This window comes from Dromiciops gliroides, chromosome 4 (genome assembly GCF_019393635.1).
Source record: "Dromiciops gliroides isolate mDroGli1 chromosome 4, mDroGli1.pri, whole genome shotgun sequence".
Classification (NCBI taxonomy): Eukaryota; Metazoa; Chordata; class Mammalia; order Microbiotheria; family Microbiotheriidae; genus Dromiciops; species Dromiciops gliroides.
Window position 1 is genome coordinate 387,229,723 of NC_057864.1, and position 72,089 is coordinate 387,301,811.

Sequence of the window (72,089 nt, forward strand, 5' to 3'; positions counted from 1 at the left end):
AGGCATTTAGTTAGGTGGGACTGAAGCTGGAGCTCAGAGCAAGACTGGAACTCAATAAAAAAAGACAGTCGTTTGCATAGAGATGTAATTAAACCTACATGAGCTAATGAAGTCACCAAGAAAGATAGTGTAGAGAGAAGAGGGCCTAGGCTAGAGCCATTGTTAACACCTTCATTTACGGGGTGGGATATGGTCGATAATCTAGTCAGGACTTGTTAGGCAGTTAAAAAGAAGAACCAAGAGTGAGTAGTCCAAAAACTGTAGATGAGACAGTATCCAGGAGAAAAGAGTGGCTCATAGGGTCAAATGTAGCAGGCAAGGAAGCAGTATGACAAATAAGAGAGAGAGAAAGAGCAGCTTTAATTGAACCTAAATGAGGCATCATGCTATAATGGAAAGAACAGTGAGAATCAGAAGACTCAAATTCTAATCTCAGCTCTGAGTTCTAATCTCAGACGTGTGACCGTAAGAGCTCATTTAACCTCTCTGGTCCTCAGTTGTAAAATGAGGGTTTAGACTGAATGATCTAATAATGTTCCTTCTAAGTGTAAATTCTATGATCTTAAGTTTGAAAATTGGGCAATTAATTTTGTTGTCAGGGTTTAGATTTTATGCAATTAATGAATACACATAAATTTGCTGAATTTATACACTTGTAAATAAATCTATGGGCTTCTAAGATCACCCAGTAGGAGTTTCTCTTTGCAAAAAGGAAAGAGGCAGAAAGCCCTTTGGAATCAGTACAAGGATTAGGAGAGCAATGTGCAAGGTAGGTAGGGGGTAGAGGAAATAACATAGACCATTTTTAGTCAAATCCTGAATGAGCAGGTTTTCTTTGAGAGACCACTGTGACTGAGTTTTATTTATTACTGATTAACAAATGATTAATTTATAAACAATTTCCATTCCAAAGGATTATATATCAGAATGCCTTTATTTTCTAATTAGATTGTGTCTTTGCACATAAATTAAGGAAAAGTAATGCTGTCTGTTGAATGGAGCATGGAAATCAGGAGTCTATTTCCTGTCTGTATCACTGATTTACTGTATGACCTTGGGCAAGTCATTTATTCTCCAAGTCTAGTTTTCCTAATTATAAAATGGACATAAAAATACTTGCTGACTATCTTAAGGTTTAATGAGACAACATGATATGTGTAACTCCTAGAAACGAGGGCTTTAAAAATGTTACTTTAAAAAAAATCTAGAACTGAGACTTCATTGGTACAATACTGTTACTATCATATATTTTTTTAACCTTAATGTCAGAGGATTACAGCATCTTTTCTATGCCTAGGGAATTACTATGTATAATAGAAGGTTAAGTTAAATGGCAGTTCCATTTTTCTTTCTAATTTGAGCAGAGTTAATATCAAAGTTAATTTTCATTAAAGATTTCATATGTAATATTTCATTTGTTTAACCACATCTTTAGGTAAATGGTGCATATAAGCTAGTATGTCAACATAATTTAAATAGTAAATGGCTCTTGATTTTGAGGGGGTTGAATTCTAACTCAGAGGAGAGAATATAGTAGAATGCCTGCTGGATCTGGAGAAAGAGGAACTCGTTTCATTCTCAGTTCTACCAATTACTCTCAGCTTGACCTTGCACAAATCATATAAATGTGCCTGTTCCTCATTTTCCCCATTTGTAAAAAGGGACTTGGATTCAGTGACTTCTAGAATTTGTGATGCTGGCATATTGCTTCCCCTGTCTGTAGCTGCAGAATGATTAAAATCAAATTTTATATAGAAATGTCCTTTGAGATGGAAAATAATTTGATGAATTTTTAATCTGATAGAAATTAAAAGAGCACAGTGAAATAGACTGAAATCCATAATTGCACAGCACTAGAGATGTTATTACTTCCACCATCCTGTTTTATTTACTTATTTTTCCACAAGCTAAGCAAGTGAGAAAATGTGTACAATTCTCAGCATAGTTGTAAATCACTCACACAACAAATCCGCCTGACCTTACAATCTCTCGTTGCTTTGTAGATCTGCCTTATATAAAAAGTTACACTGTTCTAGTAAGGAGAGAGCTGTTGCTCATTGAATAAGGCATTCTGACACCACTATTCTGAGTTAAAGTTACTTTTATTCTTTAACTCCCCAAATGGAGCTTGTTTCTTATCTGTCCTAAACATTCTTGGGAGCTTTCTAGGTTAACTCACCCTCCCGCTTCATTTTTCAATAAATAAAACATTCAAAAAAACAGCTTTAGATATTCAAAATGGGAGTGCAGTTCTGGGGAAAGATCTAGGGATTGTAGTGGATTGCAAGCTCAGAAAGAGTCAACCAATGATGTGGAAGTCAAATTAATGAGACCCAGGGCTTTATTAAGGGGTCTGTCTACCTTTTAGGAAATGAGAGGTGAGAGTCTCATTGTACTCTGCACACATCAGACCTCATCTGGAGTACTGTGTTCAGTTCTGAGTGCCATGGCTTAAGAAGGGGATTGATAAACCAGAGAGAACAGAAAGGGACAATCATTATGAGGAAGGATCTTGAATTCCTTCCGTGAGTAATGGTTAAAGTAACTTGGAATGTTTACCTTGGAGAAGACTGAAAGGAGGAAAAAAATGAATGGACACATTCTAGTATTTGAAGGACTGTCATGTTCTTTCAAGCTCTAGAAGGCAGAACAATAGATAGAGTTGCAAAAGGTATATTTAGGATTCATGTGAGGAAAAACTTCCTAACTGCTAGCACCTTCCAAAAAAGGACTGGACTTACTCAAGAGGTGATGGGTTTCCCATCCTTGAAGGTCTTTAAGCAGAGACTGAGCAACCATTTGCTGGGTGAGTTATAGTATTTCTCTTGTTTACAGATGAAATAATTCAAAGTCACTGATATTATCACCTAAATACTATACCTATCATTTCTACTGCCTCCACAGATACAGATACAACCCCTCTATCAGCAGATGATGAAAAAGCTGAAAAACTCATCACCTTGTGGCTAACAGGGTAACAATCCTGCTCAATTAGGCCACTTCTTAGACAACACGATGCAACATCACTTTTTCAGTACTGCCCTTCCAACTTCTGCTCTGACCAGGACCAGCCGGAGTATCTCCTCTTCTGGCATAGCCATTGTGCATCAGTGGTGACCGAGGTTCTAGGAATAATTATAAAACTTTAGTAGACTCACCACCCCTCAACACACGTGGCCTTAGCTTCCAAGGCCATGAGATTCCAGCATAAATAAAATCTTTCAGGGTCGGACTATTTACATTTTTATCTTTATGTCCTCACGGCTTAACAAAAAGGGGGACAATCAATAGTTGTTTAGTTGAAGATGTTTGTTCTAAACAGAGGTCTCTGTTTAGAAGAAGTAAAATCCAGGGTTGAGAAAAATATATCTTTTTTCCCTTAAAAAAAAAACAGATGGAAAAGAATAGCTGTGTTAAAGAGGAGTCTCAATAGAAATTCTTGGGCAGAGAAAAATATCTGTACAATCCTTCTCAAGCCATTTCCCTCGTCTAAGCCTCAGTCTCCTCATCGGCTAAAAATAAAATACATAAATGAAGAGGATCTTGGAGGCGGCTCCCAGTTCTAAACCCCAAGGTTTGCAGCTAGTGGACGCGAGGGGGCACTGCAAGTCCGGTTTTAGGCAGAGAGAGGCGCGCCCGAGCCGGCTCCAGCTTGCAAAACAAGCAAGCTGCGAGACAGGCGGAGTAGTCGGTCACCCTCTCCCGCGGCCGCTCAACGCCCGAACCTAGCCGGGTGACCCCGACAGTAGGGTCCAAAAGCCCATCCCTCCTGTGGCTTAGAAGGGCTGGTTGGCCGCTCCCGCAGCTGGCCTCTCCAAGGGGGAGGGGCGAGAAAGCCCCACTAAACGGACTCTGCAGGTGGGGTGGGCGTTGGGGGGGAGGGGCGTATGAACTCCCCGAAGACTGATCCTTCGGTGCAGAGAAGACCCAGGAGATCCCCAAGGCAGAAAGTAACAACTACGCGGGCGGCAGGGGAGACTTGGGGAGAAAAGGGGTCAGAAGTTCAGGAAGTCGTTCAGGTGCACAGTGGAATCACCTGCGAAAAGGGCATCCTCATTCTCCTCATAGCCTGTGTTTATAGAAGGCTGAGGCAGCAGTAGCTCCACGTGGCGCTTTCCCCTAGTCATTCTCTCTCAGCAGCTGGTGCGGTGAATGGACGCTTGGAACTTGAGAGGACCGGACTGGGGCTCAGTCCCGGGGTTCCGGCTCTTGGAGCCAGTGTAGAAGTAAAATGTAGGAGCTAGGTCCTTTTTGTTTAAAAGCCAAAACAAAATAAAAATCCAAACTGCCCCCTTCACCCTCCTCTCCAGGCAGTGAAGCCAGTGATCTATTTTCAAGTCCTCTGGTTCCAAAGTTGAAAGTCTAGAAGACTTTTCGGGGTTGAGGTCTATTCTGACCGCAGAGAGAAAATTTCTTCCCTGACCGAATCTGCTCCGGCCTTCAAGGGAGGGCGCCCTTCTCCGGGAGAGCCAGAGACGCAGCACAGAGAGGACCCAGAAATACTGTAGTTGAGTGGAAGAGGGTGAAGAGAGAAAGATCGGGGGTTGAGAAGCTGAGCAAGAAGATCAAGGAGAAAGTTCCCCTCCCCCCCCCCAACTTTTGGAAATAACCGAGGTGGAGGAGGAAAGAGGCAGGAGAGCGTTCGGAGCCTCCCCTGCCAACTAGTTATCTCCCAGCGCATAGACGCTGTGAGCTGACGCGCTGCAGGCTGAGCAAGCTCTTGTCTCGGACCCACGGCGGGGCTTGGGTGTGCGGAGGCCCTTGATTACCTGCCCTTCGCTTCTTGGCCTCCTCAGCTGCCCAGAGTTACGCTACCGCCATCCCCCCACCCCCACCCCGCTCCCCCAGCCCCTAATCTGGAGGCAGCTCCCCCCGAGCTCAACGTGGAGTCAACGAAAGAGATGCGCAGCTCGCCAAGTTGAAGGGTGAGGGGCGAGCTTGGCACTGGCTGGGCCGCGCTGCCCAGGACAGGAGAAAGGTGCAACTTGGCGAGGAAAAAGAGGGCAGAAGGGAAATTGGATATCCAGCCTCGCCTTGCCTGTGGCCCCGGGTCGGGAATCCACACTACCATCCTGGTTGATCAAGGCAAAGTGGGAGGAACAGAAAGAAGAGGACGTGGGTGCTTCTGTATGTGAGAGAAGTCCTGTTTAGGGGGAGGAACTGGAAAGAGCGGACCAGGTTGCTTCTGTATGCAAGAGAAGCCCTGTTTAGGGGGGGAGAGAAACAAGGCAGCGGCTGAGGTTCACCCCTCCCTCCAGGCAGCAGTTGAGAAACCACGGGACAGGCACGGGGAGGGTGCTGAGGAGGAGGTGTATAACACATACGTAGATGAGACACATCAGGGCGACTGTGCATCTGTCTGGCTGAAGGATCCTCCTCCTCCTCCTCCTCAACATGGTACTACGTGTTAAAAAGCAAACAAGGAGCAAATAGTAAATAGAGATGCATGAAGCCACAGAGGAAAGGAGACGAACGGCACTGAATCAAGCGGAAGAGAAACTGAAGGAAAGCGAGGACTAACCTCGTGTCGCCCAGAGAGAGCCCCCGAACCGGGCTTATTCCAAAGAGGGGCTGTGATTAAATCCTGTTCTCAGCCACCCATCATCCTCAAACCAGTGACAGAAGCTTGCCTGCTCCGAGGGAATAAGCAGCAATAGATCACTGTCTGTGAACTGCGGCTGCCGTTTGGGAGGGATTTAATTTTCTTGCTTTTACATTTTTCTTCTAGTTTAAAAAAATTTTTTAGACATTTTTTAAAAAGGTATCTGCTATTTTCCTGATTCCAGTTCCGTGTTATTCCGTCTTCAGCTTCTCAGATTGTTGATTACCCCCACCCCCATTCCCCTCCCCACTTCCTCCGTGGAAAGAAAAGGATTAAAAGTTACAAGTATTGTTATCCTTGGATTTGTAGGTTATTCTCTCCCCCCGCACCCGACCCCCTCGGTGTGTGTTGTAAAAGTAGTGAGTACTATGTGCACCAACATAGTTTACGAATGGCTGAAAGCCCTGCAGCTCCCCCAGTACGCGGAATCCTTCGTGGATAATGGCTACGATGACCTGGAGGTGTGCAAACAGATCGGGGATCCTGACCTGGACGCCATCGGGGTCTTAGCGCCCCAGCACCGGCGCCGGATCCACGACGCGGTAAGGAGGTTGCGGGAGCAGGACGCCAATGCCGCCGGTCTCTACTTCACCTTGGAGCCCCAGCAGCAGCAGCCTGGTTCTCCTTCCCCAGAAATCTACACTAGCCACCTGGTGGAGCAGTATGAGGGTCAGGCTTGGAGGGAGTCTCAGTCTAGCCAGACCCAAGGATCCAGGGGGGTCTCCAGGAACCAGAAAGCTGGGTCACGCAGCAAGGAACTGGTGACTTACCCCAAACTCAAACTGAAAATCATGATCAGGGATAAACTGGTCCGGGATGGAATCAACTTAAGCAAGCCCCCATACTCCAATAAGGTAAGAACTAACCTATTCTCTCGGCTATCCCATCCCAGTTAGCGAGCTTGTGTTGCTGAAGGTGGAGGTGTCAATTTAGGCTTGTCAATTCTTGGTGGACAATCTCATACCAGGGAGGGAAGAATGACATTGATGTTTTGATTTCATTTTCTTTTTCCTGATTGTACCAAATTTAGGTGGGCAAGGGTGTTACTGTCTTCTCCAAGAATCTCCTTTCATGGCCTCCGGTTCTTACTTGTCACATATTGTTTCTCCTACTGGAGTATAGGAAAATTATAGATGTCCTCTCTCCTTACCATTTCAGTCTGAAGTATTTCTGAAGAATGGCAGAAATTTTATACCTTTCTTATCTTCTTTCCTAGTCCTTCCTCTTTTCCTCATGTTGCCTCCGGAACTCTCAAATGTTTTCCCATTTAGTTTTTATGGATGAATCCAACTGTGTTGTAGAGAAGGATTCTTTGAAGGTGGCATCTAGAGAATAGAATTAAAAAAAAAACCCAAACCAAAATTTTGATAATTACAAAATAGACGGGGAAATCCCAGGACTGCTTTAAAATTGGAAAGTAATTGTCACCCTCAGCTGCTTTGGTGGTTGGGAGGTGGATAAAATATGTATTAGGGTCCTGGCAATGCCTTGAGGTAATGCCTTGAGTTTTCCAAATACAGAACTTATAAAGCAGCTAAATCAACTGAGCCCAAAAGGTTGACTAAGCAAATGCTTGAGGTCAGTATGATGTCATGTGTTGGGGTATATTCACCCAGGAAGAAGTCAATGAGGGGTTGATTCATTAAGTAAAACTTTGGATTGCAGACAGCTCCAGATGAACCACATTTGGAAGATGGGAGAAATAAGAGCTAATGAGCTAATGAAATTGTTCAGCTTGAATAAAGGAGAGATAATAGACACAAGCAACTGCAAAAAATAGGTCATAAATGATGACTAACCTTTTATGAAGCCTTTGGAAAATGACTTGGGAATTGTCACAGTTCTGTAAAGGTGGTAGCTACTCTGGAGAAGTGACAGGGCCAAAATACAGATGGGAGATGTGATGTGTTAACAACAAAAAAATTAAATGAGAAAATGTCATTATTTCACATAATACCATGCTTCTTAGCTCAAAATAGACTGTGTACCTTTGGTGGCTTCACACTCTTAGGATGGAGAATACAACTCTATCAAAGGGAAGCTGATATGCTAAGAAACTGGCTAATGGAATGTATTTCTTTTAAATGCCAATTGCAGCTTAATGATTAACAGTTAGAAAAGGATGAATGCACAGAAAATAACGTAAGATGCTAAAAGATCGGCTACTTTTAGAAAGGCAGGTAGGAAGGTAAATGTATATTAATGAGAGGAACAAATGGAAATTATTAATAGGTTGTGGTTCTCTTTTAGAAATAGTATCAAATGGAGATTTTTCCTTAACGGAAAAATGCAACTGGATTAAAGAGTAGACTTAGATGGTTTAACATACTTATTTGGGTTTTACAAGGCACTTTGAAATAGGGTAGAGTAACCTACTCTAGGGCATAAACTGCTTATTGAGAGATCAGGAAGTCTGCTTTACATTTAAGATGCACTACTCTGAGTATATTACCTGTGTTGAAGGGAGGAGACTATATTTGATAATAACACTGTATAAAAGAGTAGATAGACATTTTTCAATTAGGAATAGGGACTGGTCAGGGTACAGGAACCCAGCCATTAGTGTAAATAGCTCATTTCCTAAGAGAACAGTTGAAAGGATGTTGGAATCAGTCAGTTAAATAGTCCATTTACTGCTGAGGAGGTGATTGAGTCTGACAGAGTGAATCTGAGCTCTTCAGCATGTTGTGATGGGCTCAGGCAGGAGCCAGAAAGTCCTTCAGAGGGGGAGATGCATCACTTTTCCTAAGTTACTCAGAAAAGACAAGAGGTAGACTTGAGAGAAAAGGAGGATAGTAGATGAGGGGACTGTTGAGAAAGGGACCCAGGCAGGGAATACAACAGCAGGTCTAGAATGTCAAAATAAGTTAGCTGGCTTTATAGAAGGCAGGTGTCAAAGCAATGTTATTGAGTTCTGGTCTTCTACCTCTAGGAGCAGAATAAAACATGCATCGTAGTAAGTCTTATTCAGAACCTTCTGACTCCCATAGCCTTGTACTTACTTTCTGTATGAAACATTATTTGACACAACTTTACTTATGAGTGTCATGGAACATAATTTGGATAATGTATAAACAGAAGAAAGCATTGATGAGGGGTCTCATTTCTCCTTCTTTGATTTATTTCTCCTCCAGCAAATGGGCCTGTAGATTGTTTCGGAAGCTTTCTTAATTATTTACTATTGTATTGGTGCTTTTAGATGAGGAGGGAAAAATTAATAGGGCAGCAGGTCTCATTGTTTGAAGACCTATATTGTAGGCTCCTATAAATAAGAGGTGAATATGATCAAAATGAATAAGCAAAATGATAAGTATATATTAACAGAATCATGACCACTGCTCTGAATACTTTAGCTATGGGTTGGAGAGAGGGTTTTTAGATTTTCTTTTATATGCATCTATATCTGTCTATTTTAAATATACATTAACATACATACATACACACATACATTTACATACACACACATATATATATACATACACACACACACACACATAAAGAATTTTGCTCAGTTTTCATTTAAGCCACAATTTAGATCAAATTGTTTCCTCACAATCTGTGGGCCTCTATCTGACTTGGATCTGAATGTGAATTAGTCATTATGTGCTATTTGGAATTCGGATCATTACAATTCAGCTTCTCATTTACAGACATTAGCATCCGTGATCTCTGTGATTTGGCACTTTATAAGAATATTAGATCAGTCTTCAAAATGGATTAAATTAGGAAATATTAAGGCAGGAAAGTCAAGTTCTTTAGAGAGGAAACTGAGAGAAAAGTAAAACTTTTTATTGTGATGAAGGGAACTTCCTAATTGGCCACTGACTCCATAACATCTTTCCATTCATATCTTGATTCTATAAAATGCAAGTGATCTTTATCTTTCACTTAGAGTTTTTGCAGTAGCCTTCTAATTGGTCTCCTTCCCTGCTTCTCTCACTTGCCCATCTGTCTTCCACAAAACCAGCAAGTCAGCATTCTTGAATTCCAGATCTGACCGTGTCAATATTTATGTAAAAAGAAAGAACAAAACAAAAACAAAAAAGAAAACTTCAGTGCCTCACTCTTGCCTTTTAAAGATAAAATATAAGTTCCTCAGTCTAGCATTTAAAGCCCCTCTATACTCTGGCATCCATATACTTTTCCAGCACTCTCCTATATGTGCTCTTCGTTTTAGTCAAGTTGACATGTTAGCTGTCCTCGAATGCCCAGCATTTCATCTCCCACCTCCACTCCCTTGAGCAAATGCATTTCTTCAAGTCTAGAATACACTCCCTGCTAATCCTTACATCCTGGAATCCTTTGTTTCCTTCCAAGCACAGCTCAGACAATGCCTCATAGGGGATTACCTTCCTTATCTCTCTCTTTACCCTTCTTTTATTATCAGTTAACAAGATCTTAGTAAGCCTAAGTGCCCTTTCCTGTGTTGTGTACTGGGTATACAAAGACAAATTCAAAACTTGAGGAACCCTGTCCTCATTGAGCTTACATTCAGTTGGGGGAGATAGCATGTGCTAACACAAGGTGGACCAAAAGCCTCAGTGCAGTTTCAGGCTTGAATAGCTTGAAGTGGTACTAAGATTTTTGGACCACTTCACATAGTTATACATGAAATGAATACAAAGAGATTGGCTGGGGGAAGCTTGTAGGATCAGGAAAGACTTCATGTAGAAAGTGGCACTTTGAAATGATTTTTTCAGGAAACAAGGATTCTAAGAGGCATAGGTGAGGACAGAATGTGTTCCAGGCATGGAGAACAGCCAAGACTCTAAAGCACTGAGATTAGAATGCTTTCTTGGAGGAATATCAAGAAGGACTTTGACTGGACTTTTGAGTTTGTGAAGGCAGATAGTATATCCCTGCCATTACCTTCTCTTTAAAATATTTTGTGTATACTGTTATGCCTGGTATAATGCTCCTATACACAGCTGAATGTATGTGCCTTGAAAATAAGAGCTTCCTTAAAGTCTTTATAATATTCATAGTTAGCACTTAAATGCTTGTTCATTCGAATTTTGGGGGGGTGAGGCAATTGGGGTTAAGTGACTTGCCCAGGGTCACACAGCTAGTAAGTGTTAAGTGTCTGAGGTCGGATTTGAACTCATGTCCTCCTGACTCCAGGGCCGGTGCTCTATCCACTGCACCACCTAGCTGCCCATTCATTTGAATTTAATTGAATGACTTGGTCACTTCACCTATGTCACCTTCTCCTTGAGGGAGGGGGTGCATAGAAAGGGAAGTCAGGTGGATAATCTTAAGAAAAACAAAAGCTTTGGGGTTTCCTAAATAGGGGTCTGTGGCATTCTATACATATAAAAGCACATGTATCCATATTTAAATAATAGGCAATTGTACAAGATTTTCAATTTATTCTGTACCCAGGTCAACTCTTCCTTTGTGATCATGATTTGTAATTAGAAAAATTACCCCACATACTGTTTCTATTCCAAAGGCATTTTGTTTATTTTGTTTTACTGAACTTAATACAATGTAGAGTGACTTATAAAGGTTCTTATGGTGTGTGTGTGTGTGTATACATGCTCTTGAGCGTGGTGTTCATTGGATTGAGTGTATGGTTATGCTAGAAATGTTGATTCCAACTATTTAATTTCATGGGAAACGAGGTAAGAGGGAGAGAACAGCCTAGAGTAGCCAAGAGATGCCTGAAGCCTCACAGCCACCCAGCTGTCAAGTATCTCTTCCCAACCACTCCCAACCCTCAAAGTCTACCAACAAGAGATGAATTGGGCTTCAGAAACTTTTCTAAAATACAAATAAATGATCCTTAGGAGTCTATGGTCATTCAGATCTAAATGATCTTTTTTTTTTAGATCAGCCTCAATTCAGTCAAGAATTAGCATTTTGGGTGAGGAAGTTAAGATATTGGGTTTAGGTGAATTGGAGGGGGGGCTTTGGATGTCAAAAAGTAAGGCACTAGGAGCAGCTAGGTGGTACAGTGGATAAAGCAAAGGCCCTGGATTCAGGAGTACCTGAGTTCAAGTCCAACCTCAGACACTTGACACTACCTGTGTGACCCTGGGCAAGTCACTTAACCCCCCTTGCCCTGGGGGGGGGGGAAGTAAGGCACTAGGCAATACGAAAGGGCAGGAGAGAGAAAACTTGAGGTAGGATAGGGGTTCAGAAAGGGAGGTGGGGAAAAACTCATTTTATTGCCATATTATGGTAAGTAAAACTGATAGTGTTCCTTTATTTCAAAAGCTCTTTCATTCTCAGTACATCCTTTCCAGGGAGAGGATAAATGACATCAGTGCTCTGATGGTTCAAGGTAGTTGTGTTAAGTGGTTGCCAGGTAATATTTTAGAAGGATTTGTTTTCATTTCAAGTCAACAAGAGCTGAATAAAAATATCAGATTGATTCCTATGTATATAAGATGCACCTTTAAAGTAATGTAATTTCATCCACCCCTCAGTAACCCTGTTAGCCCGCCCTGTTATTCTTACTGCCCTCTCTCACTGTCCTCCTAAGAGTAATGACAAAAGAGAATTTTCAAAGGTTTGTAGAAAGGCAGTGTGCTGTAGTTAAAAAAAATACTCTATTTTGAGTCAGAGGGCATGAGAAAAATCTACTCTCTGAGCTTTTATTACCTCATCTATAGAATGGATATATATATATATACTTGTGCCATTTACCTCATAGGGTTCTTAAAACACCTTACAGGGATATTAATAAGTAGGATTGTGTCTTTTTCTGCCGCTTTTCTTTTTTGAGGCGGGAGGGTAGAGGAGATAAAATATTAAGGTGCTTAGTTGGTATTAGTGGTTAAATCTGGTAGATATAAACTGGTTTTTGCCATCTTCTACTATCCTGGCACCCTATTTTCTGTCCATTATTCATTGATTCAAGGATTAATACTAAAATATTTTACCCTCTCCTATCTTTTTTAAAACAACTATATGAATTAGTGGGGTATGCTCCCTTCCCCATTTTCTCTCTGTATCTCTTTTTAAAAATATCTTTTATTTCTGTAGTTTGATCTTGTTACCTCTGAATCAACCTATTCTTGGATCAGCCTGTGTCTCATGTCTTCATCCTTTTTATTCCTTATATAGCTTGCTCTGAAGTTGTGTAATGCTCACCACATGGAATATAAAAGGAATCCTCAACATGAAGACTAAAAAATGGAATAAAATCCATTTCTTTGAATCTGAAACAATTTATCACTCAAATCATAAGTACTTAGAATCAGAGACATAAAATGGTTTTTAGAAATAATTTCCCCAAGATTGCAAGCATATTATAGATTAGACATGTATGCCCCTCAATATACACAAAGGTATCACAGAAGAATTTTATCTATCATGATTGGGAAGGAGAATGACATTTAGAACCTTTATAACTCATGATTTCAAGTTCACACTGGCTATATTTTGTGTCAGAAATTATCAAATGCCTCCAATATGCAAGGCAATATACTTAACACAGGAGATACAAAGATAAAAAACCCAACTGTACAGCTCTTGCCATCAGAGTTTACAATATGGCATAAGATCATCACACATTTACATAAGCTTTACAAAGGCTTTCCTCAGAAAAGAATATACTATAAGAAAATGTGAAACACACAAAGGAGATATCTGAACAAAAACATTTTTATGATTTGAGGAGGGACAGATCACTTCAGTTGGTAGGAAGTGGAGTGTGTGAGAAATTGGCAAATATGGTACCTGAGCTGTGCTTTGGAGGAAGAACATCTCAACAGAGAGATGAATGAACATTTCAGACATAGGGATATATAAAGGCATAGAGATAGGGCTCTACAGGATGTAATCCAGGGATAGTTAGTGGTCCTGATTAGTGGAACAATAAAGTAATTGAACTGGGGCAGCCAGGTGGTGCCATAGTGCATAGGACACCTAGCCCTGGAGTCAGGAAGACTCATCTTCCTGAGTTCAAATCTGGCTTTAGACACTTACTAGCTGTGGGACACTGTTTGCTTCAGTTTCTTTATCTGTAAAATGTGATGAAGAAGGAATTGGAAAACCACTCTCATATCTTTGCCAAGAAAACCCTAAATGTGATCACAAAGAGTTGGGCATGAATGAACAACAACAAAAAGGTTTGCTGGAGCCAAATTGTTTTGAAGCCCATCTAAAACCATCCATAGTTTATCTTAGGAAAGGCCTGTAGTCAGTCCTGTAAATTAAGAACATTATTATTTTAAAGAGGTGACTGAAGGACCAATTAGAGAAAGGAGAGACTAGAGGCAGGGAGACAAAGTAGGAGACTATTAATGCTGACAGGCTGAATTAAAGCATCCGTTGTGAGGACTTCACCTAGGGTGGTATGAATGTAGCAAAGGGAAAGAGGAAGGTTTGAAACTGTGGTAGTAGTATTTCCAACAACAGATGCCAACCGATTGGATTGGAGAGCAGTGTAGTGAATTAGAGGAGAGAGTCAAAGAATCAAAGATGACTGAAGTTTGGAGTCCAAGTACCTAAAAGAAGAATGGCAGTCTTGCTGTCTTTCTTTGCTTGCCACCTCCCCTTGGTTCTCTCATCCTGTCTCTCCCCTATGCGCCACCCCCACCCCCACTTGTGTAGCAAAGTGAAATGTGTATATCTTTTCTAGATATTTCCTTTTTGGGGGGAAATTCCATTTTTAATTTAATCAATGAATGTTAGTTTGGCAGGGAAAGTTTCTTTTTAAAAATAATAGCACAAAACAACCTAGAATAATTCCTGACAAAAAGCATTAGATACATGACTAATTTTGCACATGCGTAAACTACATACTAAATAGTAGGTTAGAGGGATTCCACTACTGTTTCTAATAAAAAGAAATGATCTGGTCTGCTCTTAGTGACTTATTCATGTAGATTCCCAGGTGTTAGAAATAGAGAGAAAGTGTAAATTGCAAAAACAGTTTTTGAGTAGTATGTCTTAGAGACAGGGAAACCCTCACATGATCACCTGATAAAAATTTGCTTAAATTGGCATATGAGTGTGTGTGTGTGTGTGTGTGTGTGTATACTCATGTCTATACATACAAAGTTTTGTTTCTCATATTTTAGGATAAAAATATTACTAGTTTTATGGTAAAATAAGGCCAAGTTAGTGTGAAAGAGTTAATGAGCAATAATGAGTAGGAATTTGAAAGAAGTTTACTGAGTATTATATTTCATTTTGGTTATCATAATCTGGACTCATCTCTGGTTTTCCAGAAAAAATAACAAAGTTCATATGTAACAAAAGTAAAATTAGGAAATTTTTCTATAGTTGTTATTGAAAAAATTCTTATTTGCCTTTAAGCATTCCCTTAGAGTTCATGATTAACTTTTTAAAGAGGTTGAAACTAGGAAAAGGAATCAGGCTGGGGTTGGGTGTGGGTAAATAACTTGGGTAGTAGAGAAAGCAATCTTTCACTATTGATATCAGATGCTCCATATACAGTTATCTTTGCAGAAACGTATATGCCATCATCATATCCTGCCATGAGCCAGACTTGGCAGGCATGCCTACTTTAGGGTAACTATGTATCCACAAAGAATAGTAAAAGTCTGCCTTATCAAACATTCCCTCTGGGAAAACCATTCATTGATAGAAGTACTAGTGCAGGGGGAAGCTAGGTGGTGCAATGGATAGAGCACTGGCCCTGGATTAAGGACGACCTGAGTTCAAATCCAGCCTCAGACACTTGACACTTACTAGCTGTGTGACCCTGGGCAAGTCACTTAACCCTCATTGTCCCATAAAAAAGAAAAAAATTTTAAAAAAAAAGAAGTACTAGTTCAAGCAGTAACAGGACTTTCAGGCACATAAAGTGATACAGCTATAGGCAATATTTATGAAGTGAAAATGCATTTATTTGCATAAGGAGCCACTCTTTTGACTTCTACTTGATATAGTATCTTTTACTTTAATCAGGTTCAGGTAAAGAAAGAATCTGACAAATATAAAATATATGACCTCAGAGGAGAAAATAATTTTGCCAAGTAATGTTAAATGCATTCAAGGCCAACAGGCATCCTAAGAAATAATGGGATCAGTTCTAAAATGCATTTGTAGCTCCTCTCCCTGATTTTCCTCAGTTGGGTAGTTGGGATTTTTTTTTTCAGCTTTGCACAGGACATCTGTCATCAGTCAACCAAAAACCATTTATTAAGCATCTATTGTGTGTTAGGCACTGTACTAGGTAATGGGATACAAAGGCAAAAAAAGAAAAATCAAATCTCTACTCTGAAAGTTTGCATTTTATTGAGTGAAATGACATGTACATATATAAGTATATGCAGAATAAATTTGAGGCTCTTAGAACACTAGCAGTTTGGGAATGAGGAAAAGCATCATATTAAAGAGACAATGGTCCTTCACCTGTATTTTGAAGCAAGTGAGATATTCTCTGAAGTAGAGATAAGGGGGCAGGAACATGTTCACAGCATAGGGTGCTGGTTAGATAATGGTCCTGAACCTGAACATTGATGCTTTGAAGGTTCTGTGACTGAATTCAATGAGACTCCCATGAGACAGACAGAAATTTGCCCATTCTTTCTCACTCTGTGTGTTGTATATTTATTTCTTACCATAAATTCTCCACAGGGAATTATCTATTGCTTGGCACAGAGTAGGGGCTTAATGAGTACTCATTGATTGATCTAAGGCCTTCCTTTCATTCTCTTGACATTGTGTGTATCTCATTGGAGCCCATGGGCTTTCTCTGGCCTATCCTTCCTTCTTTTCACATGGAAAACCCACCTTCTGCTCCTTGATTTCTGTTTGCAATCAGATCAAACATAAAATAATTTGTTCTTTTAGAATTGACTTAAGTATTCAAACATCTCGAAGTGAAGTAGTTTAGAGTGATACCATTAACTCTTAAGTTGTATTATTTTTGTGTATCTGTTATTTTACTTATGTTACTACTTGTTAGCACAGTAATTTGGGTCAGTGCATGTGCCTGTGCTAATAGATACTATATATTGACATCCTTATCTTGACAGGGTATATTGAATCATGTCTTCTTCCAATGTTCTTTAAGGATGTTAATTTATTAAAATGTTGTGGCAGGAATATCCTTAGAACAGATGAGTTCTCTCAAAATTTCTCTTAAGAAGTATGATATGTCTTTAATTACACTTAATGCTGCTGTTTTTGGATGCAAAAACTAAAATATGTTAAATGTTCTGTGGGGGAAAGGAGGAGAGATATATGATTCTTTTTGAAGTACATATAAGAAAGAGGTCCTTGGATATGACTTAATGTTATGAAAGCCTTTTGTGGTGTTACTCCTTATTTAGCCAGATAGTAATAATTATAGAAGAGCAAAAGTAATGCCTTTATTTACTAATACTCTTCCCTTAAGTATTGTTTCTCACTTCCTGTATATGGACTAGAATATAGAAAACTTGCTTTTAGCCTCAGTTTCCCCAGACATCCTTTAAGATCTTTAAGATCCCTGCTACTGATAGCTTCTTCAAAACCTGTATAATGATAAGGAAGTTCTCTGGGAATGTGTAACTCCCCACTTTTTTTCAAAATAGAAAATCATGGTTCTATGTAGTAATTGACTGTGCCTTTAACAGACCATATCTCTTCCCAGCCCTGCATGGATTGAGGTGAGGAAATACCTTTGTGTGTTATGAGTCCCATTAGAGACTGTTACAGCCTGCTTTTCTGACCATGGGAAGGCAAGTGGGGATGAAGTTATTGCCAGGTGGGGTGGAATTTGAGTCACTGACTAGTCTGATAATTAACTTTAAGAGGAAATTAAAAGTAATTTAAAAAAATTAAAAGTGATTTTGATGATTGATTTAAAATTGTAATTATGCCTATGGCATACATCATATAATTTTTATGACTCATTGTATGAAGGCACCAGATAGGAAGGTGAATGAATGTATGTGAACTAATATATTAGAAAGCATGAACAGGAGAAAGAAAGCAGATTGGGTGGCTTTTGGGAAATGACAAAGGAATCTCTGAGAACCCTACATTTCTCAGGAAAATAAAGACCTATCTTTTTAATATCAACAACCTGTATTACCATAAGGTGGTAAGATATGACATACAGAAGTGTTAAAGAATTGAAAATAAATATCACACAAGGTAATGGAGAGGTACACGGAAGATCTGAGCAGACTGAAACATATAACATGAAGTTTGAAAAAGAGGAGGAATAAAATGTACCTTCAAGGAAATGTATGATAGGAAGAAAATATGGAATGGTCATATGGCAATAATGAAGAGAGACATATAGACAACCAAAGTGTTCCACTAGTATCCTTGAGATAGTAAAGTAAGGGAGACTTCTAGTATATTGGTTGGATCCTTTATTTCAAACTCATAGTTGGGTAGAGACAAAACAGTCAAGATGAATGGGCATGGATTTTTTAAGATCTGCATCATGGTGCAACACAACAAACAGAAGGGAACATAGACCCATTTGGGTAATATAAGGCATAGTGTCCTAAACAAGGAAGGTGATAGCACCATTGTATTCTGTCTTGATAGAACCACACCAGGAATATTGTGTTGACTTTTGGTGCCCTACTCTGGGAAGGCTATTGATAAACTGTAGCAAATCCAGTAAAAAACAATCAGAATGGCAAGAGGACTTTGAAACCATTCTTTGCAGACATCATTTGAGGGGAACTTAAAGGTCTTTAGGATGGGATGAACAGAGTTAGGGGGAGAATCTAATGACTGTCTTCAAATACCCCCTAGCACTCCCTTTCCTTTTGTAGCTCCTGTTTACTGCCTCTGTCTTTTCTCTCCATGTGTCTCTATGTCTAAGTTGTTCTTATTTTCCAAGTTCACTCCTTGGGATTGATGTCTTGGAGATTCTCTCTCAGTGAGCAGCAGAATTCTTGTCTTTACCATTGGATCCTTGAATAGGCAAGGCATATAAGAAATCCTGTCATGTCCCTCTTATGCTTTAAAAAAGACATCAAGTGGGCAGAGAATGGTCAACAGTGGGGAACACACAAATATTCATGATTTGTTGTGTTCTATATAGCTGTTTGGTTCCATGGAACAATATAAGCCACCACCCTTCCTCCCTCCCTCTTTTTACTTTCATTGTTCTTTTTTTTCTGATATATTTAATCTGAAAATCATTCAAGGATGTAAATTCTAGGCTGAAATGTGAAAAATTATCCAACAGTTACCCAAGATCCCAAATTGGAAGCTCAGCATTGTTGGAGATTGAGATACATAGGGTCTTGATAGGTTTAGAATGTGAGGGTCTTAGATTTTGTACAGTAAAATAATCTCTGTTTTGGGGATGTGAGAGACCAGATCCTTATCTAATGGAAATAATTATTTTTCAAAGTGTTTGTTTAGCCTATAGCCATCCTCAGTAGCTAAATACAAGTTTGAAACAGATGGTGATAGGGATCCATTTTAGCTAACTATGGGCAAGTCCCTTAATCTCTCTGAGCTTGCTTTTTCTTTTTCTTTTTTTTTTTTTGCTGGGCAATGAGGGTTAAGTGACTTGCCCAGGGTCACACAGCTAGTAAGTGTCAAGTGTCTGAGGCCGGATTTGAACTCAGGTACTCCTGAATCCAGGGCCGGTGCTTTATCCACTGTGCCACCTAGCTGCCCATGAGCTTGCTTTTTCAACTGTAAAATATTCAAATCAGTGATGACTACCTGTGTAATCCTGGACAAGTGATGATCTCCCTGGACCTCAGTTCCCTCATCTATATGAGGAACAAGTGGGTTTAACTAGAGAACCTCAAGAGTTTCTTCTAGTTCTAAGTCTAGGGATCCTATAAGTACTTACATCACTGAGTTATTGTAGGGAAAAGCCTTTGTAAACCTTAAAGATTGGGATAGAGACTAGAAACCATTTCTGCCACCAATAGAGAATTTCCTAGAGCACTGAGAAGTTAAATGATTTACCCATTGTATGTCAGAGGTGAGACTTGAATCCAGGTCTTCCTGCCTCTTAGGGCAACTGTCTACCTACTAGGCCATCCCACTTCTTCTGTAAATCCTAGAGCCATGATGATTGTGATTATTACTATGACTTACCTTCACATTTAGTAGTACCCTGAGCAGTATTTTGTACAAAGCAGGCTTCAGATGAATGGTTATAAAACTGAATAGAGTTATTGCTAAAGCATGTGAAAGAAAATCCTTAATGAAGCAAAGATTAGGAATTATATTAAAAAATTCTTGAGGACCAATACCATCACAGATTTTCCATGTTTTAGCAATTAGAACTCTTGGGTTCTATTTCTAATTCTGTCGTTTCCAAGCTATATGACCTTGGGCAAATCATTCTCTGGGGCTTAGTTTCTCTATCTGAAAAATGGGGATAATGGCTATTTTACATATTTTTTAGGACCAACTGATAGTATACACATGGAAGTACTTTCCATATTGTAAAGTACCCTGCAAATGAAAGGGAGAGAGGCTGTGTAATACAATGGTTAGAGTACTAGGCTTAAAGTCAGGAAGAGAAGACCAGCTTCAAATCCAGTCTTTGATATGTTCTAGCTGTGCAACCCCAGGAAAGTCACTTAAGCTCTCTTGGATTCTGTTCTTCATCTGTAAAATGAAGGGGTTTCTTCTGAGGTCACTTCCCACTCTGAATCACTGATTCTATGGTGTTTTAACTGATCAAAAATTTATCTTTGGCCGCACAGACAATCATATAATGAAATTACTTTTGTCTATCAATACAAAGGACAGAGACATTTACCGTAATTATATTAGGAGATGAATGGATGACTTTAATTTCTCAGGTTGTCAGCCTTGTAAAAAAGAGAAGGGTTTATGGAGATGTGACAGGTGTCTACAGGCATTTGAATGTCTGCATATGGAAGAAGGATTAGACTTTTTCTGCTTGGTCCCAGATGGTAGAATTTATAAAGGGGGAGAATTGGGCTCCATGTAACGAAGAATTTCCAAACAATTGGAACAACCCAAAAGTGAAATGGATTGCCTTGGGACCTAGTAAGTTCCCCATCACTGGAGGATGACAACCACTTGTTGGCTATATTAGAGAAGGGATGCTTGCTCAGGTACAGGTGGAACTAGATGATCCCTCAGGTCCCTTCAACTGAAAATCTGATTCTGTGATTAATTCAAAGTATCCTAGGATAGCTCCTCAGTATGATTTTCATTTTTATGTCTAGGCTCAAGTGAGAAGACAAACTTATAGAATCCTCCCAATTCATTAATATAATGAATAGTCCCTTTTCTTGAACTTGGTATAGAAAATTCACAAGTGTCAATCTAAAATACCTCTAGTGTATTTATATCTAAGAATAGAAACTTATACACTGATCTAAGAGTGTGGAATGTTTATCTTATTTATCACAGTCATATCTGCAAATAGATGATTCCTTTATACTATGCAAATATAGCCAATGATTTGATGCTTCATCACTTTATAACAGATAAGTTCATAGGATACTTCTCAGGAGAGTCTTCATCAAGGAAAGAGTACTCTTGGAAAATTCTGAATAAGCTCCTCTTCAGTATTTTTTTGGGACCCTTTATATTTTGTGCTGACTTCATCTGCATCTCAAAGTAATGTAGTCAGTGTACTATTAATAATAGTCTTTCATCCTTCTTTAAAAGTTACTTCAGAGTTTGTAAAAAACAAAACAAAAACCAATCATCAGTGCCTATGACATGGCTAAGACAATTGCTTAAACTTGGTTTTAGTTTAATTTTTGAACATAGTAATTATTTTTATAGGAGTTTGAAGAGTTTATGTAATTTAATGGCAAATGAGACTTACAGTTTGTACAGAAATGGAAAAAGTATAATTAATATACCAAACTTGAGAAACCTTCTAATATGACATTTGAGAAAATGGGAAAATTTTTGCAGTTAAGATAGTTGAAATTTAAGCTATTAGCATCTAAAGACCCGAAGTGATCATAGTTCTATAGCTGGAAATGACCTCAGAGGCTATGTAGTATAACACTTCATTTTTTAGATGATGGAACTAATGCCCAGGGATGCTATTTACTTAAGATTGCACAGGTAGCAAGTGTTAGAGGTGGCCTTTGAATTTAGCTTTTCTATCTCCAGAACCACAGCTCTTTCTACTGAACCCTATTGCTAATAGAACTATTTTGGAAAAGCCTTATATATAAAGCCGTTTTAATCAGACTACGAAGTGTGAATCCTGTAGCCTTTAAGAAATTTGTAAAAGAAAGAAAAAAAGTAAAAATAACAATAAAAAAGAAATTTGTGAAAGAGTTAAAATGGAAATTCTACACACACACACACACACACACACACACACACATTTATAGAGATTTTACATTTTCCCCCATTTCAGTTTCGGGATGTTCTTTACAAGCCAACCTGACCTCCTTCTATAAAATTCTGGGCTCAGATAATTGGTGGAGTAATGGAACAAGAGTCAGACATCCTAGGAATCAACCTAATTTTAGTTTATCTACAAACGTTGTGTTGCCATTCTAATGTATTGACAGAAGATTAACCTTTATGATGTGACAGTCTGAGGTATATAGTTACCCTGTCTAAATAGCAAGTAATTTAGGGATGAAGGACATTATCTAACCATACAGACTTCTTTGATCCCCTGCTCCTACGATATATACTGTTGACATATTGAGAGAAATATTTGGCATTGGCTTTTCATATACCCAGCAGTTGTGAATTCTGTTGAAGTTGATTTATATGTAACAGGACAACCTGACCTATATTACATATTCAAAAGTGTTCATCAAAGGAGTCTCATGGTTCTTGTAAGTCAGTTATTAATTCACTAACCACTAAAAGTACAGTAGTAAGCTATATTAACTGGAGTTATCCTTGCAGCAGGCTTAGTTATCCCCATGTTCAGTGAATGTACTGAACTGGTTAATCCACTCACCCGAATGCATGCCAACAGTAATGTTGCCCTGAAGTCTTCTTGCACAAGATAGTAATAGTCTATCATTTTGAGACAAGACATGTTGTTGCTGTAGACTAACCAGGTTATATATGGCTTTTTCTAAGTTTAGTTATTAGAAGGTGTGGTCTAAACCATGTTCTAGTTATACTTGTTCCATACATTTTTTCAGCATCTTTTCATTCTCAAATTACTGTGTTGAATTTTAGGGGTCATTTTCTTTCTTTCTTTTTTTTTTAGTGAGGCAATTAGGGGTTAAGTGACTTGCCCAGGGTCACACAGCTAGTAAGTGTTAAGTGTCTGAGGTCAGATTTGAACTCAGGTACTCCTGACTCCAGGGCCGGTGCTCTATCCACTGCGCCACCTAGCTGCCCCAGGGGTCATTTTCTAAGTGAAAAACGAACAACTCGTAGAATATTACTTCTCACATTAGCAAGGCAAAATGCTCTGACTTATTGTGCTGGATAAAGTAAATGCTTTCAAAGTTAATTTTCAATAGTTGAATTTCTTGGCAACAAAATAATTTTGGGTACTAGTAGAAAATTTATGGATTTCAATTAGAGCTTGTAGTGTATCATAATTCCAGTTTTATATCCCATGCAGTTCAGTGTTTTGGATTTTTAATGGGGCTAGTGCAGTAATAATAAAAGTGATTCAAAATGCACCCAGTAATTACAGAGATTTGCTGTTGCCTTTGCATTAAAAATGATGATGATTTACATTCAATGAAATTGCAGTCTGTGACTGTATTTAGGGTACTCTTGCTACTAAACTGCTTATTAGTTATGGTCAGTGATTTAAAGCTTAAGAGCTACATATTAGAAGGCTGTAAAATTATTTATTCTTTAATAGATAATAGTAAATTTGAAACAGACATTAGGTTAATTATAATCTTGTACATTAAAGAATACATATTAGCCCTTTGTCTCCCCTTTGGTCCTTCTGAAATAAATTTCAAGTCAAAGAAAGTTTATTGGATTAACCAGTTGAGCATGTTTATTATTGACTCCTGGTTTCTGTTTGTTTATTCATGTTTTGAGAAGATCTCTGCAAATAACTTTTTGTCTCTTTTTGTGGAGACTTCCTCACCCTAAACAAATTATGGGAATGTTTTTATTCTGGTCAACAGAATTTTCAGCAGTTTGAAAGGATGTCAGATCTGGGCTTCTTTTCTGGCTGGTAAAGAGTGTGGAAGGAGAAAGTATTGGCGATGGTAGCTTTCATTCATATAGTCTCCTGTAGTTTAAAATATTCCTTAATGAATTATTTAATTTGTTCTTCACAGTAATACTGTGAAATTTTCATGCAAATCTTACCATTCCCATTTTAAAGATGAGGAAATGAAGGACCAGAGACAATTGTGATGTGCCCAAGATATCATAGTAAATATCAAAACTAAAATTGGAACTTAAGCCTTGGCCCCAAATCCATTGCTCTTTTAAATAGTCCATAGTGTATTAATTCAACAAGTATAGGCATTGTGGGAAAAAATTAAAACCTAGTAAAAATGAAATGCTTTAATGCTGAACATATATAGGTTGAATTCTAGGCTCTATTGAACTGCATTGTATTTTAAAATAAGGCAGAGCCCTTATAGTGTAAATATTGAAATAGAAGAACTCTCGGAGTTTTTTTGTGCTTTTGGGGGGATGATTATTTTACATTTGAGGTTCAGTCTTGTTAATAATGCCTCTGTGTTGATCTAGAGGGTAATGTTCCCCATAAGTAAAAATCAATAAAAAAAACCGAGAGGTAATATAAAATGTTGGACTCATTTGCTTTTAAAATGAAGAACAAGGACCTAAAATATTTAGTAAATACCACAAATCATATAAAATGTACTTTCATGTTATGATGAGTTAAGGAAAATGAAGGAGAAACATTTATATAAGCAAATTTTAATGGGATGGCATCTCCTATCCTATGTCTGTATAGAACATTGCTACTGAAAATTTTAAATGTGGTGTGATTTTTCAAACATTAGATAAGCATACTATGATGGAAAAATTATAGTACTAGAAATCAGGATAACTGGGTTTTAGCTTGGACTATGAAGTAAACTAGCTTTGTAATCTCAGGCAAGTCTTTGCAGTGTTGTTGTGAGGATCAAATGAGTTAATGTGTGAAAACATTTTGGGAAGAGTTTGTCTTGAAAACTTAAGGCATGATAGAAATAGAAAATATTTTTATTGATGTTTCCTCTGTGAGTCCAATGAAATTTTAGTCAACAAGGTCTCTTTTTTTTTGGCGGGGGGGGGGGGGCAGGTTAAGTGACTTGCCCAGGGTCACACAGTACATATGAAGTGTCTGAGGCCGGATTTGAACTCAGGTCCTCCTGAATCCAGGGCTGGTGCTTTATCCACTGTGCCACCTAGCTGCCCCAAGTTTCTTTTTTATAGAATGGAGAAGGTTTGGAAGTGAGGTTTCCCTTCCCAGAGTCTGGAGAAATCTTTAGAGATCATCTAGTCCAACCCCATTCATTTGGAAATAAGGTGGTTGTATTGTTACTTGACTGAAGTCACAAAAGTAGTGAGTGTCGGAGTGACTCCTAATTCAGTGTACTTTCTATTGAATTCCTCCCAGTTCCTTTTACCCTCCTCATAGCATGCTTTTTTATGTGTCCTAAATGCTTACAAACTTTAATAGAAATGTGTCCCTGAAAGTTTGCCTATTATGGATTATAGAAAAACAAATGATTGTTTGCCTTGAAACTATTTTCAGATTTGCAGTGTTTTCTATACCCAGAATAAATCGGATCATGTCTAGTCAGCAGGATGTTAACTTGGACGTTCTTAGAATATCTCATGTCTGCTCATAGCAATAATTGCCAAAATCCTTAATTTAATTTGGTCTCATCCACGGGAGGCTAACCCGGCTATTTTAAATTGCCTTATAGTCTCCTGTAAACATAATCAGTTATTTTAGGTTATAGTTGAATGTATCAGATGTAGATCACCTTTTAAGGTAACACTTAATGAATTTATTGTGGTTATAAAATTTCTTACATTTATTTATTCTCACATTTTGAAATAATCTTTTATGTAGGAGTATGAGTATTTAAAGTACTGAATGTTGTGCAGCAGAAATACATTGCCTTGGGGCAGCTAGGTGGCATAGTGGATAGAGCACAGGCTCTGGACTCAGGAGAACCTGAGTTCAAATCCAGCCTCAGAAACTTGACACTTACTAGCTCTGTGACTCTGGGCAAGTCACTTAACCCCAATTGCCTCACCCCCCAAAAGAAAGAAAGAAAAGAAAAAAAGTAATACATTACCTTGCAGAAGATCCAGTCATGGCAAAACATCCTTTAGATCATTCCTTTGCTTTTTTCCCCCCATTATTTGTTCATTCGATTTTACTAAGCTTGTACTCTATGACGGGCACTGGGAATACAAAGATAAAACAAAAACAGTCCCTGTCCTTAACCAGCACATATTTTAAAGTGGGCAAGCAACAATCAAGACAGAGATCAACAATTACAAACGCATACATACATATGTGTGTACATGTATGTGTATACACTTATATACATGTATAGGTATACATTTGTGTATTCATATATCTATATTTATACATATATACTATACATATGTTATTATCAGGATATATTATTATAGATGATGCTGAAGTTGAACCTTGAAATGGATATACCATAGGTATACCAGGATTTCTTCCTAAATTTTGCTATTCTCCCACTTTCTTTTCAAATGAAAACATAAACTCTACAGAATATATCATCACGAAAAATCACTAGGTCCGATTTTTCATGATGATTTTGGCTATTTAGAAATCCACAACGCAGCTTGGTGCAATGGAAAGAATGTCGAATTTGGATTTGTAGGACCTGAGTTTGAATCCTGGACGTGCCACTGTGACCTTGGGTAATTAAACTTCTGGGTCTTGGCTTCTTTATTTGCATAATGAAAGGGCTAGGCTAGATGGATTTAAAGATTTCTTCCACTTCTAGATCTATGAAGATATGTCAATATAGCCATCCCATTGCAAAAGCATCCCAACTACCTGAGAGACCATACAGTGTATTTCTAGTGACTGTTGGAGAACAATAGCTACTTTGCTACGGATTTTGAATATTGTTCTTCTCTAACATTTTGTCACTGTCCAGTCAGATTAGTGCAGTACCTAGCACAAGAAAAGGGCTGAATAAATGCTTGTTGATTGACTGACTCCAAATCTAATGTTCTAGACCAACCTTGACTAAGTGGGTGAAAAATACAGGTCTGTATTGTTAAATCATCAAACATTAAGCATCTATTATGTGCGAGGCACTATGCAATTCATTAGGAGAGCACAAAGAAATGCGGCAATAGGAAACAAAGCAGTTCTTCCTCTCATGGAGCTCACAAGGAACTCCCCCCTAGTCAGGGAGAGACAGCATGGAAATAACAGTACAAACAAGTTATATACAGGACAAAGCACTAAGATTAAGGACAGTTAGGAAAGGCTTCTTGCAAAAGGCAGGACCTTAGATAAAATTTGAAGGAAGGCAGGGGACAAAGCTGAGGATGGATGAATTCCTGTCATGGGGACAACCAATAAAAATGCTCTTAGTTGGGAGATAAGGTGTGCTCAAGGAACAGCAAGAAAGGAGGCTGATGATACTGCAGAATACATGGAGAGGAGTAAGAATACCTTGATTGAGAAGGCAAAAAGGGGTCACATTATAAAGGACTTTAAAAGCTAAATTGAGAATTTCATATTTGATAATAGTGAGCCGATAGCGAGTGCAGTTTATTGAATGGGGTGGGTGGGGGGGAGATGTTACATAGTCAGATTTTGATTTTAGGAAGATCAGTTTGACAGCCCAGTAAAAAATTGAATGGAATAGGGGGTCAAAATTCAAACCTAGGTCTTCTGACTACTGATTCCCCATTCCATTCTGAAATTAGTCATTCCCTCAGGATTTAGTGGAATATTTTAGTTGTTCATTAACTACTGAACAATTATAGAAGGTGTGATTTTTAAACTTAGGTATTTTCAAACCTAACTGTTAAAGTGGAAGACATAGCTAATCTTAGATGACTATAGTCAGAAATCAACAGAATGTCTTTATTTATCTTAGAATTTAGTCTTAAAATAACATAGTTTTACACCTGATGTCAGAGATTAAAAATACTCTGCCTCCCCCCACTCCCAACCTTTAAAGTAACATTTTAATGCAGTGTAAGTAAGGAAGGTTTTTCTTTGAACATGAAATAAGAACAACTCAAGGAAAAATTGGGAAGGAATCTATTTTGCCACCTTCCTAAATGTGATTACTTCCAATTCTCATGTTGCTTTTAAATAAATGTTAGTCACAATCCTAGCAACACACTACATTTCTTGTTTGGTTTGGCCTCAAAAGTCTGAAATAGGAGTAGGTCATGGGAAGTAACAAAGAGGTCACTTTTGTTTGGAGGTATGGAAAAAAGTTTGTGATTTTTTTAGAGCTATGCAGAAGTGCAATGGGTTGATCAAGGATATAGAAGACCCGCTTCACTGGAGGTCTTGAAGCTAAAACTGGGTGATGGCTTGTCAATAATCAGAACTAGCATTTATGTAGCTATTTAAGATTTGTAAAGCAATTTACATATGGGATCTCCTTTGATTCTCACAAAAACCCTGGGAGATAGATATTATTACTGTTCCCATTTTACTGATGAGGAAACTGAATCTGAGGGAGATGAAATAATTTGCCCAGGGTCACACAGCTAGTAAGTCTGTGGTGGAATTTCAACTTGTATTTTCTTGACTCCAAGAGTAGGACTCTGCACCGTAGCACCTAGCTGTCTCGTGTTTGTTGTAAATGGGGGATTTTTGTTCAGGTACAAGTTTTACTAGATGGGATCAGAGGTTCCTTACAACTGGGATATTATGTGATTCTGGTGTGTGGCCAGAGTTAGTGTGTTGGATCTTTGTTGAGTGTGTGAAACAGGGAATATTCAGTTAAGTGGTACAAAAGCGTCTTCTTATCCTGGGCATTTTAAATACCTCAGAGACGGGGAGAGAGAGGGAGAAAAGCAAGCTCATTTTTGCATCCTGTGTTTGTGCTTGAAGGGGTTTCCATAGGTCAGAATTCATTCCAGTAAATTAATGCCATCTTTCTTAACTTTAGAGCTGTAGTTCCTCTGAAGTCTGCATGAGATCATCCGTGTCCTGGTCTTAGTTGTCTATCTTTGCAGATGCAGGGGTTGGGAGATACTGAAAGCCAACAGTGGGGAATGAACATGACAAAGCAAGGCTTATCTATGGAGAACAAGACAAGGTGCACTATTAATGACCTTTTGGTAGCAGTATTTTTGTACACAAATTACCAGCTATTTACAAATTTTCTATCCCCTCTCTTCCACACCCCCACCCCTTTCAGATACTTTGAAATATTACTGCTCCGTCTTCCTTGGCTGCTGCACAAAATATAACTTGATATGGGTCTTACACTAACTATTCTGTTGTCTTACTTGAAGAGGTGGTTTCTGTTGAAACTCTGACTCTCAACTTCTGATTCCTTTCAACTAGGGAAAAAAATTGCTGGGGAGGGAGGAAGGGGGTGAACCAGTTTGGCATCAGCATGTTTAGCCTTCCTTGGTAATCAGATTTTGGCTTTTAAAAACTGTCACATTTGTATTCTTTTGGTAATTATGTTTTGTGGAATACTTCACAATGATAGATAATTTTAAAAAGAGAGTTAATGAAGAGATGAAGTGCTTAATGCACACATTATTCATCTTTTATTCCAAATAATGACATCTTTGATGAACAGACTTCAGGCACGTCATAGCAGCATTATTGAAGCTTCCTTGTAGAGACTATGCTTAAATATCTGCCTGCGTGTGGGTTAGAGTGTACTGAACAGTGATTGTACCAGAAGGCCCAAAACAAAGCAAATATTTGCCTTTGTGTGGGCCAGGTGCTAGAAATGCAGCAAAAATAACAGCTATTATCCCAGAAATTCAGACCTGTTAATTCCTGTAAGAGACTCTAATTTGCCCTGAAAATTGAGGAAGTGGCATGGGTTCAGACTGTGGCACACCTGCTAGTCTAGGCCACTGTTTCAGAGCTGCAATTAATTTGGGAAAATAAATCTCTGTTAATTTCAGACTGGGCTAGATTGGACCTTGGAGAACTACTATGGGTTGGACAGAACATCCTCAAATGAGTTTCTTCCTAGGTTAGGCCAAAATTCAACCAGCCTCTAAGTTGGAGGATAGGGTTATGAAAAAAGTCAGTTTCCCCTTCCACAAAACACGTGTGACACAGGTATACCTCTACAATCTGCTTCCTTATAAACCTTGAAGGCTTCAGGTCTGAGGAAGTCCCCTACCCCCTAATATCTACAAGGAAATTATGATGAGTTGGTGCCTATTCCACTCACACGATCTAGGGGAGGGATAGAATTTGGAACTAAAACCTACCCCCCCAATATTAAAAAAAAATTGTTTTAACGTCATTGGGGGGGAAGAATAAAATACATTTAAAATGTTTCTAGTGCACTTTAATTATTCTCATTTTCTATAAGATCCTCTGCTTACACATAAGATGTCATCATTTGTAAATCTTTTTTTTTAAACACCTAAGACAAATATCTTAACTGTTTGCGAGGGGCGTAGTATACCTATAATCCCTGCTACTGGGAGATGCTGAAGATACTGGATCACTTGAATTTGAGAATTCTACAGTAGGAGTAAAGCTGATCGGGTGTTCCTACTAAGATTGGCACCAATATGGTGAACCCCTGAGGAGCTGAGAGAGTCTAGGCTGTCTAAGGACAGGTAGAACCAGCTCATCTTGGAAAACCATAGCAGTTTAAAGCTTCCATGTCAGTCAGTATTGATAATTGGCACTGAGTAATCATGTTTCCATTCTGGCTAGATATGGAGACCCAATCCTTAAAAAAGGAAAAGAATTGTTCCTGTAAGTCTGATCTCTATGAGGAAAGCAGAAAAAGAAAAACAGGGACAGGACTGCGAAGCTCTGGATTCTTTGTGAGATCTAAGAACAAAACACCCTTTCCCCAGCTGGACACTCAGTATTGCTTTGACCTTTCTGAACGTCACTTTTGCCATCTCTATAGGAAGACCAACTACACAGAATTATCATGAAGAAAGTATTTTTGTGACTTGTAGAGTGCTAAATAAATATACTCACCTAGTGATACAGAATTTAGAAAGCACTTTGCGGGGGCAGCTAGGTGGTGCAGTGGATAGAGCACTAGCCCTGGAGTCAGGAGGACCTGAGTTCAAATCCTGCCTCAAACACTTGACACTTACAAGCTGTGTGACCCTGGGCAAGTCACTTAACCCTCATTGCCCTTTTTTAAAAAAACGAAAGCACTTTGCTTATAAATTGTCATCAGTAATTTGCACTTGGTAACAACCACTAAGTAAGTTTTTAGACCCATCTTCCAGTGCACAGCCAGTTAAGAAGCATTTATTAAGGCCTTACTGTATACCAGGTTTTATGTTGAGAATAAAATTATAAGCAGAAAGAGAATTTCTCAAGGAGCTTACATTCTAAAAGGGGAAGACAACATGTAAAAGAAAGCTGAAAGGTTGGTACAGGGGGCTGCGGATACCAAGGAATGGAACAATACAGTAGGGGAAGTCCAGAAGAGAGCCCGGAGAAGAGTGAAGGTGCATAGCAGGCTTGGGCACTCTCCCTTAATTGAGGTTCCAGAGGGAGCCATCCAATCAAAGGCAGAGCTTCCAGGAGTGGAGGGTACTTGCAGGGTGTGAATTCCAAGGCTAATGTGAACTTTCAGTATTAGAGGTTACTAGTTTATTGTAGAGTCTAGAGTAAAACCTGCATTAAAGATGAAGATTCTACAAAACCATATGGTTTTGGAAAACAACAGTTATGGAGAGCCTTCTTGTGAAAAGGAGATCTGCTGCGTATTTGAGGTATATAAGAGAATTGCTTTGGAGGAACTTAAAGAAGGGGGATCTTTTTTGGCATCAAATTTAGTTGTAGCCAGGAAGATAGGAGTGGGGTAGATTGTATAGGACAGAGACCCTGTACACCTATGTTGATCCATTCCACAAACATTCATTAAGTGCCTATGGGGCATATAGGACATGGTTTCTGCTCTCACAGAGCAGACAATTTTGTGTCTGCAATAGGTAGACAACTATAATATATAATATAATATATAATAAATGCATTTGAGGGTTAGAAGATGAAGAAGTGCTTTGTGAGGTCTGTGGGTGAGGGGGCAAGGTTATGACTAGCAGAAAGGATCAGGGAAGAAAAATTCTTGGAAGGGTTGGCATTTCAACAGGGCTTTATCGGATGGGCAGGAATTCAATAGACAAATGGGACCATAGCCGGTTGGAGGACTTTGTAGACGTTGCAGACAGCCTCAGGAAAAAAAGCATGGAGACGAGAATTTTTTTAATGGCTTATTTTTATGGTCTCACATAAATACTACTGTACCTTTGTACAGTATGTTTATATTTATATATCTACATGAATGCATAGCACAGGGTTTTTGTGTACTTCTGTTTATATGCAACCATATATTTATGTTTATATTACGCTCCAATTTTGATTAGTTACAAAAGCGTGTAATTGGAGATTTCTTTCTGCACTGGTAGTGTCTCACTTTTCTATATAATTATTTTACAATTTACAAAAAAATTTAAGTGCCAAATAAAGATTGAAAGAAAAATGAGGAAAGGTTGCCCTACAGGAAAGTATATAACTTTCAAATCACAGTCAGTGGAGAAGCATATGCCTAGGAGAATGTGGTTCAATATATGTGGGAGAAGATAACCTTAAAGTTCTGGGTACAGCCTGATAAAGTCTTTTGAAAATTTAAAGAATTTCAAGGACGCATTTTGTTGGCAAACCCCCTAAGACCCTATTAACAAAGATTGTTTAATTTTTGTTTGTTCTTTGTGGAGAGACTTATGACCAGTGAACAGGTGGGAACCTTCTATAATCCAAACTAAAGCATCACCAATATATCATCCAGCAGTGAAAACACTACAGATAAGTGATGAGTGAAGATTAGAAGCCACATGGGTAGAGAAACAAGGTGTTGAAAATCAGTACCATTTATTACAACGCCTTTAATTGTTCCAGAGACAGATGTAGTAAGTTGGTACTTACTAAGGGTGTGCCATGAATGAGGACAGATGGGATACTGAAATAGAGCTGGCTGAAATTTTTAACAACTTTTGAATTTTTTTTTAAACAGAAGAAAACAAAACAAAAAATATTATTAGGTAAAATTTTATTTTGGTCCCCCTCCAAATTTCTTAGTATGTGCTGTTGTTCCCAGGAAATCCTTCCTTGTAAATATTCCCAGATAGAAATGTGGACATCCACTAATTCAATTAAGTGTTCATTGAACACTTCTTAGGTGTAATGGCTGGCTTTTCTGTTGTGATTTACAGTCCTTTCTAGGACTGTCCTCATAACATCCCTGAGAGGTATGTGGCAAAAGTCTCATTCTCATTCTACAGCTTAAACTGAGAATGAGAGAGATGATATTTATGTAAATACTATTAAAATGAGAACAAATTAGTCATATATATATATATATGAGTGCTATTAATAGAACCTACCTCATAGGGTTTTGGTGCGAATCAAATGAGTTCATGTATAAAGGGATTTACAAGCCATTATTATTACTATAGGTAAGACACTTGCTCACTTAAGTGCTGTTTGCCTTAATTCACTGGAGAAGGAAGTGACAAACCACCATATGGTCCATGGAGTCATGAAGAGTTAGACACAACCAAATGACTGAACAATAAGGAACAGAGGGTCAGAAAGAGAAATAGTTGCGTGGTCCCTGTATTTAAAAAGCTTACAGTTAAAAGGAAGGTAAATTAATCTTCCTGCTAGTAGTTCCCATGTAAATATTTATTATACTGAATATTTACAAAAATAGGGAGCACTTAGCATCTCTGTCACAGAGGATTGAGGTTGGCAGCTACATGGCAGAGTGGATACAGCTTTGTACTTGGATTCGAGATGACCTGCTCAAATCCAGCCTCGGACATTTTCTGCTGTATGGGTTTGGGCAAATCACTGAACCTCTCTTGGATCTCAGTTTCCTCATCTGTAAAATGGACATAAAACAGATGTACCTCTTAGGGTTGTTGTAAGGATAAAAGGAGGTATTTGTAAAGTGTTTTGCAAGCCATAACTCTATAAATGCTAACTTTTTATTATGTACCCTATGGGTGAGTAAAGGAAATAGAATCTATCCCAAGTCATGAAGGTGCAACCTTGAGTGTGTTTTGTATCATCCAATCAGAAGAGCTCTTTCAAGAGAAAGAACACTGTACATATTTGTCCATCAGAATAGGAAGTGAGGATGAGAACTAAGCTATCCTTGAATGGTGATTTTTAAAAGTCTGACAGGCTACTTATTTATTTATTTGTTTGTTTGTTTGTTTATTTGGTGAGGCAATTGGGGTTAAGTGACTTGCCCAGGGTCACACAGCTAGTAAGTGTCTGAGCCCGGATTTGAACTCAGGTACTCCTGATTCCAGGGCCGGTGCTCTATCCACTGCACCACCTAGCTGCCCTGACAGGCTACTTCTTGATAGAAGGGGTCACACTAGTTTTGTGACCCTAGGCAAGTCATGTAACCCTATTTGCCTCAGTTTCCTCATTAGTAAAATGAACTGGACAAGCAAATGGCAAATTACTCCAATATCTTTGCCAATAAAACCCCACAAGGGGTTATGAAGAGTTGGACACAATAGGAAAACAGCTAAGCAACCATGTATGAAGAGATGGATTACTGTATTTTCTTTTCTTTTTCCTCTCAAGGTAAGCAAGTTGAAGGCTTTGGAACTATAATTAAACATTCACTTGCAACTGGCATGCAACCTTTAGAAGGAGATCATCTCCATAGTACAATGAACGCTAAAAGATTTGGCCCCTAAATTCCAGTTCAGTCTTGAATTGGGAGGGGATTCTCATATCAAAAGAGGTACTTGCGGGTCAAAGTGAAGAATAGGAGTTTCTGGAAATCGGCTAGAAGAAATAAATCTAGTATTTTATTTTAAGCATAGAGGCTACGTAGTGTTGTAGAGAGAACATTGGATATGGTCACATTGGGCACTAGTTCAAGTGACCCTTTGCAAATAATTTACCCTCACTAAGCCTCAAGCAGTTTAAGTGGAATAAAAGGAGGCAGGTCCAGGCTGTCATCCATGTGGCAGCTTTATCTTGTCCAGCCATGTCAAAGCATCCTAGTGGAGGGCATTGTGGGCTACTGATGTGACTAAGGTCAGAGCAGTGAGAAACACGCCCCATTTCCCATACTAGTGTTGAATTTTGGTTTTCCCATAGACCCCCTCACTTTCCACAAAAGAACAAAAACCAAGCAGTAGCAGAAAATAGATTGGTGCTGGGTAGTGAAGTGTTTTCCTGGACAAGGAGAGATAGGAATTGTGCCCAATACAGTTGTAAGCTACTGGCATTAATTTCTTGCTCAGCGGATTGGTGTATGCATGCATGAATATATTTATTTATTAACTCCAGGAATATTTAAAAATAAAAGTCCAGGTCTGTATTTAATGTTCCAGCAGTTGAATTTCATTGGGCTTTGAGGAAGGACCAGACTTAAGTTAATTACTTCCATGGTTTTTAAGCCAGCCTAATCATGGAGCTGAGGAAGAAGAATATAAACACTTCTGAACAAATTATTATTTTTTTCTTGGCTGAGTGAAGAGAAAGCTTTATTTTCTTTGTTGGAGAATTGTAGGTACTTTTTTGGGGGGGGTATGTGTGTGTGAAATGAAATATGTAAATTTCTGGTGGGAGAAGCAGCTTTCTGAAATTAGGATGTTCCCTGCAGCACATGTTTTTCTGCTTTTAGCAATTTTTCAGGAGTTATCCCCTAAAGGCTGTCAGAATCAAAAGGGTTCATTTCTATTCTGTTGGCAGTGCAGAATCTATCAAGACAGCTTTAGGATTTCACATTCTGTATCTGCCACTGGAATGTGAGCAGAGCATTTACAAAAGGAGAATTAATCACAAATATTTTTTCTATGATCATGAAGCAAGGTGCAATTGGCCAATTATTGCCCCAAGATTTTGAGACTACAATCAAATCTTAAAACTCTCAGAAACACAGTGATATTGGTAAAAAAAAAAAATCTTGATCTCAACTCTTGTGTATATCTTGTCTTCCCCATTTATTACCATTCCAGCAACACCCTTCCCCCCAAGATACTAAACAGTTTTGTAAGACTGTTTCATAGAATTATAGATTTGGAACCCGAAAGGACTTTAGAGGCCAAAAAGTCCAGCTCCCTCATTTTACAGATGAGGAAACTGAGACCTAGAGAGGTTAATTGAATCCCCCAGGGGCCCATAGAATCTAGAGTCATACTCAGTTTTTCCTGATTCCAAGTCTTATACTTTATCCACTGTGCCACCTTTAATGAGGATGATTTTTTTGTGTGTGTGAACCACATGGTGTACAACCACATACAACTATTACTTTGCAGCCTATGTTGTGAAACAATTTTATGATCAAAGTCTTTAGATAAGCATAATTTTGAAGGTATTTTTAGTTCACTTATATAACAGGAATTATTTTCTTTCTGTAGTTTAGAGCTGCAATTGACAGATTATCAGGATGGTGTAGTGGGTCTGAGCCCTGAATTTGGAGAAAGAGGCCATGGATCCCTACTTTGCTATGGATTGCCAGAATCATCTTGGCCAAGAACTTTGATCTCTCTGGGCCTGAATTTCCTCATCAGTAAAACAAAGGGGTTGGATTAGATGACCTCTGAAGGTCCCTTTTAGCTCTAAATCCTGTTTTTTTCCCATTCTCTAGCCTTTTGTAGGTACTATAACAAAAATCTGGCTTCTCAAAAAATCTCTGCTGTCTCTAATAAATAATATTGTCAAGACATCGTCCTTCCTTGGTAACCTATTCTTATACGTTTCAATATCCTTCTTCCCAATTTACTAAAATCCCTGTGTTGTAGCTACAGGCCATTTTCATTTGTTCTGTCTTCAGGAGAAAGAATAGTCTTGGTTCTTGTAATTGCATTCTTTGGTGGGCTCCCTTTCAATTCATATATTTATATAATACATTTCTAATAAGAAACATTTTAAAAACTTTCTTTTAGTCATTATGACTGTATTCTCTTTGCTTTCTATCTTTTACTATGGTCTTACTCCTAGGTTTAGTAAAGAAGAAAAAGGACCCCTCCCCCCTTTTCTTCATAATTTATTGTAGTCTTTTTAGAAGTATTGGTTTGGATGAGAGATTATCCTGGTATCTTGTTAAATCCATTTACCAGTGTTAAGGAGCTTCACAGTTAACATTTTTAATTTTTTTGCGTGTGTTTTTTGTTTGTTTTTTGTTTTTGTTTTTTTTTGGTGAGGCAGTTGGGGCCAAGTGACTTGCCCAGGGTCACACAGCTAGCAAGTGTCAAGTGTCTGAGGCTGGATTTGAACTCAGGTCCTCCTGAATCCAGGGCCAGTGCTCTATCCACTGCGCCACCTAGCTGCCCCGTGTGTGTTTTTAAAAAAAACAAACAAAAACATTTTTTATTTAAAGTTTTGAGTTCCAAATTTTATCCTTCATTCCTTTCCTCCCCCCTTCCTGAAGCAGTAAGCAATCAGATATAGGTTATACATGTGCAATTATAACATTTTTATTTTTAAAAGTAATAACATTAGAATGTGAACTCCTTGAGGATAGGTGCTATTTTTTCCCTTTCTTTGTATATCCAGCACATAGCACAGTACCTAGCACATAGCACAGTACCTGACACATAGCAAACACTTAACAAATGCTTGTTGACTTGATAATTGACCTGAAATTAAATAGTAATTGGAAATTTGCAAAACATTTTTGAAAATATCTCATTCAAACCTCTTCAGGCCCTGTGAGGTAAGTACTATGAGTATCATCTCCATTTTACAGATGAGGAAACTGAGTCTCAATGAGGTCACGTGACTTGCTGATTGCCACACAGCCAGTATATGTCACAGGGGGGACTTGAACCCAGATCATCTTGGATCCAAGGCTGGCCCTCTCTCTACTAGATAACACTGCTTATCATTTGTCAAATAAAATAAATACATTAAAAAACCCTAGACACTTTGGAGGAGGAAACATATTGGGCATGTCTAGTAGCAACATCTATCCATTTAGGTGTAATGAGCTGATGATGTGCATATTACCCAAACTAATTAATAACTACATTTTTGTTAACATATTGCCATCAGCAGGTGGCTATTTGAGCTAGGTTGTAAATGGCATGTACGGAAACAAATTGTGATACCCTAGAGAAATATGCAGGTGTTTAGTTTTTTTTAAAAAAGGTTTTAAAAGATAACTGATGTTCACAGAAGATATTTTGCAAATATATTTGAAGCCATCATTATTAGACCAATTTTGGACCAGGAGAATACTGGCAATTTGTCTTTCAAACTTTTTTTTCAATTAATCGTTTACTTTAATAGTATTGATCTTGCCCAAATTTATCCCTCCTATTAATAGTCCCAAGATTATGTAAAATAGTTTCATTTTTCTCCTCCCTCTTCCCTTTGTGCCATTTCTGAAGTGTCCAGGGAGTTTTAGCACTCATTTCAGCCATGACAAGAAGCAGAATGTCATCTGTGGCTTTCCCTCAATTTTATAGGGATCATGGAGGAAGTTGAGGGGTTAAAACTGTCAACACCTAACAGTGCTTGGAGAAAATGAATGTAATACAAACCCCGAGAACATCAGTGTTGATGGCCTTATAGCAAATGAAATCTCAAAGGTGTCTGAATTAAAGTTAAAAAAAAATCTTTATACCCATTCCAGGCTCTCACGAGTATATTTTTAAAACAAATTATATATTTTAAATTACATATTTTTCATTATATATATTTTAAATATTAATGCTTAAAAAGTTTTTTTTTTTTAAAGTGACTGTCATTGTGCTCATAGGATTGTGATCACAGGTAGCTAGTTTGTGTATTAATCATCTTGACTTTTGTAAGCTTAATTTCTATTGGAAGTTCCTGGTACAATTAGCACAGTATAGCACAATTAGCACAGCCTTTCAGAATTTTCCTCTTTATGTTGACAGATAGGGTGCTAATTAGAACTGCTAGATAGGACTCTGCATCACTGTGATTTTCAAAATTTTAACTGCATTTTATCTAATTTGATCATTATATGCTTTCTATTTCCTTTTGGATAACTGATAACTTTAAAGAAATGTAAAAAAGAAACACATTGAAAATCGTATTTTTTCTAACAAACCCTAAGGGTTAACAAAAGAATATTTCCTTTATATAGTAAAATATATAGTAAATATATTTCCTTTTGCTAGCTGTGAAGAGAAAACTCCTAACAGTAGAAGCCAAGCAGATACTTTTATTTCAAGCCTCTATGTTTTCCAAAAAGTGTGTGTCACCTGAAAACAGGAACAGAAAACTATGGGAAGCCAAACTGGAATAGGGGAGAAATTGGGAAAGGATAACTTAAATAACCTAGATATGTTCAAATCCACAGGTCCCAATGGCTGGCATCCTAGAGTACTTAATGAATTGGCCGAAGTCATCACAGAACCGCTAGATATCATTTTTGCGAACTCGTGGAGGACTGGTGAGGTGCCTGAAGACTGGAAAAGGGCACAATAGTGCCTTTCTTTCAAAAAGGGAAAATGAATGATGATCCTGGAAAAAATACTCATCAGCCAAACTTTTATGCTTGGAAAAATTCTGGACTAATCAACTTTGTATAACTGGGTGCTAATTTCCAAAAAGCAAGAAACAAAAAGGCAATAAAACATCCAAGTACTTATTTGGGATTGTTTTTGCCACCCAGTTCTGCAAACTCTTGACTGTTTAAAAGGAAATAGGATAAATGGATGGATTTGATTGATGTTAGTTAAGGTTTTAGAAAAATAGCTTATTAATCATAGTAAAAGGCATAGGTTCTTAATATTAGATTATAATTAGATCATTCTATATTAGTTATTTTGTCTTTTAACATAAAAGACTTTTTCCCTCCATAAAGGACAACATTATATTAAAATATTCTAGGAAAGAAGAATAACCTGATCAGAGGTACAAGTCCTATGTACATTGAGGTATAGTGGCAAGACTTCTGGACTTGGAATTTGGAGACCTGAATTTATATCCCAGCATTGACGCTTATTAGATGCGTGGGTGACCATAGACAAATTACTTCATCTTCTTGAGTTTTGATTTTCCTCATCTGTAAAATGGGTCTAGTAATACTTGCACCACCTTTTTCTTCAGGCTGTTTCGAGGAAAAGTGCTTCGTACAACTTAAACTGCTAAAGAAATATGTTATTATGTGTGCAGGAATCTCATCCTGGCTACAGTGTGGGGGGTTACATTGTGGAATGATGAAAATGTAAAAGCTCCATTACTAACGAGCTGTACAGTTTGGGGGCAAATCTCTTCCCCTCTCCGGCCCCCAATTTTCTTCTTTAGGAAGCAAGAAACTTGGGCTAGATGATATCAATAGCTCATGAACCTCACTGGTGCCCCACTATATACAAAGTCTTTCCAGATGATGTCAATGAGGCCCAGAGACTTCCTCCAGAAGTCACTTCCTTGAGGTCACTGAACTCCTTCCCAGTTCTTACATTCTATGATTCTGAATAGTCCCATGTTGTGTTATGCGCTCTTAGGGTGAATAGTTTAGCTACGACAGTATATCTGCATGGAAGGCATTGCAATGCATAGACACACAGATAAAATTAAAGATGGCTTGGTAGGAAGGGGAGATATTTCCTTTTAGCTTCTATGTCACTTTAGACAGATGAGATTTACATAGGCTTATGGGCACACCCTACACAGCTGACTGGAAAGCAGGAGTCAATTATTCTGTACTAACCCCTGACCTCATCCTACTTACCCATTCATCATTTGGACTAGAAGCCAGAAGTTTTGAGTTCTCTGGCCTACTCCATGTTAAGCCACGTCCCTTCCCTGTGGTTTCTGACCAAAGGCCCATACTTGTGGATCCATTCTCTTGTCCTTAGCCTTTCTTTTGCAGCTTCCTGATGTGGTAGCCATTTTTGCTAGTCCTGGTTTTATAGTGGGTGAAGGCAGCTAGGTGTTTTAATGGGTAGAGTGCTGGGCTTGGAGTCAGGAAGACCTGAGTTCAAATCCAGCTTCTGACACCTACTAACTTTGTGACCCAAGGCAAGTTACTCAACTTCCATTGGCCTTACTGCACTGGAGTAGGAAATGTCAAACCACTCCAGTATCTTTGCCAAGAAAACTCCTCGGACACTGTATGTGTGCTATCGTCCACAGTGTCATGAAGAGCTGGATGACTGAATGACTGAACAGCAACAATAAAGGGTCAAATGCTAGTAAATGATAAAGGTGACAAAATCTAAAATAAATGTTTTTCTTAGTCTGAATAATCATCTTCCATATCATTCAGCTGAGAAATATTTGGGACTACAGAAGAGGTAGAAACTCATATTAGCATTGTTTTGAGCCAGTAGGGATTGGGGAGGGTGTAGAGCACTCTCATTTTTCAGGTGAAGGGTTAGATTAGATGACCTCTGAGATTCTTTCTAGATCCAGCCTCTCTGCTCTTAAGATCAGAGGAAACAGGGAGGCAAAGAATGTTATGCAACTAGCCTAATTCTCAGTGCCTTTTGCTCCCGGGGAATACCTTGAGCACAAAGGGAAGCACAATAACTTTCAGGCCACTAGGATAGCATCAAGTTCATTATTGCTACTGTGATCTAATTGATTCAAATAATTTAGTTTCAGGGAATATTATATACTTGGCGAAATCATACTCACTATTGTTTTTTTCCTTAAATATAATGCAATTAAGGTCTTAAAAAATATTGACCTAGTCCTTTAAATAAGTCATATATAAGTCTTGTGTTCAACTCTCCTCTATGAATTTTCCCCAAATTAATTAGAATTTTTGCATTATGGGGGATAGATTTTTTTTCTCTCCAAGGGATGGGTTTGGTATCTACTTGTACTAAAACCAGAATTTATTGTAACTAAAAATGAGTTCATGTTTGAGATCTCCAGTTTCCTAACTGCATTTTGTCTAGACTTCTCTTTTAGACCTATCACAATCTATTTTGTATCATACATATTTGTAAACATTTATTTCCCTCCCTACACAAAATGTAAGCTCTTTAGGGGCAGGGACTGTGTTATTTTTCAACTTTTTGTTTCTAGTGTTGATTACGGTGTCTCTTGGTGTTTAATAAAGGTTTGTTGAATTGGGTTGCATCAAATCTCATTTTTAGGTGCGATGCCGGTGGCAGTGCTAAGGTCACAGGCAGGCATGGATTTGCCTGCCTCTGTAGAGCTGGTTACTATGTAAAGACTTCATTTCCCAAAAGGTCAGTGTTCATTCTTATCGTAGACATTACAAGGTAGACTTGGTCATGCATTGTAATAAAATAATGCTGTTTTCATTCATTTTGAACTTAATATGTGAAATGTATAAGAATCCAGTTTAAGTATCTCAACTAATTTGCCTCTCTTGTTGCTTCTCTTGAAATTTGAAATGATCCAATGACCTATCTAAGACCCTGTTAAAGGAGGGGTGCATAGGGAGAAGAGCAGGTGGGTTTACTGGAGACAAAGGAAAATTTAGATAAAAAAAGAAGAAGCTAAATGAGAAAGGGAAGTTCTGAAACATGAACCATCTCGAAGCCTATTTTTTTCTTTGGATAAAATCAGTGATATGACACTGAAAGGTATTAGAGAAACTCAGTTATTGTTCCTACTTTCTAACAGGCATGAGACCTTGAAATAAACTTAAAATGTAACAATTTCAAGACAACATTTTTATCCATTTACTTTTCAAAGACATATGATTTTGGCAGTTATGTCAGTGTTTGAGGGAAATATGGTACCAGGACTACAAGAATTATTTTTAATTAATATTTTCATAGGTTATAAGGAGAGCTTGAGAGGAAATATGGTGTAGTGAGTAGGGAGCCAATGTTGGAGTTAGGAAGACTCGGATTCAAATCCTACCTCATTCATATTAGATATGTGACCACATGGAGGTCAGTAACCTCACAGTGCCCCATGGCAAATATATTAGGCTATAGAATACAGAAGGATTTCTCATCTCTATCAGTGGGGGTAAGAATTTTTCATATTTAATTTTTTTTTGTGGGGCAATGAGGATTAAGTGACTTGCCCAGGGCCACACAGCTAGTAAGTGTCAAGTGTCTGAGGCGGGATTTGAATTCAGGTCCCTCTGAATCCAGGGCCGGTGGTTTTTCCACTGTACCACCTAGCTGCCCCCAAGAATTTCTCATATTTTGTTTTGTTTTGTTGGGCAATGAGGGTTAAGTGATTTGCCCAGGGTCACTTAGCTAGTCAGTGTCCAGTGTCTGAGGCTGAATTTGAACTCAGGTCCTCCTGAATCCAGGGATGGTGCTTTATCCACTGTGCCACCTAGCTGCCCCAAAGAATTTCTCATATTGATAAAAATCACACAACTGGACACCCCACTGTATCCTAAAAGAGAAAGGAAGAAAGCTTAAATTATGGACTGCTTTTCTCCCCATAAAAATGAATTTTGGAGATTTAGGACCATTTTTAAAAGTTTCCCTTTAAGAACTCAAACTTAGAAATATTGAAATATCAATTTGTTTACATATAGTCTTTGGCCTTCAATGGAGATAGTCCATAAAAATAAAATAGCTGCCTTTCACCCTTAATGAAGCATGTTTTTTAGCCCAAGAAAATATTCAGTACTACCTCCAAAAGCTTGCTTTTCCCTTTTTGTCCTTAGACCCCCAAACCTGCCACACCTTCTTGTTAGCTTAGAGTCCCTGGCAAAGCTCCCTTTGAGAAGGAATAGGAAGCAATTAAAAAAAATTGGTCCTTTTTTTCCCCAGGCCAATATTTTTCAGGTCATATTTGCCTGCTGTATATACAGGAGAATCGTCATCATTATCTTCTTTCTTACAACTTGAACTCCAGATTTGAAAGGCATATGTGCAAATTAATAAGTAGCATTTTCATCTGGATGCATTATGGTGATTATATACCAGCGGGATGAATGGTAGTCTCCTAACAATTCCTTCTAGAAGGGAACATATCCAAGGACACAAGCTGAGGATAGAACAGCAGCAACGTTTTTTAATATGGGAAGGAGAATCAGGTGCATTAGTAGATTTTCCTTGCAAAAGTCTTCATGTGCTGGATATTGAGGGGGAAGGGATTGAAGTGAGATGTAATTAGAAAGGTGAAAAATAAAAGTCTTCAGCAAGAAATTCCTTTCTGCTACTGTAATGTTTTACAAACAATATTTAATTAAGGTTGATGTTATCATGTTCAGGCAAGTAGAGAACGCTCTCTAACACACAAAGGAAAAGAAGGATAAAATCTAGAATAACTTTTGCATTAAGAAATAGAGGAGCTGAACTTAAACTTACAGTCCCCTTTACAAGGCATGTGCCTAAGTAAATTCTCAGAAATTAAATGTAGGTTAAGTAGGACCAAATAATAGACATCTCTAGCCACATTTTTGAAATGGTGAAAAAGTAATGTGTTGTGGATCAAACCAATTCTGTTTTATGTATCCGTTTTCCTTTTAAGGTGTTCTTTTCTAAAAAGATAAGCTTTATAACTTAGTAACTTATATGCAACACCTAGGGCTTCTTGATTTTTCATTTTCCAGCACTATGCTGTGATAGCTATTGTCACTTGAAAATATCTTCTTCTTCACAAAATTCTTAAAATGAACAAATACATAGTGCTAGGAGCAGAGGATTTTTAGGTCTAGAAGGGATGATAGAGATCGAAATAGTATACTCCCCTCATTGTTCAGATGAGAAAACAGGCCGAGAGAAAAGAAGTAGTGACTCATCTTCGAACAGGTAGTCACAGGTCTTCTTACTCCAATATATCAATTCCATTATTCTGACTTTCCTTCTTTGTTTTTAATAAAATGAAAATATATTAACCATTTTATGGTGAATAATTAATGACAATGACAAATAGTTCTATAAAAGAACAAGAGTGAAGAAGGGGTAAGGAGATGAAAGGGATGGAACAGAAAAAATTGAGTCTTGGCATTTAAATTTTTTTTGAAGGGGATGTGTGCAGTCTGAGATATTCCTCTCCTGTTGCAGATCAACATCTTATAGTCTTTCTTTCTTTCCTTCTTTCTTTCTTTCTTTCTCTCTTTCTCTTTCTCCCTGTCTACTGGGGCAGTGAGGGTTAAGTGACTTGCCCAGGGTCACACAGCTAGTGTCAAGTGTCCGAGGCCGGATTTGAACTCAGGTACTCCTGAATCCAGGGGCCAGTGCTTTATCTACTGCATCACCTAGTTTACCCACTGCCTCTCCCCCACCCCCCCACCCCCGCACAACATCTTATAGTCTTAAAGGGTTGTCTGGGATTCTCTGAGGTTTATTGATTTGCCCAAGGTCAAACAACCAGGATGTTAAATATCAAATTCGAACTGAGAGCACACTGACTTGGAGACTGGTATATCTTGCTATGCTGCCTGCTAAATCTTTTAGGTTCTTAAAATGATGCTTCCTTTCTTTCAATTAAAAAATAAATCAACATTTTTACTTTGAAAGGAAAGAAACGGGTTAAATTTCACAGTGAGAATTGGGTTTTACTTTCTCACTAGTTTGGCCAAAAGTTGTTCCACTGAAGCATAAGGAAGGAAGTAAACTTTTAAACACCATTTAAGACGGGAAATGTTTTTTAATAGATGTATTTTGCCTCACACTCTGAGAAAATATACTAATTTCTCTCCTTTTTGAGAGGATGCTGGGTATTTAGGCCAGAAAATTTTGACTTTTAGTAAATTTTAATTTTTTTAAAATGAAAAGCAACATTAAATACTTGCAGGAGAAAATGGTATGTAACTTGGGCCAAACGTTAAGCATTTTATTGTTCATTTTCATTTCATTAAGCTTGTGTAACGATTGGAATGACGCCACCTGCTGGAGACTTATTGTAGAAGAGTTCCACCCATGAAGCGAAGGTTTTTGAGGGCAAGACCAGGAGTCTTTTCTTTGGCGTCAGGAAGTGACGCGGGCGAGTGGGAGGAGGAAGGAAGAGACTGGCGTTCAGGCTCACTCTCTTTCTTTTGGACTCTGGTGGAGAGCGGAGCTAGAAATGTGCTCCCTCTTTAATAGATAGGAATCTAGGCCTTTCTCTCTCTCTTTATCAAATTCTTGTTCTCCTTAATAAATGCTTAAAAGTCTAACTCTTGCTAAAGCTTATAATTTATTGGCGACCACTCATTGGATATTTTAGACAGACTCGCTAGAATTTTAGCCCTTAACACTTGAAAACATATTCTGGGGCAGCTAGGTGGCGCAGTGGATAGAGCACCGGCCCTGGAGTCAGGGGTACTTGGGTTTGGATCCGGCCTCAGATACTTAACACTTGCTAGCTGTGTGACCCTGGGCAAGTCACTTAACCCCAATTGCCTCACTAAAAATAAAACAAAAAAACAAAACAAAAACATATTCTGTAACAATTCCAGTTCCTAAAACCTATATTTGGTCAAAATTTCTGCTAGTATGGAGCTATAAAAAACTCAACATCTGTGCCTATGAGCAACACTGCATGGATTTCTTCTGAATCTGTCAGTTTTGTTCTTTAAATTTGATGGTTATCGAGAACCTTCATACGTTGTCTAATTTTCTTTTTAAAAAGTAGTGATGGGGCAGCTAGGTGGTGCAGTGGATAAAGCACTGGCCCTGGATTCAAGAGGACCTGAGTTCAAATCCCACCTCAGACACTTGATACTTTACTAGCTGTGAGACTCTGGGCAAGTCACTTAACCCCCATTGCCTTGAAAGGAAAAAAAAAATAGTAGTGACTTGAAATACTCTGGAATGCCTATGTGTCATAACTTTATGTGTAAACTTAGTTTCTCACTTGACAGGTTGGGGGTAAACCAACAGTGCCACAACCCTCCCTTATCAGTACTATCCAACCAAGATCTGAGAAAGTTACTTATCAGGAAGGGTGAGAAAACCAAGATTGATATAATAGCCCATTACCACTAGGGGACAACCCAGAAAAACACTCTTAGATACCAGGCTTGATAGGGTGAGTGCAAGAATCTTCTTATTGTTCATCAACTTTCCCTTATCATTTTGGGAATGGACAAGGAACATGATAAGGAGTGTGAATTCAATCAGTCCCCTTAGGTCCTAATCACCAGAGATTTATTAATTCAGATACCCATTCCTATCTCCCATATTCTCTGGAATTTGAGACAGAACTCAATGATAGGCATTCACTGAATGTGAGAGTCCCAACCCATTGGTACTTACCCATCTTATGGCTAGCAAACAACCATTTCCTTTCTTGATCTCTGATTCATAGGATTCAGACTGAAGAGGTGAAAACCCCTTTTCTTTGCTACTGTTCCTCCCTCCTTATGCACCTCGGCTCTATATGAGTCCTCCTCCTCTGCTGTTCACTTCCATTGTACTCTCTGAAGTCTCCGTTCCATCACAAATCTTTACTTTTCTTTTAAGATTTCTTCTCTTCACACTTCTTCCATCTTTGACGCATTAGAACCTAGATGAATAGAAATGGGTATTTAGTTAAGAGAGAATACACTTAAAGTGTGTACTTCATTTACACTATATTTTCACCTTATTTAAAACCAACCTGTCATACATAGTCACCAAGTTTGAGACTGCAATCTTGTCATGTTTTGTTCTCTGCAATTATACTACAATTTGTGACATCTAAACACATACAGTATCCACACGTTACATGTAGAATTAAAATAAAATTAAAATATATTCCCTTTCTCTTCTCTTTAAACTTGAAAATCCTAATTCCTGTAGTTACCATAAAGCAACAGCCCAACAGGTACTATATTACTTAAGCCATAGTATAATACAATCCACGGGGGCCTGGGGGGAGAGGAGTGGCACATTGGAAAGAGTATTTCACTTATAGTATAAACAAAGAAACAAACCAAAACAAAACTCCAGGTGTCAGTTAGCTTTACCATTCATTAGTCATATGACCATGCAATCTTACCTTTGGTAAAATGGCAAAGATAGTCATTGTATTACCTACTTCACAGGACTCCAAGAAGGATTAAATGAAATTATGCATATAAAGTGTTATGTAACTGTAAAGCATTATACGCAACTATGACATTAATGACACATAGTAATACTAATAAAATAGAGTGGAATTCTTATTAACTCTATCACTTTGTCATCTTGGGTAAGTCATTTAACCTCTGGGTTTAATTTCTCCCCTGCAGAATGAGGGTTGCGTTACATCAGGTCTCTACTACCTCCCACATTCTGTGATTTTAACCTTAATATGATGTTCTTATCATGGAATTTAAAGTGGAAAGGGAACTGTAGAGAACTAGTTCAAGCCCATCATTTTGCAAATGAAGAAACTGATACCCAGAGAGATTATAGCTTGAATCAAATCTAAACATTCTTATTTCAGTTGGGACTCTCTTGATATTATTTTCAAACTAAATTTGATAATTAGGATATTTTGGAAAACTACAGAAATAGAAGAAATGTTCTATGGAGGACAGGATGCTTTGCATGGTTATTAAAAATGTTTCATTTTGATCAGGCTTTTGAAATCTCCATCTGAAAGATATAACTGATACCTACTAGACTAATGGCAAGTCATATTCTGACCTACTGAGAATGTTTTAATTTAAAAAAATAAACCTAGAACAATTCGTAAATGAATTTTCCCCCTTTTGGTTACCTTGAGGGACAGAGTGCATTTGTGTAATTAAAGGGCACTTTTTTCATCAGTCTTCTCTAAAAATATATCAAAGTGCTAATAACAGGATGTCTGTGAAATCTCATTTGTTTCTCTGTTGAATAACGAACACAAAATGTGAATTGTATGCATGCAGGGTTCATTTAGTAAAGTCAGTTCATTTTCATCAATATCATTTCAACCTCATTTTTAAAAATACTTGCTTAAAAATTCTTCCTAACAAAAAAGCCAATCTTTGGGAGGTGCCATTATCTAGGGGTTTGGGTTTTTTGCTCTTTCTTTATTTCCCTTTTATTTAAAGGACTGATGAACTGGAGATGCGAATTCAAGTCTGATTGTAATAGTAAGTAACTGAATGACTTAGATAAATTACCTTCCTTCTATATGTAAAACAGGAGATGAAACAGCCTTTACTTATATACCTTTTGAGAATGTGAGGGATGAGATTTGTGAAAAGCCTCAAATTCCTCAGAAGAGGGTCTAGGTAAGGTAACTTCTGCATTTCAATGAATCTCTGGTCTTTTCTAGGTGAGTATTTCTTCCCTTGGTACAGATTGCAATTCATCCATTCTACTGGGTCCTAGGCCTTTCTTACCACATCTGTCCCCAAATCTTTAGCTTAAGGCCTTTCCTAAAGTCTTTTAACTTAGAAGAACCACAATGTTTATAGCCATCCTAAAAATTGTATGATTCTTATCACCCTCTGTCTCCTTTTCCATAATTCAGTGGCCGGCATTGTGGACATGGAAGGGGGTGGAACAGAAATGAGAGCCATTTTGTATATTTGTCTCTTTCATGGGGTTTGTTTTGTGTAGCCAACGATCTCCCTTTATGGTGATCAGCCTATTGGTAATGAACCTTTCCATACTGAGCAGACTCAATCTCTAGGTAGGACCATACTTGCAATCTTTCTTGCTAGGGAAACTCTAATAGCCTTTAAGAACCCAGGGTCACCTCTGTACCAAGGTGAGGTATCAGCATGGGGTCTTTGTTGGTAATTCTGTTAATATACATAATTGAAAGAAAAAGGTCAGATGATGCCTATCAGTTTATGTACCTTAGTGCTGGTGGTTGGCACTTTCCCCCAGTCTTCTCTTTAGGTATAGCCACTTCCAGTATGCCTTTGTGGTTATGGGGAGTAGCCCCTTCTTACCTGATTCCTAGAAATTCCAAATCTCCTGTCTGACTTGGGCTAAATTTCACTTAGGGGTCTGAAGACTTAGTTGCAGCCTTGTTGCTACTCAGTCCCTTTGGAATGCTAGAAGCAATGGAGTGGAACTATAAATGTATTTCATAAAGAAATCAAATTTAGGTCCTTTTAATTTGGTTTAGTTTTTAGTGCATGATTATGCTTTCCTTTGTAGTCTCATGTTAAACGCAATTATAAAATAATCCGTTTCCACAGGACATGTGAAAACACTAAATGGACACATTGTTTGAATTTCTTTCTCTTTTGTCCCCTTCTTCTTGGTCTGAGATGTAAACAAAATCAGTGATTGGTGTTTTCTAAAATAAAAATGAATCACCATCCTCGTTTTAAAAGAAGAATCATCTGTCAACACTTATTTGTATGCAGCTTGCTAAGTAAAATACACAAAAGATTATCATTAAAATTTTATACATTAAAACTTTATAAATACATTTTATACAGGCTTGACTGACCTATACATTGAGACAGAGAAGCTCAGAGTTGGAAGAAACTTCCAAGGTACTTTAGTTCAATCTGTACCTGGATATCAACCCTAATCTCCAAAAAGTCATCATACAACATTTTCTCAAAGACCTCTCTTTAGGAAATTCATGATTTCCCAAGTGACCAATTCCACATTCAGATAACTCTGTTGGGAAGGATTTTCCTAACATTGAACCTAAATCTACCTATACAAATTCCGTACGTTCCTTTATTTTTGTCCTCTGGGGCCAAGCAGAATGTGTCCAGTGATATATATTTTCCATAAAACAGTTCTTAAAAGACTTGAAGATAGCTACGACATCTTTCCTGTATTTCCTCAGAGCTAAACATTCCCATTTCATTCTACTGACCCTCGAATAGCATAGTTTTGAGTGACCTTGCCATATGGTTGTTCACCTTTGGATATGCTGTAGTTTGGCAATAACCTGCTCAAAATGTAGTGCGTGAAATGGCATGCAATACTTCAGATATGGTCTAAATACAGTGAGAACATAACTGTTGTGTGTAAAGCACCACAGAACTATACCTAAGCAAGTAGGTGTCCCAGTGGAGAGAATATTACAAATGGACTCAGGATGATCTGGGTTCATATTTGACCTTGGATACTTCCTAGATGTGTGACCCTGAGCAAGTCATTTAACATTCCTCAGTTTCAGTTTCCTCATCTGTAAAATGGAGATGATAATAGTGCCTACTTCTCAGGGTTCTATGAGGATAAAATGAGATGATATTTGTAAAGTACCTTGCAAACCATAAAGCTGTATACAAACGTTTAACTATTAGCTATTATTCTGGACATTATGCATCTCTTAGTGCAGCCTCATTAACTTTTTGATATTCAAGCCACATTCTTGATTTATTAAACATGCAAATCATTTTCACCCTAATTCAGGCCTAACTTATATTTGGAAAGTTGATTTTTAAAGATGCTCATTTATCTGTACTAAATTTCATTTAGTTTGTTTAGGCAAATGCATAGCACAGTGCTTTTTCCTTCCCAAGAAAAGTATCTTTTCTAAATATTCCCTTTATTTGGGCCGTGAAAAATGAATTTAATTTAAGAAGTATTTACCTAGTACCTATCTTATGTTCTGCATTTCATTAGATATTGGTAGTGACTACAGAACAAGCAAGCAAATGATCTTTGAAGAAAATGTATGCATACAGAGCAATTCCTTGCAATCTTTTTCTTCTCTAATGTGCTGAACTAAAATGGTACAGGCCGTAATAAAAACTGGCATTTAGATGGTGCTTTAAAGCTTGCAAAATGCTTTGCTTACATTAGCTCACTTGAACCTCACAAAAACCAGGTCGGGTAGGTACTTTTGGCAAAATGATCTCCATTTTACAAATGAGGAAACTGAGGTTCATAGAGCTTGAGACTTGTCTGTGGTCACTTAACAACTTGTTAAGTGTCAGAGGCAATAATTGAACCTGCTTCTACTTGTCTTCAAGTCCAACAGTCTGCTCTTCTGTGTTCATGGCTAATCAGCAAAGAAGGGGAACTCATTTTTGGTTTGTACCCTTCAGAACTATGCTTTGAACTTTGCCTGAAAGTGGTCTGTAAATTTTTGATGTAAAACATTTATTCATGCATATGGCATGTCCCTTTGTTAGTTTTTAATGAGGAGAGATAGCACAGTGGATAGAGCACTGGCCCTGAATTTGGCAGGACCTGAGTTCAAATCTCACCTCAGATATTTACTAGCTGTGTGACCCTATGCAAGTCTCTTTAACAACAATTGCTTTGATATATATCTCACCACTGGACCCAGATGGCTCTGGAGGAGAGAGTGAGGTTGATTATCTTGCATAGCCCTTTCCTCACTTAAATCCAATTCAGTGCAAGTCATGCTATCACCCCAATGTCATAGTCCTCTTTGAGAACAAAGGACAAACAACAACAACAACAACAAAGAGGATAGGAAACTGAGTCAAATCTAAACTTGGTATCACCTCCTGGCATTTAGAGCAAGAGTAGGTGAATATTTATTGAATTTATTTTTGGATCAAAGTGGCTTGCATTTATCCAAGATTATGGGGGGATGTGGGGAGGGCTGAAGTGAACTTTCAAAGATGGATAGTTGGAGAGGAGTGGGGAGAATATGTAATGCCATTTTCATGTAATGTTACCGAGAAGCTTGAGGTGCCCTCTGTCCCCCATCATTACTTCATCTATTTTCCCTGTCTCATTCCCTCATCTGCCATTATAAGTTTTAAAATTAATAAGTGCTTTAGGCATTTCTACCTATAACTGTTTTGAGAACTGGTCGTATTTTTAGGCCTTTTTTGGGCTCATTCAAGTCTATGCTGGTGGTTTTTTTTATATATATATCTTGCCTCTGATCTGATTTTTCTCTGTAGGCATACACACTGTATCAGTTACATTTGATATTCTGCCATTTCTTTATATCTCAAACAGCTCCCTGGAGCAAGGGACACTTCCAATTAGGGATTTGAGCATCAGCTTTTAGAATTTTGTATCTTCATCTCAGGATCATTGGGACTTCTGCTCACTTTAATTCTGTCCAAAGGTAGTCCAGCTGTGTTGTTAAAATTTTGTAAAATACATCTGGTCAAAGTTGGAGATCTGTCATTGGTTAGTAATGCTGGTGGCTCAGTGTGAAAGGGGAACTGGGAAGCAACTTTTTTTCCCTCTTATGTTTGACCTGGGATCGGAAAACCCACCTAAAATGAGCCAGTTTGAAATCTACAGGACTCTTCAGGAGGATAGAGCTTGCTCTTCCTCACATTGGCTACCTCCCACCTCCTTCCTCTTTCTTTAAGAGTCTTAAGCTGTCATGGAAATTTGTCTTAGTTCCATTGCAGTAAAATACTTTATTGGAATTTCTACTCCTAGATGATAAGCTTCTCCTATTTTTTGACAGGAATATCTTGTTTTATCCATAGCTCTAACCTTTTTCCTCTCCAAGATAGTTTATCTTTTCTTCAACAGAGAAACTAAAAAATAGGTTGTGTCATTGCAATGTCCAACATTTTATTGTTAATCTCAGAAAATTTTCCATAGAATTCTGAGTTTAGTCATGTATATTTAAAAAAATTTTTTTGTGTGTAGTCATACATTTTAATACATTATATTTGAATTCTCTGTCAATACATGTCCTAACCATTTTTAGTGGGTACTGGATAAAAGCAACCAAAAATTTTTTGTGCATTTAGTAAATTAATAGTAATCTTGATGAATGCATATTAAAATATAACTTCCATTTGTTTATATTACACAGTCCTTTATTTTCTCATGTATGTTTAAAATTTACTTTAACAAATTATTTCCCGCTACAATCCTTTTTTCCCCCATCCATCAAAAAAAGTGAGTCAAGCTGTGATTTTTAAACCTATCATTAAAAAGAACTTAATTCTAGGAGATGATGGATTCAGTTGCCTAAAGCATAGTTTTGAAAATCATTAAAAGCTTTGCCTGGGAGTATTGGACCCAAGTTACTGAACTCCTGTGTGATCTCCTTTCATTTTGTTTCTGAGCTGGAAGCTACGTGGGCTCAGTGATCAAATATATCTTTGTTGGCCTAAAATCTGGTTCATTGACTCTCTTCTGATCTTGTGCCATAATCTCCTTCCAAGTAAAGTTGATGAGTAACTGAATTAACTCTGAAAATCTTGGAATCCTTCTTTTGGGACTAGCAGGGAGCAGAGGGCATCCTGGAGGGGATGAGACTGGTTTTGGAACAAGGAATTGAGCACTACCTGGGTGTTTAAAAGTCCCCACTACAGAACAGCAGTAACCACATGAGGTCATTTCCAGCTTTAAGGAAGGTAGTCAGCCTGCATGTGCTTTTGAAACTGGGGCAGAGCGGTGGTATCTGCGCATATATTTAAATCTATGTATTTTTGAAATATTAAACTACAATGTAACCTCAACCAATAAGGGAGAAAAGATAAACTCCTGAAAGCTATGTACTTGCATTAAATAAATTATTACAAAAGGCCAATCCATCAAAATAATAGACCTATTAAATGGATGGAATTTTAGGAGCAGGGCTAAGACTTTGACAGCCTTTTATTATGTAGAGAATGTTGAAATATAGTTATTTACAGAGCCTACTATGCGGTGTTATATACAGCAAACCAGTTCGAGGAACCACAATGCCACAATGAATTATTACACATTTAGTTTACTGCTCGTCAGGGCAATGTTTCTCCCTTGCCCCCAGCTTTCTCCCTTTCTTAGACCTTGACTCTGGGTTTCTACTAAGTCTGAGGGATAGTTACTTCATTAGCAGCTCCCTTAATTACTTAAATTCCTTTACTTCTGTTGTTAGGCAGATTGTTTTAGATCTTTATTTTTTAAAGGGTGTCTTGGAACTTATTTCAGGGAAAAAAGGATGAGGGATTATTAAGTAAATGAAAAGCAAAGGTAACTTGTTAGTATGGCAATATGACAAGTTCAGCAGTCACTTTGGTAATGAATAAGCCACTGACCACTGCAATATATGATAGTAATCAATCACAAAGCATTTCTCAAGCACTTACCTCTAGCTGGGTGCTACATTGTGAATACCAAGACATTTTTATATCCTGCCTTCAAGGAGTTTTTATTCTCTAGGAGGAAATATCAGGTACACTTTGAAGGATAAAAAAATATAGATATAGATATAGATATAGATATATAGATATGTATAGATAGATAGATAATTTGGCTAGGGAGACAATTTAGGCCAGGGATAGCAGGTAAGAGCTCAGATTTTGTTGTTGTTTAGTCCATTGGTGAGTCAGACTTTCCATGACCCCATTTGAGGTTTTCTTGGCAAAGGTACCGGAATGTTTTGCCATTTTCTGCTCCAGCTCATTTTACAGATGAGGAAACTCAGGCCAGCGGAGTCCAGGGTAGTACAGCTAGTAAGAGTCTGAAGCTGGATTTGAACTGAGGTCCTCTTGACTCCAGGCCTGGCACTCTATCCCTTGTGCCACCCAACTCCCCAAGACCTCACATAGGAGGCTGTGAGCTGAGCTTGAAGAAAATTAGGATCCTTAGAGAGAACTAAGGGAGGATGTAGTACACTACAGACAATGGGATCATCAGGGATGTAGGTGAGGGTTTTAAAGCCAAAAGATTGATGCGATTAAGGAATGACATAATAAAGGTTGGGGTGTGATTGAGGTGGTCAGAATTTTTTATTGTGTCATTGCCCCCAAAATTGTTATTATTAAAATAAATTTATCTTTACAAACCAGATAACGCATTGGTTAAATACTTCTTATTATGAGGCAGACACTGTGCAAAGTGATAAGGATACAAACAAAAGCAAACAAGAAAATCCCTCTCCTTGAGGATTTTATAGTCTAAGGAAGGAAGACAAAGCATAGGGAAGCTTTGAAGTCGGGGAAGGAGAAGGAGGAATCGGGAGAAGTGAGTCTAGGCTGAGTGAGGGAGGTCAAGCATGGCTGAAGTCTTTCTTAAAATGGTGGTCCTGGGAAGAAGTCACCAGTGAAGAGACTGAGATCAAAGAGCTGTTACTTTCTCTTTGCAAGCTTCAGGAATGACTCCATGGCCCCATGTGATTTGATTAAAACAAAAACCCAAACTTACTTTATTAAAGCCAATTCCCTTTCAGTGGGGAAGTTGGTTACTTGTTCACTCAGAACCCTTGGACCAGAGAAATATTTTTATATAAAAAAGATAGCCCAGGATTTAATTTAATTTAATTAATTTCTTCTTTGTGGGATTATTCATAGAGGCAAGTCCTGTGAGTAGCAGTTCTGTGTAGCTCCCTGATCTTCCCTAATTTTTAGAAACATCTGGTATTCTTATATCTCTTCAACCTAATTTCTCTAAAAACACCAAGTTTCTTCAAACAATCAACCAACCAACTAACATTAATTAAGCACTATATAACATTAATACTATATGCCTAGTAGGGTGCTAAACATCTGATTTTCAGATTTGGGGAGGAGAACTGGCAATGAAGGCTCACAGTCTCATATCATCTCAGCTAAACATGAGCAAATCTAAGAACCTAATTACATTTTGTTTTTTTCTATTTTGATTCAGATTGGAATTCATGCTCATTTCCACAGTTGTATTTTTAGGAAAGTGCATTTAAAAAAAATTACCTCGGTCACAGCATGTCCTGTCCGTGCGCAGTCATCGATTAGATGGTCCTGGTTCTTGCCTTGTGTTGTGAATAACGTCAGCTGATATATCCGTATTGGGCTTTAGGATTTGCAACGCATTTTATATACATTATATCATTATATAAAATGATTATTACTATTATTACTGTTATTAATTATTAACCCCATTTGAAATTGAAGCTCAGAGATGTCAAGTGATCGATCTACCCATGATGTACCTACCCATGGTTATCCAGCTAATAAGGATCAGAGGCAAAATTTGACCCAACTCTCTTCAGACTGAAAGGACAGCACTCATTCCACTACTTCCACACTACTTCTAGCCTCTGTTACCCAGGTTTTCTTGTTCTCTTTCTTTCCTTCTTTCTTTTCCTTCCTTCTTTCTTTCCTTCTTTCTTCCTTTCCTTCCTTCCTTGCTTCCTGCTTACTTTCCTTCTTTCCTTTCTTGTGGGGCAATGAGGGTTAAGTGACTTACCCAGGGTCACACAGCTAGTAAATGTCAAGTGTCTGAGGCCGAATTTGAACTCAGATCTTCCTGAATCCAGGGCTGGTGCTTTATCCACTGTGCCACCCGGCTGCCCCCCTATATTTCTTTTAAAATATTTTATTTTTCTCAATCTGTGTAAATTACCTTTCTGACAATTCTACTTTGAGTGGCAAAGAAGATTGCTAACAGAGTGCAAGATAAAGGACTCAGCTTGAATAGCAAGGGACACACATACACATATAGAACATTTTAACGCAAATAGCATTCTACAAGGACAGACACAAAAACAATAATGGTAAATATTCTTGAAATAATTTAGCATGCATAAATTAAGTTCTCTATCCTCAAAGACCTATTAATTTGAGCCAGATCAATTTGTCTTTTTTTAAAAAATTAAACCTTTTTCTGAGAGAGAAAATGTCTTATCAAAAATCCTAATTTCCTCCCTTATTTTTTTTTAAAGGGAAGAGGGTTCAGATTTAGATTCTTGCTTAATTGATTCAAAATGCCATTGAAAAAGGAGAAAGGAAAAAAAAAGCAAAGTCCCACTACAGGCCTTTAGCTGGCAGAATCAAGACCAAACTCAAAAAGGAGTGACCCCACTGTGGCCATCAGTGTTGTGGGTCAGACTTGAATTCTGACATGATTTGAAAACAAAACCGGGCAGCTGTCCTTTCCAGGACCTGTCGGAGTGGCCATACATGGTCCATAAAAACCTGCAGCCATCCCCTTTTGGGGGACCAGTCAGAATGGACCCATTACAAAAATCATCCATGGACATAACCAGACCCCCAACCAAAGAGCTTTTTAGGAACTCAAGGGAAAAGAACTGTTCCTAAGTTAAGTATAGGCATTACTGACTCTGAATAGAAAATACTTAATGTAGGTGGACCCTTTTTACATAATAACATAAAGTCCAGGGGAGTAAGGTGGGGAACATTGGGAGGGGATAAGTTACTTGGGGGAAGGTCCATAAGTCCATCAAGAGTGTGGAAATGACAAAGACAGTCAGCCCCTGGCAATTCATTTGTCTGGGAAAAAGGGGACTGGGTAGGGAATCAGTTCTCAGTAAATTTTGCAGTTCTCAGATCTTATATTACTTTCAAGAAATGGGTTCAAAACACAAATTGCACAAAATGAAGGATGCATGGCTAGCAAATAATTCAAAAAATCTCAGGGTTTTGGTGGAAGAAAAATATGAGACAATTACAGGATATGGCAACTTAAAAATGTAATGCAGTTGTTGGCTGCAACAACAGGAGTATTGTGTTCATCTGTCTTGGGTTTTACCTCTTTCTTTGTTAATCATCTTTGTTCCATTCTTTATAATCTGTAGATCATGATCCTTGACCCAGAAACATGATGAGTTAAGTAATTTTGCATTCCTTCTGTAATAGGACCCACCCTTTCTTTGACGTTTCTTTGGCCACTTAGATAGCCAAAACAAAAAGGTTCCTTTTTGAGCCTCTAGCATTCATTTCTAGCTTTAGCTCAGTCTGAGGCTTAGTATTCCTGACAATCTTGTTAAGTCTTTGCCTCTCCTATATCCATCCTGCTTTCTTTCCTTCCCTCCATCTTCTATAGGTTTGTTTTCTTGAGTTCTAAATTGATCACTGAGTTCCCTGTGTATACAGATTCATCTTCTTAAATACCCCCCCCTTTTTTTTGCCTCATCAGAATAATTCATGTTTACATTATAGCACCCCTTCTGAGATCCTTCCCTCGACTGGTCACTCCAACTCTCAATTTTGGGGTCCTAAGGAGGTGGTTTATTATTACTACTCTTAGGGTTCTAGGAGTAGGTAAGCCTGATGGGCTGTGCTTCTAGCCCTTTAGTTCCAAAAAGGGTTTTACTGAAAAGGTGTAATAGCAGGAAAAGTTGGTACAAAGTATTTTCCCAGACCTAACAAATACATAAGGTTCCTGCAGAGAGTGAGCTTATACTTGTGCAATAAAGAAAGTGAGGTATATATGCAACAAATAACTAGGGCAGGGGGTACCTTGAAGCTTCTGGCACTGGTAATGATTTTCTCCCTTTGTTACATACTCATTAAGTTCCCTCTATGTGTTGCTCCCTGATTAAAAAGTTACTAGTGACCCGGGAGAGAACAGTACTAGGAGAAAACTTGTGAAACCCATTGAAATCACAACTTCCATTGGGGTTATGTGTATTTCCCCTGACTTATCTTTGAAACTTCTCTGGCTTCCTCTTAGGAATATTCCTGCCCATTGTGGAACCAAAAATACCTATCTCCCAAATGGTAATCCCTTCCTACTTGTCTTTTTGACTCCCTATGATCTTATTACCTCTTCTCTCCTTTTGCACTTCCTATTTTCTAAAATAGGGAAGCTAGGTGGCACAGTGGATAGAGCACTGGGTTTTAATCTCCCTGAGTTCAAATCTAACCTTAGATGTATGAGCCTGGGGAAGTCACTTAATTATCAGTTTCCTCATCTGTAAAATGGGCTGGGAGGGAAATGTCAAATTACTTCAGTACTTTTGTCAAGTAAACTCCAAATGGGGTCACAAAGAGTCAGACATGACTGAAATGACTGAAAGAACAACACATTTTCGAAGATATCTGTGGTGTTGACTGAAAAGTACCTGAATTTCACCCTATGGTTTGCATTCATTGTTGGACGTCTTTGGTATATGCTTAGAAACTTCATATAATCAATCTTTTGAGATCTAAGGGAGGCAGGTGGTCTGATTTTTTTGAATCAAATTTTGCATTCTATTTTAAACTTTCATATGGAGCTAGGTTAGCGACTAGGCAGTGCTCTTGGCCTTGCATTTCAGCTGTTTTTCAGTTACAGAAGGAAAGAAAGTTTAACGGATGCCTCTGTCTCCTATCTTCTGACCTGGAACAAAAGCCTTATCATTACAATAGGGAGAGAATTTTGAACAGAAACATTGAATTATCACCTCTAACCCTTCCCTGTCCAGAAAAGGTAAAAGTAATAGACACATTCTCAAGGAGAAAGCTAACAAAGATGAAGCAATCTTGTTCAGGCCAAAGAATAAACTGAGAGATGATGTCCTACAGCTTGATCCAGACAAACTAGCCTTCTCACTGTTCCTCATGTTGGGCCCTGGATTTTTTTTTCCCCTTTGGCTGTTTCCTGGCCAGGAATGTAACCCCTGTTTCTCTCCAAATATCAGAAGAAAACAGGGCATACAACAGCAGAGGGTGATGGAAAGTGTCTTCAGTAAGACTTCATATACATTAAAAATTGTTTATCATGAAAAACTCTGGTACTGAGGAAAAACAAAAACGATGAGTAGAAATACCTGTTTTTAAACATACACACACACATATACATACACAGAAGATAAGTATTCAGGTTTCTCTTAATTTCAAATAAATCTTTCACCTTTTAAATTAAAAAACCCTGAGATTAGTATTTTATAAATTGTTGTTGTTGTTTGTCCTTTGTTCCCCAAGATGACCATGACATCAGGGTGATGTCATGCCTTGAACTGAAGTATTTAAGTGAGGGAGGGCTGAGTATTATAACAAAGACTGGGGGCAGGATTCTTTACTTAACAAATGTACTCTGGAAAATCATATAGCAATTAGGTGGGAAATAGATTTAGGCCTACATCTTATATTATACACCTCAGTAAATTCCAGCTAGATGGTAGACAAATGTAAAAATTAGAAAATAATGATAGAAAATAAAATAATATGTTTATCCCGGTCATGGAGATAGAATGAATTGCTTTTCTGTTCAACAAATAGGATTATTAGGGATGAGGTAGACTAAGATTTTTCCACATAACAGAACAAAATTAAAAAGCAAGCTGGAAAAATATTTATAGCAAATTAACATAAAAACTTAAGATTTAAATTTAACTATTACAAATTATATATATACATATATATACACTTCAAAAATTGCAAAGGTAACAGTTTACAGTGGATAAATATCAAAGTATATGAACAAATAATTATTTCTGAAAGAGAAAGATGGAATTGTTAATAATCAGTTTAAGAACAAAGAGATAACTAATTGCATTAACTTTGAAGTACCACCATATACCTATCATTTGGCAAAAAATAATTAAAAGCAACAAAAATCAATGCTGCATGGATTATGGAGAAATATTTACACACATTCATTGCTAAGGGAATCACAAATCTATAGAATCTCTTTGGAAAATAATCTGGCATCACTCAGTGAAAATTATAAATTACTTTCCATTATTAGAATATATAAAAATGTTTATAAAGTATCTCCTTTGCATCAGACATTAGGGGCACAACATGAAGAATGAAACAGTCCCTAGTCCCAAAGAGTTTACATTTTAATGAAGGACAGGAGAAGTATGTATATAAGTATATACAGAGTCAATATAAAGAAAAAGAATACAAAGTTGCAAAGTGTAATGTAATTTGGAAGGGCCCTAGACATTGTGGGAAAAAGGAAAGTACCAAGAAAAGCTTTGTGTAGAATATGGTGAAGACTATGTAGAATAAACTGATGTAAGGAGAGTATGCCTTCCAGGCATGGCAGACAGCCAGTACAAAGGGTTAGAGATGGGAGGTGGAGTGTCATGCAGGAGATATCTGTAGAAGGCTAGTTAAGCTGGACTGGGGTATAAGAGGGAGAGTAATGTCCATTGAGACTTAAAAGATAGCTTGATGCCAAGTTGTGATGGTTTTAAAAGCTAAACTCTGTTTATATTTTATCCTAAAAGCAATTGGAAGAATTAATTTAGTAGGGGAGTCACATGGTTAGATCTGCACTTAAGGAAAATTATTTTGGCAGCAGTACATAGGCTAGATCAGATTGAAGGGACACAAGGAGGTAATGAGGCCAATTAGGAAGCTGTTGGAATAATTTAGGCAAGAGGTGATGAGGACCTGAACCAAGATGGCAGTTGTATGAGTAGAGAAAATATGTCTGATCTGAGTTCTGCTGTCGATGTAGAAATGGCAAGAATATTCAACATCAATTTAGATATGTGAGGTGAGGTATAGTGAGAAATCAAAGATAGTGCTGCAACTGGAAGGATGGAGGAAACTTGGCCAGAAATAGGGAAGTTTGGAAAGGGGCTGGGTATTGGGAGAGGTATTCAATTTAATTTTGGATATATTGAGTTTGAAATGTCTCTGGGACATTCCCAGTAGGTAATATGGGACTGAAGCTCAGGGGAGAAACTAAGGTCAAGATATATATTCATCTGAATAGAAATGATAGTTAAATCCATGGGAGTTGATGAGTTTTCTAAGGAAAAGAATATAGAACAAAGGTCATTATTTTGAGGCTCACTAACACCCCTCCTGTGGTCATGCATATATTTCTGGACATCTGTGAATGAACTTGGATAGGGAAAAAGAATATGTCTTTGTTTACTAGTCCCTACCTGAAACTTAGCATTTCCTATAATTATAATTTTTTTTTTTTAGTGAGGCAATTGGGGCCAAGTGACTTGCCCAAGTGACTTACACAGCTAGTAAGTGTTAAGTGTCTGAGGCCGGATTTGAACTCAGGTACTCCTGACTCCAGGGCCAGTGCTCTATCCACTGCGCCACCTAGCTGCCTCCAATTATAATTTATTTTTGAAAAATTATTCTGAGATGGGTGTCCACAGACTTTTCCAGACTATGTCAAAGAGGTCCAAGATACACCAAAGGTTTAGAAGAGGTCAGAGCCTGGACAGAACCTGTTATTAAAAACAACAGCAACAAAAGAGCCACGGGTTCAAATAATTTCTGAGAACTGTTCTGTGTAATTGTAAAAAAAAAAATGTCCAACAATTGTATGTAAGCTCCTTGGTCATAGAGAGTGTCTTTCTTATATATTTGTATCTGCAGGGGCTAGCACAGCACTTGGCTCTTAAAGAATGTTTCTTGATTGACTGACTAGTGGAGGGGTTGAATAAATTGTGCTGTTTCAATTTAGTGAAATGCTATAGGGCATCTAAACCAGACACTTATGAGAAATTCAAATAAATCTCAAAAGATCTTTATGAAATAATGCGAACTGAAAAAAGCCTAAGCAGAGGAACAGAGTACAATCTAACGGTAACCATCTAAGAGTAAAAGTTAATGAGAAGAAAAAAAAAAACGTTAATGAGAAGGAATGGACCAAACAGAGAATCCTTCTGGGGATATAAAAGGGAATGAATGAAAAGTTATGTTCATAGATTATATATCAAAATTAATTAGGTTAAATGTATCTCATTATTAAGGAAGCTTAATTTATTACATTAATATTAAACACTTAATTTTAATAAATTATTTTAAAGTTTTTTTTAGAAGAAAGCAAACAATTTAAAAGAGCCACATTCTCTAGGCCTAGCTCTGCCACTGATTAGCCATGTTACTTTGGATAAATCAAAAACCTCTCCAAACATCAATCTCTTTATCTGTCAAATGGAAATACAAATCTTCTTAGTCTATATGGCAGGGTTGTTTTGAGGCTCAAACAAGATTATATCAGAGAAAACATTTTGTGAATTAAAGAGCATGCTAAAAATTTGTGGCATTACTATTTTAAGAATTATCTGAATTTAATTAAGTCTTCCAACCCAACTTGGATGCAATTTCCTCTGCAAATTCCCCACTAACTCTTTTGAAGATATTCAGTTCTTACCAGATTGGTAACTAGGGTGTTGTCATCAGGGCTTTGTCCTAGGTTAAAAGAGAACGATGGGGCTGTTTCTCCAATATATTCTAGATATCTCTGTCCCCGCATCTTTCAGTCTTCAGCTAACCTTTGTCATGTAATGTGGCTGTGGGGCTACTCCCAACTTTTGTCATACAATGTGATTGTGGTTGCTACCCCAGCTTCCTGGGGTTTTTTGCAATAGTTTCTTGAAGCTTCTCTGTAGGGTGGCCAACTCCCCCATTCTTAATCCAGCTGCCTTTTTAAAAAATAGTGATCAAAAGACTCATCTTTTCATAGCATAGGATGAGAAGCTCAGGAAAACAGTAGGTTTTCACCTTGTGACTTCACTTTATCACCCATAAATTCCCAGAATGTCAGCTATACCCCAATGTAAATAGCATAAGAACAGGCAAATGATATCCCATGTCCCATTGTTTTGGATTATTGAAGTTAGTATTCCTCCTCCCATTACAGCACCAGTTATGATCATTACTAGCATTAGACCTTTGTGGGGAAAGTTAGCACCAGTGTTTCAGTTGTTCCTGTGAGTCTGCCATGATCAATATAAAATTTGACTACTGATCTTCCTAAAACAACAATAGCAAAAAAAGGATACAATCCCTTTGCTTTAAGGTGTGCAAAAAGAACACTGACTCTAGAGTCAAAGGACTTGGATTCAATTCCAGTTTCTAACATTACCTTTGTGACCTGGGGTAATTTGTTTAATTTCTCTGAGCCTTGGTTTACTCATCTGTAAAGTGGGGGTGGATGGGCTAGACCAGGGCTTCTTAAATTTTTCCCCTCGTGACCCCTTTTCACCTGAGAAATTTTTATGTGACCCTGGGCATATAGGTATATAAAATAGGTACATACAACCTTTTTTTGTTTTATTGTAACCCTCAGATTCCAGTTACACAACCCCATATGGGGTCTTGACTCACCGTTTAAGAAGTTTTGGACTAGACAGCCTTTGAAGTCATTCCCAACTGCAGATCAATGATCTTATGATATATATATATATATTACTGGATAGAGGGAGCATTGGACTTGGAGTCAGAAAGACCTAAAATCAAATCCTGCCTCAGATACTTACTTGGTGTGTGATCCTGGGAAAGTCATTTAACCTCGTTGAGTTTCAGTTTAGTCATCTGTAAAATGGGGATAATAATAACATGTACCTTATAGGGTTAAAACCAAATGAGGTAACACATGTAAAACACTTTGTAAACTTTAAAGTACTATATAAATGCTAGTTGGTTTTTTTTTTTTTTGGTGGGGCAATGGGGGTTAAATGACTCGCCCAGGGTCACACAACTAGTAAGTGTCCAGTGTCTGAGGCCGGATTTGAACTCAGGTACTCCTCAATCCAGGGCCGGTGCTTTATCCACTGCGCCACCTAGCTGCCCCCGTAAATGCTAGGTTTTTTTGACAATGATGATTAATAAAAAAATCTCTTCAATGAAATATTGTCTCTCAGTCATTTTGTATTTTTTAAAGGTAGAATCAGAATGGAGGAAGGCCAATTTATTCTGAACATCTGGATGATAGATTTTGAAAGAGTAAGTCACTTTAGAAGTTGTAAATTTGGCAGATTTGCAGTAACCCTTCAGCTTAAATGAAAAGCATGCAGAACATAGAGTAATTGATTTGTTTTTTTGCCTTGTAATGTTAGTACAAGTACATGGCTTTAATGAAAAAAATCTATGAAACCCTGTCCTTGAACATCTAAGTGCACATCTGATGCGTATGGTGGTTGAGGAGTGAAGGGGGTAGCGGCAGTTAGGGAGTTGTTGCTTAGTGGTGGGAACTGTGTTCACTTATAGCATCTGTGGGGCTTCTTTAGTAGCACCTGTTTACATAGCCTGTTTGCATACTGAGACTCTGTCTACTGTGTTCTGGAACTGAGATGTTATCTTTGCAGGTGCTATCAAGCATAGAGACTCCCAGGAACAAGAGGTGTGGTAGGATTTGGGTGGCATTGGAGCTCTGGAAACCTTGTTATGCAAATTGAAAATATAAATAAACGTGAAAATCCATACTGTTTTTTAAAAGTAATGTACCCTTTCATTAAATAAAAACAGGGTGTGTGAAATCCATAACCAATCTTAAACACAAGCATTTCATTACGTGAATATTTCTTGAATGGGAAACTGAGCAGATGTTCCTCCAGATGTCACATTAGGGCTCCGAAGGGAATTGTTGCTAAATTCAATACCACACTTAGCTAGATATTGGAAAAAAATACTACAAGATGTATCTGATCTAATCACTAAGCCTCAGTGAACTAAAACTTAAACACCCAGCATGGAACCAATGTGAAAATTTGGATTACTTTCTACTCAAGAAAATATAATTTCTGTGCCTCTGAGCTTTGCACATTTTAATTTTTATATTTAGGATGTATTAACCAACCATCACAAGGAGGTCAACTAGTTTCCTATACTCAGATTTCATCATAGGAGCCCAGTGCTTCTGAGAATTTAAATTAAAATGTTGTTTATATGGAAAATCTGGTAAATGTGATCTAGATTCTTATCCAACTCTACTAAGCTTATATTAACATTCCATGTATTTTTCTTTCTATCGATCTATCTAATCTATCTATCTAAACTATGTTCTCTTTTTTTCCTCTATCACTCATACACACACACACACACACACACACAGAGGAAAACAGAAATATGACTGGTCATGAGCTGGTCCCGATAATAAAAACTCATCTGTATGTCATTTTAAGGTTTACAAAGCACTTTCCTCAAAATAACTCTGTGATATCTGTTCACAAGTAGTTCCCAATACATATCCAGATAGAGATTTGTGTCTATCATTGTAAATTAATATTAAAAAAAATTTTTAGAGTAGACTTGTATTTTCATCAGGTTGGGGAGCTTCAGATAAGGAACTCCTATCAACTTAATAAGGATAATGAAGAGTTAACTATAACCTCTTCTTCCTACACTGGATAAAGGAAGGATCCTTGGGAAAGTTGGGACCTGAACAGCTTTTTCATGAGGAAGGGAAGGTGATTGTGAAAAAGAGATTGTTCCACATGTTTAACAAAGTTCAAAATAAGGATCAGTGAACCTAAAGAAGTGGCCTAGCAAGTCATTTTTTTACTCTAAGTCAAGCTTGCATATCAGGAATATGTTTTGGTGCAGGTAGGTGGCACAGTGGATAGAGCACCAGCCCTGGATTCAGGAGGACCTGAGTTCAAATATGGCCTCAGACACTTAACACTTACTAGCTGTGTGACCCTGGGCAAGTCACTTAACCCCAATTGCCTCACCAAAAAAAAAAAAAGGAATATGTTTTAATATGATAATTTTTCTGTAGAACTAAATTATTGTTACATATAAAAGTAGATTTTAAAAATGCTTTAGATGGTTCATTTAAGATTGAGTAAAAATGTAGATCTTTAGCATGGGGTAACAGAAAGAGCATTGGACTTGGAAGATTTGAGTTTGAGTGACATTGGGCAGAGTGCTTCTCTGAGGCTCAGGAAGCAGACTGCCAATCTCAGAGGATTAGGATGGAGGGCACACTCTAATTCAATTGAGTCAATATTTATGGGTACTTAGGTTGTGCTAGATGGAGATAAAAGGCAAAAGTGAAACAGGCCTTCCCTTCAAGAAGGATAATTGCACTTGGGCAGGGAAGAATACCACATGTACACAAATAATTAAATGGAAGATCATTTAAGGAGGAAGAAATCTTTAACAACTAGGGATTCCTGAAAGACTTCACATGGGAGGTGGCACCTGGGATCAACCTTGAAACAAGCTATGATTCCGAGATGTGAAGATGAGGAAGGAAGGACTTTCAGGTATTGGGGATGGCTTTTGAAGATAAGGTGGAAGATGAATGCTCATTTCAGAGAATAGCCAGTAGCCTAGTTTGGCTGGAGGGAGGGAATAAGCATTTATATAGCTCCACTGTATTCTAAATGCTTTACAAATATCTCATTCGATCCTCACAACACCTGCCTCCCCCCCCCCAAAAAAAAATCATCACTGGGGGCAGCTAGGTGGTGCAATAGATAGAGCACTGGAGCACCGGCCCTGGATTCAGGAGGACCTGAGTTCAAATCTGACCTCAGACACTTGACACTTACTAGCTGTGTGACCCTGGTTAAGTCACTTAACCCTCATTGCCCTGCCCCCCCCCCCAAAAAAAAGATCCTCACAACAACAGTCCTGTAAGGTAGGTGCTATTATATTATTATCTTTATTTTACAGGTAAGGAAACTGAGGCAAAAAGAGATCAAGCAATTTGCCCATTGTCACACATCTAAAAAGCATCTGAGGCCAAATTTGATTTAAGGTCTTCTTGAATCCAAGTCTAATGATCTATCCATCGTGCCCCTAGTTGCTTCTGACTAGGACATGGTGTTTCTGAAAAAGACTGAAATAGGTCTAGAAAGGTAGCCATAAGCCTACCTGTAGAGGGCCTTAAATGCTAGGCTTATATCCAGAGAGTATTCTTATCCTGCTATTTTTTTCACATCCAGCAAATATCTGGTTACTTTTAATCTACCCCCAAGGCTCTACAGGCTAGCCCCAAGACCCCACTATATCTCATTGTTACCCTACTCCAGGTTTGGAGCAGCAGAAGATACTAATGACAGATTCTTTTGTATTTTCTTCCAATGGCCCCAGGTGGAATTTTGGCTCTCAAGGTATCCTCATCCAGTCCTCAAATCCTTCCATAACTCCTCCTCATTCCCTTCAATTTAGGCCATTTCTAGCTAATAAACTCAGGTCTTTTTCCAGGCAGGGCAGGAGTGTATTTTAATATGTCATTTTCTTTCCCAATTTATCTTCTTAACACTGTCACCCACTCGCACTATAGGTAGGAAAAAGGAGAGGAATGAGACTCTTGACATGAATGAATAAAATCAGTGTCCACACTTTAAATGATCCCTCTGTTTCAATAGTGCCATCTACCTTCTTGGGATGAGTAAATCACATTTTTTTTTTCTTTTGGAACTTTCCCTGTTGTCGACTGGACTACCAGTGTGAGTGCCGCTTAAAATCATCCTAGAAACCCACCTTTGGCACATTTAGCATTAAAGCACAACACTTAGTTAAGCCAAACATAAGGGAATACAGGAAAAAATAATCTTGACTGCATAATCTTGGTAGGTAGAACACTAGCTTGTGTAGCTGTTCTGGACTTGTGTATGATAACTGTGTTCTTGTGGAAAGAGAGGACAGTGTGGATAGAAGTCAGTCCTGCTTCTGCTACTTAGTATTCAGAATCCCATTTGTTCTGACTCCTAATACTGTGAAAAAACCTGGGCTCAGAGAGTGACCAGACCTTGGTCTTCATTTATAAAATGAGCTGGGTTGGGGTTGGACTAGGTCTTTAAGGTATCTCCTAAAAATTATAATTGTATGATAGTTTTGGAACCAAAGTAGGAGATCTGAAATATAGTATGATGGAGTCCAGTGGAGGGATGGCTAGAATCAGTGGTGGTGAAGTAAGTCTCAGCTGTAGCCTTGGGGTGATCCAGGAGATGCAGGGCATGGAAATAGATTCATGACGATAAGGGTGATGGAGCTATAATAGGAGACTTTATCCTGTAGTTCTGAAGTCACAAAACAAGTCCCAAATCTAATAATTAACCTAACCAAAGGACATAATATTTGGGCTCTCTGGAGTTGCTATGGGACCACTGCCTTTTATGAACCTTGGATAATGGGCAAGAACTGTTAATGAGAAGGCAACAAATTGCTCCTCCTTTAGGAGATGCATTAACTCTTTTAGGCCACTAGGAAGCCATTGAACAAATTACAACTCTAGCACAAGAAATGGTTCTCTAATGGACAGAAAGACGTGAATGCAGTTATAAAAGAGGAACAGTTTCCTCTCTTCCTAGCAGTGGGATCAAGCCCAATATATTAGTAATTTTCCATTAATCTGCTGGGGTTTTTTTGTCATTTAAAGTACTTTATGTGTGCCTTTAATTACTGGCACAGAGCATAGAAATGATGGGTTTTTTAAAAAATATATTTTGTATTTGGTAGAAATAAAAGGATTATAGTTTCTCAAAGTCCTAATGCTATCTCCAGATAAAAAGCACAGAATTCAGACAGGCTTTCACACTGAGATGGCTATAAATAACGAGGGGGAATGCAAAAATTCAGTGTTGACATCAATCCTATTGAAAGAGCCCACCACAAGATAAGGGTTGTAATTTAAAACTAATTTCCTTCAGGTACCGGCTCCTCTCAGTATGGCCATGACAGGAAGAAATGGGTCAGACATCGCAGAATGGGGTGAGAAGTGAGTATTTGCTCAGAGCAGAGGACTGCTGTCTGTAGGGATAGTGATTGTATAGCACCATGATTAATTAAGGAATCTGCCAGTCATGTGGGCTAGGACGATCTCTTCAAAAAGGGCACAAACCTCAGCTATTTACATAGGGCTCATGTGATTATAGTCAGACTGCTGTCACTGCTTCTCTTGGCAGTCTGGGACTTGTTGGCAAAGTGTCTTCAATTATGGGCAAACTGCCTGCTCTCATATCGTCACAAATCAATTTGTCAGGATGTGTGCATTTGAGGAAAGAGAAACAAATATTTTACTGGCTTTGAAAGAGATTGAAAAATTTTTTTAAAAGCCATACATAGTATGTGTGTTTGCTTGTGCATAGAAATGTGTAATAAAAATTCTTGTGAATTTTATAATTGTTATTACTAATAATATATGTAAATATCACTAGGAAAATAGAAGACTGGTTTTAAGAAAGAATATGCATTTAACATTGGTGTTAAGTATTCTTGTGATTCTAAATATTTGGAGGAACATTTGAGGAAATCTTTCTTAGTTCTACCTTACAGTAAGTGAATGGCATTACCATATATTTCAATATTGTTTTGGGTATACCTTTATATAAATCCATCAAGCCTTTTTCATATTTCCCTCTATGCCCTCTATAGTAATTATATAAATTAAGGCATTAGCTATTATAATTTATGTAGCTACATAGGATGTGTAAAGAGCCCAAGGCAGCAGAAATGTGATAAAAAATAATGAACTAAAACAAAAAAAATAAGAAATCCAGGAAATGATAGCTCTTTTCAAATTCTACTTTCTCATCTCCTGCCTTTTCTTTCCACATTGTCATCTTCACCAGAAAGGCCTTCAAAATTACAAGAAGTAAAAAATACTTACTGGAAAATAGATTGCATAAAAATAGTAATAGTGAGGGACAGGTTGCTTTAATGAATAGAAGGCCAGCCTTGGGGCCAGGAAGACCCGACCCACACTGGCTGTGTGATCATGGACACTTAAGCTTTTAGTGTACCAAGCATGGAGATGAACAAGAGTAATGATACTCTCTTCTTGGAGATTGTCAAGGTAACCTTCCTAGATGTGTATATGTCAGGAGGACTATGGGAGAAGGGCATGTAGAGACAGGTTGGACTGCATAGTTTCTAAGGTCCCTCCCAGAATACACATTTTGTGATTCTGTAGACCCCAGAATTTTGCTACTCTCCTCTTCTAATCTAAATATTTACGATGGCTAATAGACAGCTGGGTGAAATCGTGGGTAAGAATACAAGACTTAGAGACAGGAAGACCTGAGTTGCATTCTTGCTTTAGACATGTACTGGCTGTGTAATCCTGGGCAAGTCACTTAAACTCTCTCAGTCTGAATTTTTTCATCTGTAAAATGGGGATAATAATAGCAACTACCTTGGAGGATTTTTGTGTCTGACTTTTCATGACACCATTTGAGATTTTCCTGGCAGAGGTACTGGAGCGGCAGCTAGGTGGCACAGTGGATAAAGTGCCAGGCCTGGCGTCAAAAAAGATCCAGCTTCCTGAGTTCAAATCTGGCCTCAGACACTTACTAGTCCTGTGACCCTGGGCAGGTCATTTAATCCTCTTTGCCTCAGTTTCTTCATCTGTAAAATGAGCTGAAGAAAGAAATGGTAAACCACTCCAGCATCTTTGCCAAGAAAACACCAAATGGAGTCAAGAAGAGTTGGACATAGCTAAAACGGCTGAACAACATTATTATAAACAGAACTACCATGCAAGGCAAAGTCAGATGAGGAATCCAATCTGGAAGCTATTGCCAATATCACTTTTTCCTCCCTCAAGAATCATGTGGCTTTTTGAACAAATTAGGAAACCTAAGTGGGAATGAGAAACATTTATACAGATTTCCAATTTTATTTCACAAATTTGTAGGAAAATAGATCCTATAACATTGTTTAGCTTCTCTGAATAGTTAGAAAGTGTTTGTACTTGCTAAGTTTATATTATCATATTTTGAAATTAGATTTTTGAAGAATCACTAAACTGAGGTTATCTTTCAAGGCAAAATAATACTTTAGATTCTTTGAGCATCACCTATTCTAGAGAACATCTTTTATACTTTCCTCCCATATTGCCTTAAGCTCACTTCAAACAATAATTAGATCAAGGGAACCAGGAACTTGTTTTTGTTTGCACATCACTAAAACACAAATATACCAGCAATTTAGGTAGCTATGTGGACTTCAGGATTCAGAAATCTCTCTGTTTGCAGATAGGGGCTCATCTTGGGAAAATGGCCTATACAAGTCTTCTCAAATGCAGAAGTAACAAAGGGCTAGTCTGAATCAACGGAAATGTTCTGCCCACTTTAAAGCTGCCAGTGTAATGATGAAGTTACTTGTAACAACAGTAAGCTCTCTAAATAAAACAGCAGTTCAGTTCATTTCAACAGAGATTTATTAAATGCTTACAATGTGTAAGGCATTTCACTAGACTCTGGGGACACCCACAGATGAAATATGAAATTGTCCCAGCCCTCAGTGAGCTTACAGGATGGGCCATGCAGCCAAGTAAATATAACATAAGGTAGAATTAAAAAGGGCCAAAGGAAAAATTCAGGCAAAGTGATTTAGGGAAATCTGATGAGAAAAAGAATATTATACATGCTGGGCAATTAGACTTAGATAATGGAGAAGCTGGAGAAAGGAAGTTTCTACTAGGGTATTAGTCTATTTATTCCTCTTCTTTGAAGTCA

The 72,089-nt window shown here is 38.0% G+C and overlaps 1 protein-coding gene across 1 annotated transcript; it reads left to right on the forward strand.

The window, feature by feature from the left end:
- Positions 1-4,836: 4,836 nt before the first annotated feature.
- SAMD5 (sterile alpha motif domain containing 5) lies at positions 4,837-41,653 on the forward strand. Its single transcript, XM_044000453.1, has 2 exons — positions 4,837-6,456; positions 38,929-41,653. Exons 1-2 carry the CDS (start codon positions 5,971-5,973, stop codon positions 38,989-38,991), a joined length of 549 nt encoding a protein of 182 aa, XP_043856388.1. The 5' UTR covers positions 4,837-5,970; the 3' UTR covers positions 38,992-41,653.
- Positions 41,654-72,089: the final 30,436 nt, after the last annotated feature.

What these genes read in the sequence shown, in the direction of transcription:
- SAMD5 (XM_044000453.1), top strand. Translation starts at nt 5,971, where the DNA reads ATGTGCACCAACATAGTTTACGAATGGCTGAAAGCCCTGCAGCTCCCC. An exon ending in AGCCCCCATACTCCAATAAG is followed by an intron (nt 6,457 to 38,928) that starts GTAAGAACTAAC and finishes TCAAATCCACAG; the next exon opens with GTCCCAATGGCTGGCATCCT.